The sequence below is a fragment of the Amphiura filiformis genome, chromosome 11, assembly GCF_039555335.1.
Source record: "Amphiura filiformis chromosome 11, Afil_fr2py, whole genome shotgun sequence".
Taxonomy (NCBI): domain Eukaryota; kingdom Metazoa; phylum Echinodermata; class Ophiuroidea; order Amphilepidida; family Amphiuridae; genus Amphiura; species Amphiura filiformis.
The window spans coordinates 45975950-46048038 of NC_092638.1; the positions used below are offsets into that span (position 1 = coordinate 45975950).

At 37.0% G+C, this 72089-nt stretch overlaps 3 protein-coding genes across 3 annotated transcripts in view; 2 read left to right on the forward strand and 1 right to left on the reverse strand.

The window, feature by feature from the left end:
• The first annotated feature begins 5271 nt into the window (after positions 1 to 5271).
• Positions 5272 to 9269, forward strand: LOC140164899 (echinoidin-like). Its single transcript, XM_072188279.1, has 3 exons — positions 5272 to 5396; positions 6032 to 6157; positions 8224 to 9269. Exons 2-3 carry the CDS (start codon positions 6055 to 6057, stop codon positions 8715 to 8717), a joined length of 597 nt encoding a protein of 198 aa, XP_072044380.1. The 5' UTR covers positions 5272 to 5396; positions 6032 to 6054; the 3' UTR covers positions 8718 to 9269.
• An 8065-nt stretch (positions 9270 to 17334) lies between these two features.
• Positions 17335 to 41254, reverse strand: LOC140163720 (steroid 17-alpha-hydroxylase/17,20 lyase-like). The gene is made up of 10 exons (XM_072187035.1): positions 41137 to 41254; positions 40202 to 40408; positions 35918 to 36091; positions 34853 to 34946; positions 34298 to 34456; positions 31515 to 31723; positions 23163 to 23288; positions 22204 to 22440; positions 17903 to 18001; positions 17335 to 17552 (listed from the first exon to the last, which is right to left on the reverse strand). The coding sequence occupies exons 1-10, from the start codon at positions 41252 to 41254 to the stop codon at positions 17335 to 17337; spliced, it is 1641 nt and encodes a 546-aa protein (XP_072043136.1).
• A 15759-nt stretch (positions 41255 to 57013) lies between these two features.
• Positions 57014 to 72089, forward strand: part of LOC140164024 (sodium-coupled monocarboxylate transporter 1-like) — a 27649-nt gene continuing 12573 nt past the window's right edge. Inside the window, exons 1-12 of the mRNA XM_072187300.1 lie at positions 57014 to 57164; positions 57620 to 57839; positions 58381 to 58498; positions 59844 to 59911; positions 63137 to 63291; positions 64335 to 64475; positions 65258 to 65343; positions 66782 to 66829; positions 67566 to 67639; positions 68188 to 68276; positions 70707 to 70882; positions 71797 to 71950. Of these exons, the coding sequence (XP_072043401.1) occupies positions 57034 to 57164; positions 57620 to 57839; positions 58381 to 58498; positions 59844 to 59911; positions 63137 to 63291; positions 64335 to 64475; positions 65258 to 65343; positions 66782 to 66829; positions 67566 to 67639; positions 68188 to 68276; positions 70707 to 70882; positions 71797 to 71950 (1460 nt within the window). The 5' untranslated portion in view covers positions 57014 to 57033. The remainder of the gene's footprint in view (positions 57165 to 57619; positions 57840 to 58380; positions 58499 to 59843; positions 59912 to 63136; positions 63292 to 64334; positions 64476 to 65257; positions 65344 to 66781; positions 66830 to 67565; positions 67640 to 68187; positions 68277 to 70706; positions 70883 to 71796; positions 71951 to 72089) is intronic.

The following is a 72089-nucleotide window of genomic DNA, read 5'->3' on the forward strand; positions in this document are numbered from 1 at the left end:
CTGTTGTTACGAAAATCAAAACGACTGGTAAACATGTCTACTAATTAATGACCTCAAAAGGTCAAATCTTCTCATTTCGTCTGTGAAAAATAAAATGACGAAATTGCAACAGTGACTGTTACCCTTACGAGTGAAAATACAGCTTATTTAGCCAGTGTCAACATGGGGTCATCGGTTTGAATATTTTCCTGACATATTGGACTAACTCCACAGCTATATGGTTTTTCACAATATAACAGTAATGGAAAGAAAACTGAAATTATTCGTCATTTTTCGGCACAAAATTTTTGGCAAAAATGACGTCACGGACATAAACAACAATCTCCTAATTAGCATAATGGTCGCCATTCCGCCGGGCATTCCGCCAGCTAGCTCGTCCTGTGATTGGTCCCTTAGTTATCTAGTTTTTATTCTATATCGCTGCAAAGTCTCCCAGAAAGTCTCACGCGATCACGCCCCGAGGAACTCTTTCTCACGCTCTCATGCCAAAGTAGTCAAATATCACATATCGATGTAAATCTAACTGTATAGCCTATTAAAAATAAAATAAACGCATATCATCATTGTGTCAGGTTTATTATAGCTCATGCTTTATATCGTGTGGTTATACTGAAATAAATTATGAAAAGTGGATGACTTTGTTTTCCTGTGTCCTTGATAATAGACCATATAACCTAATAACCCACATTGCAATCATACTTCCGGAGATCACATTATAGGATAAATAGTGCCGACCCAGGATTGTTCTGCATGCACGTTTTTGAATGGCTTCTATTTCATTGTAGTCTCGGGCCAGACTGTATATGTGGCTATCGACGAGAGTGTCAGACCGACGCAAACTGGCTGTGTAGGAGACTAATTTCATGCCACACCACATCAGCGTACTCAAGAATAGGCCTGACATATCCACTATATACGACTATATTCGTAGCATGAACAACCAGAAATTAGCTTTGTCACCCAAAGATCCATTTGATCTGTCACCCAAAGACCCTTGCAAGTTCAATTTGAACACCAACTTCCATTTATCCCTGATTTTGATACTTATTTTGAAAATACAAAGAAATTTGAAGCATGATGCAGTCATGTCTACAGTAGAATTCATCTCGACCTTTGCAGGACTTAAACCCCATTAAAAGCTATTAGATAACACTCATTGAAACAGCTCAACTGATTAAATCGGATCTTCTCTGGTTGTGCACATGTGTCTGTTTTATATGTGCGATATCGCTATGAGGTGCTATAATACAGCTTCAGTTGGGTAACTGATTATAAAGGAAACGCAAGGAAACAATGGTATGTGGACCTTTGTTCACGAAATGAGACAATGGCCTGCTTTTTTTTTAACCAGCATTCTTGAAAATGAGCAATATAATGATTGTTGACTTAACACGGTTTGGAAATCATTTCTTCATATTTTTGGTGTTATCTGTCGTTTACATATCCTTCCTAAAACACAAAAGTGCGACTATTTCCAAACACCTAAATTAGCTAAAATTTAGGACATGTTACAAAACTATATTTTCTAGAATTTCATAGAGTAGTTTAAATGTAGCTTGTACCGTTTTTTTTTTGTGGCATCCTTCAGAACGGAGCGGTCCGTTACCAATATAGCTCAATATTTTCGGTCAAATCTCCATTCAATTAACACGGGGAGTTGGCTAGCTATGAGCTAGCTATGCTTTGCCCTCACTCATATTCTACGAAAGTGCGACTATTTCTGAACATCTAACCTAGCTGTAATTTTAGGTCATGTTAGAGAAATATATTTGCTAGAAGTTTGGAGAATAGTTTAAATATTGGCCGGTTATTTTTCACACAGTGATAATAACTAGGCAAATGCAATATACTTCTAACATACACTATTTGTAAAGGTCGCGCGTCAATGGTGAGAGCACTGTGTTTTGTGTATAGGAAAACGGACAGTAACTGCAGTATGTTCTTCATATTTTTGGTGTTATCTGTCGTTTACATATCCTTCCTAAAACACAAAAGTGCGACTATTTCCAAACACCTAAATTAGCTAAAAATTTAGGACATGTTACAAAACATGATATTTTCTAAAATTTCATAGAATAGTTTAAATGTAGCTTGTACCGTTTTTTTGTGGCATCCTTCAGAACGGAGCGGTCCGTTACCAATATAGCTCAATATTTTCGGTCAAATCTCCATTCAATTAACACGGGGAGTTGGCTAGCTATGAGCTAGCTATGCTTTGCCCTCACTCATATTCTACGAAAGTGCGACTATTTCTGAACTTCTAACCTAGCTGTAATTTTAGGTCATGTTAGAGAAATATATTTGCTAGGAGTTTGGAGAATAGTTTAAATATTGGCCGGTTATTTTTCACGCAGTGATGTTAACTAGGCAAACGCAATATACTTCTAACATTCACTATATGTAAAGGTCGCGCGTCAATGGTGAGAGCACTGTGTATTGTGTATAGGAAAACGGACAGTAACTGCAGTATTGCCATTTAAATCTAAAAATTCGATTTGTGGCTTTCTGAGGCGCTGTTTCGGCTCTCACCCAAAGATTCCATTTAAAAAAGGTCATGTTCTCACCCAATGTCCCCATATTTTTTACATTTTGCTCTCACCGAATGCCCCTTAGTGCGAAAGTGCCAGCCCTTACACCTATATCCATTTCATATTGAAGTGCCCCCCCGGTGGTTAGGAGAGTGCGCCTATATTGAGCTGCGTCCCTGGACGCAACGTTTCCGGAACCACCGCTAGGTGGCAGCACACGACGAAAGCTTTGATGGAACACCTTAGTACTTTCATATGGAAAAACCAGGTAATGCTCTGAGATGCCCGAGATAGTAGCCACAATATTGACATTGTAGCGCATGGAATGCCTTAGAATGGTTTCAAAAGGGTTGGAAACGCTGATAAATATACGAAACAGCATAGATCTGGGCAAAAAAGTGCAGAAGTAGTTTAATCGACAGATCTGATAGACCCGTGATGTCTGCGTGACGTCACGGGTCTATACAAGTCATGTACAGGTAGCCGGGTATAGCCCCTTCATCTGGCCAGACGCCACCAACGACATCTATCTCTAGTTCCGAAAAATCTGGATTTTGTTTAACTAGCGGTCACCCGTCTTTCGCGGTCAGAGTCTTCCGCGGTTGGTAAATTTTGTATATTTTGTGTACATGTAAATGTTTTATTTAATGTGATTAAAGGTATGAGAGGAGATTATCATTTAGAACTTAGAAGTATAATATTTAGTATCTTTTCCATATAAATCAATGGCTTGAAATTGCAATTAGATCATGATCGAAGCAAGTCTTCTTGCCACCATATCATATCCACTGTGAGAAGTCTTGCCCTGTGGGATGCTGGCGGCTCTGATATTTAAGATTTTTATGCATTTGTTTCTACAGTACTTTTGAGCCCATTTTGGACAAATTTGTTGTACCTTTTAGCTCATTTTTATAATTTTCATCCAAGTTTGTCCCCCACCTTGAAATGTACCTTGCTGCCCCTGCCTCCTGCAAAAGTCCTGGCTACATCACTGAGCAGATGAACACAATTTTATTCACATCCCTCTTGGCCCCTGTGGCCTGCTGGGTGATCTGATATTTTAGATTTCTATGCATTTGTTGTACTTTTTATTTGTTAGCCCATTTTGGATAAATTTGTCGTACTCTTACCACTGTGCAGCTGTGTTTTTCTTAACCATGATCTGTTCATATGGGAAGTCTCAGTGAAATTGTTCAAAAGTCACCCATTTGGGTTACCAACAGGTTTGGCAACCCTGATTAATTTGTCCTTTAAAAGTTTCACTTACAAACTAATTCAATAAACAAACACTCTACTGTTGACTATAGGTTCTCCATAAAAACACAGAATACATGCTAATGTTGATAAATTAGTTGAATAAACAATAGATGTTAATTGAGTTTCTACTGTGTCATGTAATAGTTGAGACTACAGGCATACTTCTGTGTCATGTATAGTTGAGACTACAGGCATAATATCCTCACACCGCAGGCTATGTCACCATTAGTGTATTGTGTTGGCGTTAAAAGTTTTAGGATGCAGGTGCTCTGGTAGTGGCTTTGAAACTAATTAACATAATTTGACACCCTTAACGTAAACAAAAACAAAATTGGACGTTTTATTGGGGTGCGGACAACTTTACTCTACTCAACGCAAAAATCCGTTTTCCGAAATAATGTAAAACGTAGAAGTTTTTAGCCTTACCAAGTCGCCAAACTCAGTAATTTATTATAGATGGTTTATAAGGTGTGACCATAGTAGTCAGCGAAAATCTGTAAAGTGTACAGAGGCGCGTTTGTTGGCTTTGTGCACTATTTATAATTGTAAAATGCTCGTTATTTTTCGTCAGTTAGATTTGTTTCAAATAATGACAAAATATGCCTCGTCTACATATCAATCGCTTACACAAGGCATATCACATCACGCTTGATTGCGCATTGAGTACGTGTGACTAACCTCACATGCGCAAACGAGTGGCAGCTTATCCTATACAGGGTGTATCAAAATAAAGTGTACAGTGTTGGAAATATGCCAATAGATTAAAAGTACGAGGCATTTGGTCAAAATAATTTAGTTGATAGCTGAATCAACATCTTGTCATCCCACAACTGTAAAATCACTGGCGTGTGACCATTAATAAGGACTCAGTGGCTATATATTTTGTGAGCTGTTTAAAAATGCAGTTGCGCGAAGTCAATTAAAATAACATGAAAATCAGTTTCACCACTTTCTTTACAGTAAATTGACAGTACACCTGGAAAGATTGTTTGGTAATCGTGAAATAGCCCCTAGGATAGCCTGATTTTACACCTCGGGATTTCTTCTTGTGGAGCTATCTGCAATCAAAGGTTTTCACAAGTCCTCCTGCAGACCTTGATGAACTCCAGAGAAACATAATTGCACAAGTTGACATCCCCAGGTAGTTCGTCTTCCTCAATGGTATGAATGCCATCATGTTGAGAAGATCTGATATACCGTAGCATTTTTACCAAATGCTTCATACTTTTTAATCTAGTGGCATTTTTTTTTTCAAACTGTATACTTTATTTTGATACAGTCTGTTTAGTAAATTAGGCCTATTACGCCCGAATCATTGATATGGGTATACCAGGCAGGTTGACGTACACCACTCCCAGTTAAAGATGAGACCTGCCCAATGTGGTGATCCGTTTCTTGTAGACTGTTTGCTATTGGTCAAAAATTAAGTGTTGTCGGAAATCCGTTTATTGAATGTCGGTTTCATCTCTGCATAAATAGCACTGACTGTCAGTAATATTAGTCACTGCAAACTACCGACACAATCAGTACAAGTTCAACCCCGGAGTTCAACTAGATTATCTTGTTTTGGACGAAGCAAGCATCTGAATCGATCAAGTCAACTTTTTAAGGGTGAGTACATATTGCATAAAGTAATATTAAAAGAGGGGATCGTCAGATTTATTCTCCGGATTTAGTCCATCGAATGTTTTATTAACATTATACTGTCACTACTGTGTTATGTGCCTTAAGTTAGCTTTGTACGTATCAATTAATCCGAGGTTCTTTATTGGAATCAAATATTTCTTTTCAAAGAAAATCAATTTCTGATAGATTTAGGCTATATAGTAGTGTTCAACTTGTAGAACGTGACATGCAAAATACTGCCAAATACAACTCTGCATGCCAAATGAAACTATTACAAGTTTTCACGAAAATTAGATTGATTTTCATAGAATTTATTGATTTTATATTTTTTGCTTGAAATGTGTTTTTTTTCTGAGTTTCTCAAATAAAAAACGATATCCGGTAAAATTGTCCAAAACGAAATGCGCATACGGCCAGTAGGATTTTTTAACAATAGCACTACAGGGAAATTGAGTTGAGCCACTTTTGAACTTTGACTGATATTTTGACTGGTGTTTGCAGATTTATTTACCATTTACCTTGTATATACCTTTGCGTGAAACACCGTGTAGTGAAATGTTATAAAATTTGTGTTTATAGTTTACATTATTTTCACCTAAATGGTTATTTTCTATATCCAGGTTCTGCAATCTTCAAACCAACAATGTTCCTAAAATTTCTAGCTGCACTACTTGTGAACATCTTGTTCCTCAGAGATACCTTCGCTGATGATCATCATGATCATGGCATGCATCACGGGGGCACCGGTAAGTTACTAGTACCTTCGAGTTAAGACGCGACGCCGGCCGAACAGGGCATGGAATTCCACCCACCCCCTACTCTTGGGGAAATGTCCCGTCACCGGGTCTGTCGCGCTCCTCCGGATTTCATCGATCGAGATTTATTTATTCATAACACAAAAAGAAAGTTCTCACTTATGTAACCCGTCATAAATATAAACCTACTTATGTTGTGACAATTTAATTGACACAATCGTGTAGAGTATTTTTGTAGCTCTAATGTGGTACCACATTTGCTACCAAAAACTCTAAATTGACAAAGATTAATACCAGTATATGAAATTTGGTTAATATCGGTTATTTGATGTGATCATTATTTTATTAATGTTTCTAACAAAACATTACATAATTTTCAATTCTAGACCTTTACAATGCCAACAGCTATCACACTAATTCACACTAATATACACATAATACTTTTTAACTGTTTTAAACTTAAACTTTCTTTTCTTTATAAAATTTTTCATCTTTTGTCGCCTTTTTCCGGTAATTTTGATTCTATAAACTGTATATTTCAGTGCTAATTGAGGGCGCTATTTACCTATATTTTAGATTTAATTTAGCCCAATAATATGAGTTATCTCTTTCATTTGATGATAAAAAGTAGTTTGAAAATGTCATTGCTATGTGTTACTTATTTTTATGATGTTTTGAAGCCATGCATTATAGAAGTATCTACCCCTTGTAAAGATGCAAACAAGATTTACCATAAATAGCGCCATCAGTGTTCAACTTTTCTTTAAAATGAATACAGTTCTGCATGCTATAAAACAACCATGGGTTCGTTTGTAAAAGTTGTAAATTAATAAAGGAGCACGCAGAGACCGGTAGAGACTTAACACGGTTTGGAAATAATTTCTTCATATTTTTGGTGTTATCTGTCATTTACATATCCTTCCTAAAACACCAAAGTGCGAATATTTCCAAACACCTAAATTAGCTAAAAATTTCGGACATGTTACAAAACTATATTACAAGAATTTCAGAGAGAACTTTAAATATTGGCCGGTTATCATTACACAGTGACGTTAACTAAGCAATGCCCTATTACGTATAACATACACTAAAACACCAAAGTGCGAATATTTCCAAACATCTAAATTAGCTTGAAAAAATTAGGACATGTTACAAAACTATATTTTCTAGAATTTCAGAGAGTACTTTAAATATTGGCCGGTTATTTTTCACACAATGACGTTAACTAGGCAATGCCCATATACCTATAACATGCACTGTTTGTAGAGGTCACGCGTCAATGGTGAGAGTACTGTGTATTATGTATAGGAAAATGGACAGTAACTGCAGTATGAATCTTTTTCAATTTAGAGCATTTGGTAGCAAATGCGGTATTAAATAGAAGCTAACAAGATGCTTTATACAACCGTGCCAATCAAATTGTCATAACATGAGCAGGATAGCCTGAAATATTTTAAATATGAGAACCATTAGGCCTACCGTATAAAGCCCCATAAAATACTGGATGAATAATAAACGAATTAAATGTGTGGCAGGGTTAATCCAATTTTGACACACTTTTAAGCTTACAAAAATCAAGTTTATCTGACGTGATGGAGCAATATGCATTACGTTTAAAAATATTTCGTGATGGATAAATTAATGCATCTTGTTAGAGAGATTATATCAATTGTATAAATTAATTCAGCGCGCCAAAAATATTTTATATTTAACCTGCTAAGCCAGAACTGGCGATGTCCCTTGTGTAGGGCAGACTACTAGGGCTCACAGGTCCTCGTATAGTGGGCCTACGTAGTCAGGCTGCCTATATGCATATTTTGATTATTTTCCCGGAACAATTTCCCGAAAATTAAATCCAAGGTTAGCTCCGTTAGCCCCACTGGCGGGTGATCAGATCCCGGGGCTCAGACTGTGCCGTAAGAAACATAACTTTATTTATGGTCACTTAATTAGTTTGAAATCTAAACTTTTTTCTCGCTTTCCTTTAAGCTCTTTTAGTTTGATCCTAACATATTCATAACTTATGTCGAACTCTTTTACCATATTCTTCCATGCAGTTCAATCATGCCCGCCACTTTGGACCCGTTTCAACGACAACTGCTATCAATTCTTCGGCGCTGCTACGACTTGGGCAGATGCTGAAGCACACTGCAATGGTTTCTTCACCCAGAAGACTCAAGCACACTTGATATCCATTCATAGTAAAGCAGAGTCTGATTTTGTATACAAACTCTGGCACGACTCCCTGATTGAGTCTTCCCAATACGTCTGTACCATCAGCCCAAATAATTATGGCCTCACTCCAGCGAATAGCATCTATCTTGGATTGAACGACATGGCTGTAGAAGGTGATTATGTCTGGACTGATGGAAGTACCTTTGACTACAGCGAGTGGGGCCCAGGTGAACCTTCCAATGGCGGCAGCAGCCCCGGCGAAGATTGTACCCACTGGATGGACAAAACGATAGGGCACAATTCCAAGCCGTGGAATGATTTGCGCTGTGACTATACAACTCTTTTCTCTTACGTTTGCAAGCTTGAGGTCGAGTAGAAAAGCAAACTCAAAATCGATGTAAAGAAACCGTATATTATATCTAATGATATATTCTTAAAGTGTATGTAGCTGGGAGGAAAAGCCGACGATCAATTGAAAATTTTGACCTTTCTTATTAAAGATATGGATTTTTTCCCAAAAGACCTAATTTTTTTTTGTATTTTGGGGACAAAATTCCATATCTTCAATACGAAGATCTCTCAATTGATCGTCGGCTTTTCATCCCACCTACATACACTTTAGGCTAAGTATAAATCATCAGATTTATAAAGTTTACTTCGAGTACTGTTAAATATCAAAATATCAATTTTTAATCATTTGCTATACATATGTGTATTACATTGCAAATTTCAAAAAATCAAAATTATTTGATATCAGAAGGACATTCTTCGTAGTCAGAATGCAATTCGATGTGTCTGATGTGCTCTAATGTCCCACAATAAATACTGTTCAAACGTTCATACCCCATCCCTTAATTATAACAAAATAAAAAACAAACATAAATGTAGTTTGTGGTATATGAAGTTTAATAAAACTTATAGAATCATGCATTATTTTATCGTTTTTTTATCTATATATTAGCCTACGATACGTAATTTGATCCAATCAGACCAAACGCGGCAATTGTGGAATCAAGATACAGGAGCAAAAACAATAAACTATTTCTGATCGGCATTATAAAAGATAACGTTGAAACGAAGTCTGGGTAATGAAGTTAAAATCTAATATGTTATCCGGATGTAAGGATCTCAATTATATAATAAGGGTCTAAGCCAGATTACCAAATCGTCGACAAAAATTAATAATAAACTCAACTTTCAACTTATAAACTGCCTCCTTTTGGTCTGATCGGATCAGCGGGGTCAGTTGTATAGTACTTAGTATAGTAAATCTGGAACCCGGGATCTGGAATTTGTCCGTTTGCAGGCGGCATAGGACACGCAACACGGACGTACGAGGCTGGCGAAGATACAGGGCTGACAGCCCCATTCACAATACACGGTTAGCGATTATAAATGGACAATTAACATACTTGCAGTGGGGTACTTTGCAGAACCCCAACGGTTTTAGAGTAAGATAATTTTGCTTTGACACCACATAACAAATTTAGAATTGTTTGTGAAGATTTCATGATTATGTGTAAATCCAATGGCGACGTCAAAAATAGCGATATCGCATCCACCATCATCTGTCCGTTTGTTAAAAGTATATCGGCCAATGCACCCCACGTCTAGTGTTTGGATGCCCAGTGGTAGAGTCCCCCCTCCTCCCATATTATTTTATCCACGTACATGACGTACCGCCACCAAAGTTCCCACATCTTTCCTGTTTGCCCCTCACAAACTCCCTTTAGACACAACCTTTGAAGGACCCCCCCCCCAATTTTGGTCATTTGCCCCTGAAATACCCATATTTGTGGCACAATTTCGCCCCCAAACATGCCAAAAGACCCCTTCTTGTTAGTTGCAGCCATATCACTTTAATATACCAGTGCCTCGAGGGTTAGGGTGCAAGGGTGTGTTGTTGGGGTTGGGTGTGGGCGGTTTCAGTGTGCATTATGTGGCCCATCAAATTTCCTTGACCAGATTCACCTTACACATGGACACCCTAGGGTTTAACTTGGAGCTGTTGCCTGTGTGTGTATGGGGGAGTGGGTGTGTGATAAGAAGCTGGTTGAATAAATGGGCCATCCTTTCAGGCAAAAGGGCAGTTCTCGAACCACTTTCGCGATCAATACCCATACCTTCACTATAATATCTCAGCGTTGTGTTACCGTGCACCCCTACTCACTACACCTTACACCAAACCTAACCTTCTCTACCCTTACCCACCTCATTCCTTACCCTGCCCAACACCACCATTACCCTATACCCCACCCCTCCTCCAAAACATACCTCCTAACACTCTTCTCTTACCCCACCCAGCCCTAAGCCTCACCTGTTCCCGACCCTTACCCCACCCTATCCTATGGTCTACCTCTACCCACACCATACCCCACATAACATCCCTCCACCGCTTACCTCTTAACATATTCCACCTACCCACCCATACCTGTACCTAGACTATGCCATAGTCGATTTTTGATAAATAAAAATGTTATTAATCATGATGAACGCATTCAGTTGAACTCGAAATTATACTGATATTTATTACATCAAAATACTAGTATAAAATGGTTATGAAAAAGTTTATATAATTATATTTGTGACAGTAAAAGTAAAGTATAGGCCCTACGTAGGCTTATATTATTGAATGCAACATATCATAATGGCATAATTATAATGACACTTCAATACTGAACAATTCTAATTTTAGAATCTGCGAGTTTATTATCCGAAAAACCGACTATGGACTTTCACTTTTAAGCAGAACTTTACCCCAGGACTCACACACTGTCAATCATACTTGTTTATCAATAAAATCTAACCACAAGACTAAGCATGGTGGTACAATACGCGCTAGATGCATACGTTCATCCACCAGCATAAAAGCGCCGCATTCCCTAGATAGTTGTGTACCATGTATAGTTATAATGGTACCAGTACGCGTCGGGAGGATTTAAACAATAACGAGATCTGGGCGACCAATCACAAGCCAGATTCATTTTAAAGATGCATTACATCATAACCAATTTTAGTTAGGCCAGAAATTGGCCTAACTCTCAAGGCAAAGTCAGTAGTCCACTTGGGAAGCTAACAAACAGATAGACTACCCCGTAGTCCACTTGCCCATTGTGCATACTCTGGATATTGTATTTAAGCTTAACAACTCACACACTGTCAATCATACTTGTTTATCAATAAAATCTAACCACAAGACTAAGCATGGTGGTACAATACGCGCTAGATGCATACGTTCACCCACCAGCACAAAAGCGCCGCATTCCCTAGATAGTTGTGTACCATGTATAGTTATAATGGTACCAGTACGCGTCGGGAGGATTTAAACAATAACGAGATCTGGGCGACCAATCACAAGCCAGATTCATTTTTAAAGATGCATTACATCATAACCAATTTTAGTTAGGCCAGAAATTGGCCTAACTCTCAAGGCAAAGTCAGTAGTCCACTTGGGAAGCTAACAAACAGATAGACTACCCCGTAGTCCACTTGCCCATTGTGCATACTCTGGATATTGTATTTAAGCTTAACACTCTGATTTAATTAATGTGTGCACAATTGATAGATTTTCACATCTGATCAGTCACCCTACTCCCTCTGTTTGTTAGCTTCCCAAGTGGACTACTGACATTGCCTTGCCGTTAAGATTTTTAACACGGGACTCTATGGAGAGTTAGGCCAATTTCTGGCCTAACTAAAATTGGCGATGATGTAATGCATCTTTAAATGGATCTGCCTTGTGATTGGTCGCCCATACCTCGCTATGGTTTAAATCGTCTGGGCCCGCGCCAATACCATTAACTACACCGTAAACAACTGTCTGTGGTATTAGCGGCGCTTTTGTGTTGACGCGAAAGTTAATCTCTCATCAAACTTCTAGCGCGTACTTGTGGTTAATGGACTGATAAACAAGTATGCTTGACAGTGTGTTTTAGAGAGCAAAGTCCAGGGGTAAAGTTCTGCTTACAATTCAAAGTTCATAGTCGAAATTTCGGGGTTCGCTATCAATAAACTGGTAGATTCCAAGATCAGAATTGTTCAGTATTAAAGCATGGAAGAAAGAGATGATTAAAGTGAGCCGTTATAATTATGCAAGATAATGTTGCATTCAATTACTTTTATTGTCACTAATCATCTGATATTTTTAACTCTTTATGACCATTTTACTATTGAATACTTTAATTTTAATAAACATCAGTATAATTTTGAGTTCAACGAAATGGGTTCATCATGACTAATAATAACATATTTTTAATAAAATTCGACTATGGCATAGTCTAACAAACAGAGAGTGTACGGTGACTGAAAAGATCAGTTGTGAAAATCTATCAATTGTGCACACATTAATTAAATCAGAGTTTTAAGCTTAAATGTAATAGCCAGATTATGCACAATTGGCAAGTGGACTACGGAGAAGTCTAACCTGTACCCCATCCCAACCCCTTACACTACCCCTGCCACAACACACTCCTACTTCCTTACCCAAATCTCAACCCTACCCTTAGCCTCTCACCACACCCATACCCTATCACACAATAGCCCACCATAACCTTGCTCAGCCCAACCCATCCACTACACATACCCTTACCACAGCCCTCCACTGCTTACTTCCTTACCCTTTTAACCTACCCCAATGTTACCCTACCCACCGCTATCCTACTCCTACCCCAACATGTCACTTTACCCCACCCATCCCCAATCTCACCAACTCCTACCTCCCAACACACTTCTACTCCCATAGCCAACCTCAACTCTTACCCCACTCTACCCTCTCACCACACCTCTACCCCACCCCTACATACTACCCCATCAGACCATACCCTGCCTCTACTACATAAAACCCATTCCTAATCTCGCCCTACCCCTATCCCATCCATATCCCTCCCACAATAACTCCTACCCCTTACCGCAACATCACCCCCACATCTACCCCATCCCTACTCAGCCCCTACCCACATCACACCCTACCCTACAGTACCATATCTGTCCAATGCTTACCCCCAACTCAACCCATTACCCTACCCCTACCCGCAACACACTCCTACCTCCTTATCTCATCTATTTCCAACCTCACCCCTACCCTTACCCACCCGTACCCAAACACTACCTGCACAGTACTCCACAACCTCATCCCTTGCCCACCCTACCCTACCCAGGTTGAGAACCTCTAGCCTCCTACCCCCTACAAAGTTACGTCACTAAACCCCATAAGATTATTTGGCTTAATACACATAAATAATAATGCATATTAGCTACTCCCGAGAAAAATCATTCATATGGGGCAGAAATGACCCCACTTATATCAAACCTTGGGATCTCCTTCATAGAATCCATACCATTCCTCTTGCTTGTCAGCTTTATTTGTATCAATATTTGAGTGCAAACACCGCTAGGTTATGTTCCCTCCATCCCCTTTAGGAAATCAAAAATATCAAGCATGTAAAACCAAGTTCACTTGAGATAATTTTCTGCAATATCGGTCTTGTTTCGCAAGAGTTAACACTAACCGAACCAAAGATAATTTCACAAGCACCTGCAAGCGCAGGTGTCCCATGTGATGCGATTGCATCATCATGCAAAGAAACATATGGGCAAGGAAAGCTTTGGCCCGTCAAGGTAGACCCATGTGACAAGCGATCCCTGTGCACATGTCTGGCACCAGAGAGGGTCATGGTTCAAAACCCCACCCGTGAAAAAGTTTTGTTTTCTTCTTTCATTCCTCCTTCTTTCTTTTCTTCCCCCTTGCCAAAAATCCCCCGGTTCGATTAGGGTTAATTAATATGGAGTAAATTATGTCCTCTTGATCAGCTCAGTGTAGTAAAGTGAAGATTTTTTGGGTTAAAAAAAGGTCAACATTTTGGGAAGAAAGTCCACTTTTACAAAATTTCCCCACCCTTGGAAAAAATCCACTTTTTTCAAACCTGCCCCCCCAAAAAAAAAAAAAATCCTGGGTTCAAGTACTTTCAGCATCCTTTTTAGGTGGATACCCAGCAAACACAAAAAACATGTAAATGTTTGGTTACATAAAGGTCATGAAAACATTTTTAAAATGTTTTATATGAAATAAAAACACTACAACTTTTGGCAAAATATTTTGTCAACACTTAATAACATTATGTTATATTGCTTTGCATCCAGTTTTCTGCATGCTATTACATGTAAAATGTTTTACATCCTGGCATTTAAACGTTTTCTGTATTATAACTGTTTGTGTTTGCTGGGTATGCACACTTCACAAGTTAACTTAACTTTCCAACAATGACTTCATACCAAATGGGCTATTCCAGTTGAAATCCATACATCCCCTATGGAAGGCTCAGAAAGAGGCACTCTGAGCACTATACTGTGATTTCGACCAGAATTGATTCATACAGGCATAGTTTTTATCCCAGCACCATACCAATATGGAACCAGTTACCAGCATCTGTAGTCATGTCACATTCAACACAGACCTTCAGTAAGAAGATCCAGGAGACAATCTACAGTGGACAACCTGAGCTGTACACAGGCTCAGTAGTGTCAGCAGCTGTTTCCACCAACTAGTCCAGCACCAAGTCTTCAATGTTATGCACCCTCAGTTATTTGTTCTTCGTTCTTCAACCATCGTCTTCCGAGTATTCTTTTTAGTTGGTCACCATGTCAGTACTTGATAGGAGTGACCGGAGTGATTGTGTTTGTCCTGCACCAGATGTGATGTTTTGCACTGCTGGGCGCGATACCTGAAATGGTCTGCCCAGAAATCCAGTAGAAGTAGAAGACCTTAAAGCCATTATTGTAACATTTCCATTAAAAATAGATTAGTATTTCCTCTCCATAAAATGTTAGCTTTTACTGTCAGATATGTCCCATTTTAATTTTGAGCCAAACAACTGAGGTAAAGCCAAGAAAATTAGAATTTACTACCAGTGCCGATATTACCAATGCATGTCACTACGTCGGTTGTGCTACGGCGCGATCCTTTGATGTGTGTATAGTCCCCCACAATGTACTGTGACTCTGTGTACACATTTGACTACTGTTTCCATCGTAATAATTAAACGACGGTTCCTACGTTTTATTCAAAATATCAGATTTTGACAAAATTACAGCACCTAAAGTCTTTTTGGAGGGTATGTTATAGTCCGTATACCTTCCTCAAGTCAGTAAAGTAAAATCAAATTTTGAGATTATCTCAAAAACTGATCATTTTTGCATGAATCTGTTATGCTAGTTGGATTCCTTGCATCATTTCCTTCCTGAAAATGTATACTTTTATATACTACTCATCATTACAATACATTTAGAGATACAATAAACACCAATACCTAAATTACTGACTCGAGGAAGGTATACAGATTATACATGTTATAGCCTAAGCTTAGTTAAGTACCGTTACAAACGTGTAAAAAAAACAATTTTGAAAACTATTAAGGGCGTCCTCCTCAGGAAATGTTACAATATGGCTTTAATCTTCCACACAGGGAATGTGAATTTCAAATGGGGTTACCTGAGTGGGTGACTCCATTTGAAATCTACACCCCCTGTGTGAGAGATTAAGGTAGAGTCGAAGTTTTCCGTTTACGGAAAGCGGAAAAAAAAAATCACGGAATCGGAGGTACAACACAAAAAAAAACGACATTTTTGTATGACGTGACAAAAATTGTTAAAAGATAAGAGAAATAAATGTTAAAACAATCTTCAGATGTGTGTGTCAATTTTTATGATAATACCAAAATAAAGGTATATTACCAATTAAAGGCATGAACCCCCTAAAAAAAAAAAAAAAACGTAACAGTCGACCTATTATCGTGAGAATATTCCAATTAAAGCATATTGATCGCGATATTGAACACTTTATAGTGACATTATTATGATTCATAATCATTGTTTATATATTTTAAGCTTTATTCATAAAACATGGATTTACCAATTTTACAACACGGATTACAACACGGAAAATGGATTTTAGAAAACGGTAAACTTCGGACTCTAGATTAAGGTCATGTCTTGTGTATGGGGATGTCAAATGAAATAGCCCATATTCACGTTTAGGAAATCAAAATTAAGTCTTGTAAATCTGTATTGCTTGAATTGTTTCGAATCGTGCAGACTTTTAACCACTAAACTCCAACAAATATGGCCACAGGGCCAGTTTCTAAAAACTAGTTAAAGGAGTATTTTGTGATCCTAGCACCCACTTTTTATGACATTTTTCAGTATAGATATTCACGAAAAAAGCTTATTCCCAAAATTTCAGTTGATTTTGATTTTGCGTTTGCGAGTTATGCATGATTATGTGTATTACACTGCTCCATAGACAATGTGTTGTAATTTCGCTCTGGTATACCTGAACAAATTCAAATTTCATGATATCTTTGCCAAACGAAATAATCTGCAAGAAATTTTTTGTATATAAACATTTTGTAGCCATAGCTTTCCAATGATATAAAAATCTCAACTTTTTTTTTGAGGAAAGTGGGGGGATGATCACGAAATGCCCTTTTAAATGAACCATTGAATTCCAACAAATGTGGCCATGTTGGGCCAGTTTCTCAAAGCTAGGCCAGAGGCAAGCCCACTCAAAGTAGGCCATTGGGCTTAAGACCAAATTGTATATAAGTTAATCCGTCTAAATAATCAAACATGTTAATTTATCAAAATGAAAATTCCCCCCCCAAAAAATCAACCTCATTACATTGTGTATTGATATAGAATTGGGTGCACAGGTAAACGCAACACCTACGCTAGCTGCGTGTTTCAAAATACATGACTGGTTCGGTGTTTGAGTGAATTTACATTTACGTGAGCATACTGACTTTATTGATGCGTGCAGTAACAAAATCCAAATAATTTTCGCAGCTTATAAGCTGAATGTATAGGGCTAGCCAAGAGGCTTATGCAGCCTTGCCTATAGCCTAGCTTTCAGAAACAGGCCCTATGTCTCCATATCCTAGCTTTGAGAAACTGGCCCTATGTCTCCATGCCACTACCATACCATTTGGCTCCTCATACATTCAACATTTTTTAACTGCAATAATTTGGAAAGCTTTTGGTCGACGAAAAGCGAAGTCTGTCAAGTCTGCTTGAATAACAGTATCTTCCTCCAGTCCCGGTGCTTTTGATAGTGTGTAGTGTTGTATAAGCCAACTAAAAAGCAGGAAGATTTCAGCTGAGAATGGAAGAAAACTGTTTGGATGTTGTACAATCCTCCCTGCATCATCTAAAAAATGCTCTGCAAAATAGACAATTAAAATAAAGGTATTATGAATTACATAATAAATAAATAATTTGTAATGAAAATCGTCAAATCCAAAAGTATTTCGGTATAAAGATGTTAAACATACCTCAAAGACGTTTTGTACTGCAACGAATAGTCAGAAACATTTCATAGCAGTGTTGAACACTGGTAATAGTTCCCACATTGAAAGATATAATCAGCCTGTCACGTGATCAGGGGCATAATTACTAAGGTTAGGGAGGGTTCAGAAATATTTCTGGGGGGGCAAGAGTTCTGACTGGGGGCATTTTCCCCCATGCCCCCCAGGTGGCGCCGCCACTGTAAGTTATCTTGTAGATACATACCAGGTTTAAATTGAAATGCGTCCTGCCACTCGTTTTCATCATGATGTAGTCCCCAGTGGTTCACAAAAACCCATGTGCCATGTGGGATGGAGTATCCACCTAAAAGAATACAAGTGATTGATCTAATTAAAACTGGATTTGATATTGAACATAAATATTTACAAGCCCGGCGTCAAACGTCGGCGTTTGTGCTGTCTCTTCTCAATTCTTACAAGCCGACGACGAACGTCGGCTTGTTCTGTCTCTTCCCAATTCTTCTTTCTTCTGGCAACCTCGTGACATTTTGCGTGACTTGCCACGTTTCGCCCTAGCTCTCTTATGCTTCGACAGATTTCAACCATACTTGAGCCAAATGACCACTGGACTAGGCCAAACCTTCCATTTGACTTTGACCTTGCTGTGACCTTTGACCTAGCTATAATGGTCAAAAATGTGATTTCACAAAAAATGCTACTCCTTCCACAAATTTCATGCGATGAGAACATGGTTATATCATGTGACTTGAATTTAGTAGGTGTCTATAGGGTGTGCTCAGATAAGGGGTCAAAGGTTATTAAGGAGTTATTTCCGGTCAAAGTCTAAAAAATATTCAAAAAATCACTGTCTTTACAAATTACATAGCAGAGAGTCGCCATTAGCACACATGCATCGCTACTAGCCAGGGTCTTTAGGATACCTACAGTTTTGGGGTCAAAGGTCATTAAGGGGTTACTTCCGGTCAAAAACCAAAATTATCAAAAATGTTCAAAAAAAATTTGTCTCAAAATGTAGACAGACCAGAGTAATATAACCATCATACATGAATCAGTGTTACCTGATGTATGCATGGTATTTTTATTTTGGGGGTCAAAGGTCATTAAGGGGTCACTTCCTGTTTTTAGCTAAATAACTTTAAGAATTTTTATCTCAACAACTAAACATAGTAGAATTTTTTAATTAAAATTGGAACAATGCATTTTGTCGGTGTACATAAGGTTTTTTTTTCATTGAGGTCAAAGGTCATTAAGGGGGTCAAAAGGTCAATCAAAAATTTAAAAAAATCAAAATCCATGTTTAAGTTCCGATTAAGCTGAAATTCACCAGGAATATTTCTTATGACATCCTAAGCACAATGCAAGAGCAGTTGACCCCATCCGTAACCCAGGGGTCAAGTTATAGGGTCAAATTGCGGCTTGTATTCAGCGCCTGTTGACTCTAGTTTCTTCTTTCTTTCTTCTTTCTTTCTTCTGGCAACCGCAATCAACTGCATGTAGCTCCAAGAGATTGACAGATTTCAACCAAAGTTGACCCAAATGACCATTGGGCTAGGCCAAACCTTCCATTTGACTTTGACCTCGCTGTGACCTTTGACCTAGCTATACTGGTCAAAAATGTGATTTCACAAAAAAATGCTACTCCTTCCACAAATTTCATGCGATGGGGACATGGTTATATCATGTGACTCGACTTTAGTCGGTGTCTATAGGGTGTGCTCAGATAAGAGGTCAAAGGTCATTAAGGGGTCATTTCGGTCAAAGTCTAAAAATATTCAAAAAATCACTGTCTTTACAAATTACATAGCAGAGAGTCGCGATTAGCACACATGCATCGCTACTAGCCAGGGTCTTTAGGATGCCTACAGTTTTGGGGTCAAAGGTCATTAAGGGGTTACTTCCGGTCAAAAACCAAAATTATCAAAAATGTTCAAAAAAATTGTATCTCAAAATGTAAACAGACCAGAGTAATATAACCATCATACATGTCTTTTCTTTCTTTTGGCAAAACAAAGCACATTTATTTGCTCAGAGGCAAAGCTAGTATGTATTAGATGTATTAATCAGATACAACTTTACGTTACATGTTGTTGATTTTTGAGTGTCACAAAAGTGTCACAAAAAGTGGACCAGAGTAACACTTCCAGTTTGAGTCCATAGTAAAAATGGCAAATTTTTGCTTACTTCTAACTCTGTGACAGGCAGTGTTTTCTCATCCTAACTCAAGTTAAACATGAGTTTTTGTCAAATCCTAACTCAAACATGAGTTTTTGTCAAATCCTAACTCAAACATGAGTTTTTGTCAAATCCTAATTCAAACATGAGTTTTTGTCAAATCCTAACTCAAACATGAGTTTTTTCAAACTATACTTTTTCTGAATCCTTATGGCCTGGGGATCACAATGGTGTAAGTTTAAAACAAATTTGAGTACTGTATTTGACCTAATTAGCTAGTATGTATTAAATGTATTAATCAGATACAACTTTACGTAACATGTTGTTGATTTGTGAGTGTCACAAAATGTGGACCAGTGTAACAATTTCAGTTTGAGTCCATAGTAAAAATGGCAAATTTTTGCTTACTTCTAACTCTGTAAGTAACCCATCATAAGGTGACAGGTAGTTTTTTCTCATCCGAACTCGAACATGAGTTTTTGTCAAATCCTAACTCAAACATGAGTTTTTGTCAAATCCTAACTGAAACATGAGTTTTTGTCAAATTCTAACTCAAACATGAGTTTTTGTCAAATCCTAACTCCAACATGAGTTTTTGTCAAATCCTAACTCAAACATGAGTTTTTGTCAAATCCTAACTGAAACATGAGTTTTTGTCAAATTCTAACTCAAATATGAGTTTTTGTCAAATCCTAATTCAAACATGAGTTTTTGTCAAATCCTAACTCACTAAACTTGAGTTTTTGTCAAATCCTAACTCAAACATGAGTTTTTGTCAAATCCTAACTCAAACATGAGTTTTTGTCAAATCCTAACTCAAACATGAGTTTTTGTCAAATCCTAACTCAAACATGAGTTTTTGTCAAATCTAACTAACATGAGTTTTTGTCAAATCCTAACTCAAACATGAGTTTTTGTCAAATCCTAACTCAAACATGAGTTTTTGTCAAATCCTAACTCAAACATGAGTTTTTGTCAAATCTGAACTCAAACATATAAGTTTTTGTCAAACTTTACTTTTTCTGAATCCTTATGGCCTGGGAATCACAATGGTGTGAGTTTAAAACACATTTGAGTACTGTAATTGCCCTAATTAGCTAGTATGTATTAAATGTATTAATCAGATACAACTTTACATAACATGTTATTGATTTGCAGCGAGTGTCATAAAAGTGTCACAGAGTGTGGACCAGTGTAACATTAATTTCAGTTTGTGTACTTAGTAAAAATCGCAAATATTTGCTTAACTCTGTAAGTAACCCATCATAAAGTGACAGGTAGTTTTTTCAAACTATACTTTTTCTGAATCCTTATGGCCTGGGGATCACAATGGTGCGAGTTTAAAACAAATTTGAATACTGTATGTATTAAATGTATTAATCAGATACAACTTTACGTCACATGTTGTTGATTTGCTGCGAGTGTCACAAAAGTGTCACATCCTAACTCAAACATGAGTTTTTGTCAAATCCTAACTCAAACGTGAGTTTTTGTCATATCCTAACTCAAACATGAGTTTTTTCAAACTATACTTTTTCTGAATCCTTATGGCCTGGTGATCACAATGGTGCGAGTTTAAAACAAATTTGAATACTGTAATTGACCTAATAGTATGTATTAAATGTATTAATCAGATATTCAACTTGACGTTACATGTTGTTGATTTGCTGCGAGTGTCACAAAAGTGTCACAAAATGTGGACCAGTGTAACATTAATTTCAGTTTGTGTACTTAGTAAAAATCGAAAATATTTGCTTAACTCTGTAAGTAACCCATCATAAAGTGACAGGTAGTTTTTTCTCATCCTAACTCAAACATGAGTTCTTGTTAAATCCTAACTCAAACATGAGTTTTTGTCAAATCCTAACTCAAACATGTTTTGTCAAATCCTAACTCAAACATGCATTTTTGTCAAATCCTAACTCAAACAAGAGTTTTTGTCAAACTATACTTTTTCTGAATCCATATGGCCTGGGGATCACAATGGTGCGAGTTTTAAACACATTTGGGCACTGTAATAGAGGTAGTCATTGTGATGTCAATGCTGCCATCTTGTGAGTACGCCGGCGTGCCTTGTTGCCAAGATCACCACATTGACGCTTGACTGAAGAGGTGCGTCACATGCTGCGACTTCTGCGTAATGTCTAATGCATGACATGCAGAACGGCATCGCAGTACCCACAAGATGGCTGGAAAAGGCTGACAGCCTAGCACCAGGGGCACTTATTAAAATGAAGAAAAGCCAAAAAACTACTTGGTCAAATATGGCAACTTCAAAATGATTTGCACATAGTACATGTGAACTTGAATCTTCTAACTATGGAATCTCAAAATTTACCCCCTAGATGTCATCTTGCCCCTACATACACTTACTCACTAATGTGTCTCTGGTTGTAGCATGTATCACTCCCAGAGGCACAAGTGATCCACAGCGAAATATTTCCATGATTGTGGCTTCTGTGTAGGGCATCATGTCACGATCATTCAGTGATGGGTGGCGATTGCCGATCACTTGCTGGATCTCTTGGGAAACTCTGGTTTGTACCTCTGGATACTCCGCCATATATGCAATGGCCCAGCGTAAAGTGGTGACTGTTGTGTCTGAACCAGCTACAGGGATGAAACAAAGATTGATCAATTCAATCAATCAAATAATAATAATTCAATAGATCCACAAGTCAACATCTTAAAGTGTCGATTTTGGCAAATGGTAATGAAACTTTTCTCAACCAAACTTAATTAACTCTCTTCACGCGGGTGTCGACTGCAGACGACATGTTTCAAAAAATTTTTTAAATTCAAAAATTTCAGAAATGTACATTTTCATGACCATATTTGGAATCAGCATGACAAATGCATTAAAATGAGTACAAACAAGCCTAGTATTGGTTCAGTAGTTCTTAAGATAGCTCTTGATATTTTGAGAAAAATTGCAAAACTTCAACTTTTTCCGTTGAAGCGCATGGCTAGCACGCAGAGCATTAATCAAACCTTCTCCATGTGTCACAATCAACCAGTCCACAACCACAATTACTTTGATTTCCCTCATTTTTCTTTTAAGGTAAGCATAGAAATTACACCTGTTTCACAAGACCTAGAGTAAAATTGCAAATCTTCATTTTTGTGTTATGTCCATTGTCCAGGTTCACAATCTCTTTCGAATTTATGATATATAACTTGCCAGGGTCGCTCCATTACTTAAATGTTCAAAAGTAAGTATGTCAAAGAAAAATTCTAATGTTTTCTATTATATTCGATGAACCATATCTCATTTTCTTCCCTAGTGACTTTCCGCTCTTTTTGTGGAAGCAGTCTCATATGGGGCAACTTACCGCTGAATACATCAGACAAAGTTTGCACTATATGAGTGTCAGTCAATACATGTGCTCTCTCTGTTTCTTCCGAGGCAGTTTGGTGTTGTTCCTTCAGTAAGCAATCAATTAGATCCTTGACATTATCTGTTTTAAAATGAAACAGTATAATTATGAATATTAACTATCTAAGGTTGAAATATAATCACAAGGTGAGAGAGGAATTTTTCTATAGTGTATCTCATCTCAAGTTGAGAGTAACGCCATGTTGGATTTCGCATTGGCAGCTTCGAATCAGCACGTTTACGCGGTTGTGTCACCACGATACGAACAAAATGCCCTTCTATGCATGTGTATACGCACTGCGGGATTAACCTAGTGTGCACAAGTTGAATCTGCCACTGTGAAATCCAAGAGAGCATTACTCCCAACTTGAGATGAGATACATTATATGGCCAAACCATCTTCTTTGTCAATGCATGAATCATGATAACTGATTATAGTCGCAACTACTTACAAGAAAAATACAGCACTAATTTTGGGGGATTTAAAAAATATTATCAAGTTATGCCAAATAAAACATAGTGTAAATTCTAGTACAATGGCCCCGAAAAACAAGCAGCGAGGTCAATCAACTCGTAGTGCGCGGAATGACCGCGGGCAAAACTGTGAATATGTACCATCGGATTCTGCGTCGGGATCTGATGAAGATGGAGATGGCGGTTTTGAACAATTTGTTAGAAAGAAACTAATGGAAATATGTGTTGGCCAGAAGAAGCTGGAAGCAGACCTTGAAAGATCTATTGAGTTTAATAGCTCAAGAATTTTGGAGTTGGAAACTTTCAAAAAATCGCAAACAGACACCGTTAACAAGCTACAACAAGAAGTTGACTCCTTGAAAGAGAAAGTCAACAAACAAGAAAGATTCTCACGGAGGAACAATTTTAGGATTGTAGCAGTTGACAGCCGTGAAGGTGAGAACTGTGTTAGAATTGTTAAAGGTATGCTGACAAATAAGGTCGGATGGAAGAGTACTCCGAATGTTGAGAGAGCACACAGAGATGGACGAGAACAAGATGGCCGACCACCTCATATCTTGGTCAAAATGCTCTCTTACCAGGACAAACTACTCATAATGAAGAAGTCCAGAGAATGTCTGAAAGATTCAGCGTGGTTTATTGTTGATGATCTAACTCTGGATGATCTGCAGGAAAAACGCAAGTGGAAAGACGAGGTGAAACAGCTGTATGATAGCGGTACAAAACTGAGATTTATCGCCGGAAAATGGCGGAGGAGTGACGGCCAGATTTACAACTTTGATGCAGAACAAACCCGGGAATGAATTTTCCTAGGAACTTTTCTCACGGAATATCATTGGCTTCAATGTGTTTTTGTTTCTGTGACTTTTGCCGCTTTTCGGAGACTGAATGAAGACAGTACCGGTACTATGGAACATAAATATGGAATAATTATAACTTTTCGCGATGTGACTGTAAATTATCCACGTTCGCTATCTGTACAGCGCGCGGACTGTACTTCGATTTGACGAGAACTTTTCCTGTAAAAGAAGACCTTTTAAAATGGATTCTTAAACGGATTTATACTACTTTCTTCGTTAACAAGTCGCGGTAAGACTATATTGTTGTGTTCCAGTTTAAATTCATATTTATGTTGTCAATGATGCGAGTAAATCTTCGGACTTTTATACCAAGAGACAGTGTTAGAAATTTTTTCTAACCTTTGCTACACTGATAAATTGACTTTTGATATATCATGTATTGAGAGAAATACTTTTCTAATTATAATATGTAATGTCTTGAACATATTTCTTTTGCCATTAAAATATTGGGTTGCTTGGTTTTACCATATAATGCACTGGGTGAGAATTTTTAATATGGCTGTGGTTTGCCACGGTTTTTTTTCCCCGGTTGTCGCCAGTGCAGCGTGTTTTAGCTACACCTGCACGCACGGTCGGTATACAGTCAAGGGTGCGGGCTGGGCCCTTGGCTTGGCCATGCCCATGAGCTCCCATGTTGTTGCCATCTCACCGAGTGCAATACTTTATGGAATTTCCATACTTTATTTGATGCTTTATATTTATGCTGTTGTTTTTTATTTTTTGATATGATTTGAGCGGGTTTTGTTTGTTTTTCCCTTCCTCAAGTTTCAGATACGGCAAGTTCGTGCGCGCACGTATCTGGTTTTTCTAAAATACCTTTTTTTATTATTATTATTTTTTGGTCTGCTTATTTTTGTCAATCAGGTCTATACATTTTTTAGCTAATCTTTTTTACTGCTTTCGTTCTCGTAATACCATGAATCATGTATTCGCAATTTTTCACCTGTGCATGTACATTGTGCACAACTGTGATCCCTGTGTGCCCTTTCGGTATGCTTCTTCCCATGTTCAGTCTCTTTTGTTTAGAAGTGATGATCAACGTCCCTGGGGCTGCGTGAGGGATTCACAGTTGTGGTTTTTTTTGTGTGATGAGTATCATAGCCACGATAACAGGTGCGTTGTCTTCTGCATAAATTACATGAATAACAGGTGGGAGGTTGTTGATCTGGGCCGTGGTTGCGAGACTCAGTGCTTTAGTCAGATTTACATAAACGATTTTAGCAATTATCCTTCAATATTTTTTTTAGACCCGATTGGCAAGTGTAGTGATCGATCGCATGAAATTACCCGCTTTTTCGGGTATAACCAGTCTGTTCCATCATATCTGGTTTATAGGCCAAGGCCTATTTTGAGTAACTTTGGCATATTTGCCTTTCAGAAGTATTATGGTTGCATAAATGTGTGTATAAACAATATGAATTCTTTAAATGATATCTATAAACATGGTAACACTTATAAACATGATAATGTTTCAATATTATATCAACAATATTATAATTATGTCAAATACGTGTATGTTATGCTGTACAATAGAGTTCCCTTTCATGAACCAATTATATATGTATTGGTGTGGTATTCACAAGTTTTGACTCTTTTGCCGGTCTGGTGAAATACAATCTTTTCCCCTTTAATGTGCACTATTCCTTCAAACGTACTTTGTGTTTTGATGTTTGCAAACTATTTTTTTTTAAATGAGTAATCCACGTGGGGTTAGTTTTTATTCAATGAATGTTAGAGGTTTGGGGATCGTGTCAAACGTGTTCAAGTTTTTCTTGGCTTAAAAATAGACCTGCTGAAATATTTTTGCTTCAGGAAACTCACTCTAGTTTTAATTTTGAGCAGGAATGGAAAGATGATTGGGGTAATGCAAATGTTTTATTCTCTCATGGCACCTCCAATAGTAGAGGAGTTTGTATTCTTTTTAAAAACTCTTGCAATTTTGATTTGGTTAAAACTTACCATGATGAGGATGGTAGATTTATTATTTTGGACATTACTTTAAATAACCAAAAGATTACTGTTATTAATGTTTATGGTCCAAACAAAGATGATCCTCTTTTCTTTGAAAGTATCCATAGAAAGATGAATGACTTTGATTGTGAGTCAATTGTTTGGGGTGGGGATTTCAACTGTGTTCTTGATGTTATGATGGATAAAAAAGGGGGAAGGGCGCAAACACATTGTAATTCACGTAAATATATTAATGATATTATTACTGCATATGATTTAGTTGATATTTGGAGAAGGAAAAATCCTAATGTGTATAAGTATACTTGGCACTCTAATAGTAATCCTCCTGTATATTGTCGTCTAGACTTTTTCCTTGTATCGTTTAATTTATTGTCTCAGATTGATAACTGTAGTATTTCTACTGGTTTTAAAAATGACCACTCATCAGTTGATATTAACATTGTAACATCTAATGCAGCTCGTGGACGTGGGTTCTGGAAGTTTAATACTTCACTTTTGCATGACATAAATTATGTCAATTCTGTGAAACGCTGGATTGATGACATTGTCAAAAATGATGATAATAAAGATCTGAATCGAATTTGCTTTGGGATTATTTAAAATGTCATATTAGATCAATGACAATGAAATATTCTGCAAAACTTTCCAGGGAGCGCATAAAACTCTTGAAGCTAGATTGGTCAATAAGATCAATAATCTTGAAGAAAAATATAGTTCTGACCCATGTGATAATCTTTTAAATACTATTAATGAGTGTAAATCTGAGCTTGAAGACATGTATAAGATTAAAGCTGAGGGTTCAATTATTAGATCAAGAGCAAACTGGATTGAGCATGGCGAGAGAAATTCAAAATATTTCATTAATTTAGAAAGGAGGAATCAAAGACAGAAAACAATCTCTAAATTGTATAGCAGTGACTCCAATCAATCAATTACAGATCCCAAGGGAATTTTAGATGAAGAAAAGAAATATTATCAGAATCTCTATAGTTCATGTAACCCTCCTGATTTTAATTATGATGATCTTTTTGATAATAATGATAATATTCCCAAGTTGAATGATGACATGCAAAAACAATGTGAGGGTCAGGTGACCAGAAAGGAATGTCTTGATGCTTTAAAAACAATGCCTAATAACAAAACACCAGGTACAGATGGTTTTCCCCCTGAGTTTTATAAATTGTTTTTTAATGATCTAGGTGACATTTTAATTAAAAGTTATAATTATTCTTTTCAGAATGGAAACCTTTCTGTTGATCAGTGCAGAGGCATTATTAATTTAATACCTAAGAAAGACAAAGACCCATCTTTTTTAAAAAATTGTCGCCCAATTTCTCTTTTAAACACAGACTACAAAATCATCACAAAAATTATTGCTCTTCGTTTGAAACAGGTTCTTCCCAATATCATTCATAATGATCAAACAGGTTTTCTAAAAGGACGCTATATTGGTGAAAATATTAGGCTTGCTCTTGATACAATTGAGTATCTGAATGATAATAACTTGTCAGGGCTAATGTTTTTAATTGATTTCGAAAAAGCGTTCGATAAATTAGAATGGTCTTTCCTGTTTAAAACTCTTAAATTTTTTAATTTCGGTCAAGATCTTATAAGATGGGTCCAAGTTTTCTATTCAAATATTTCGCGTCTTGTGTAACAAATAATGGTCATGGATCCACCTTTTTTCCATTATTATGCGGTCTTCGTCAGGGATGCCCGCTTAGCCCTCTCTTATATATTATTTGTAGTGAAATCCTGAACTGTATGATCAGGAATGATAATATTGTGAAAGGTATTAAAATTGTTGATAAGGATATTCTTGTAAGTGCATATGCTGATGACACTACGATTTTTATTAGGGATGTTGATTCATTAAAACAGATTATTTGTATCCTCAAGAAATTTCAATCATTTTCAGGTCTTAAAATTAATTTTGATAAATCTGAGCTTTTGGCTCTTGGCTCTTTTAAGTAGAAACCCTCCCAATGTTAGTGATATTGATCTGTCATACACCATTCAGCCTGTTAGACTTTTAGGAGTACTTTTTGATTCTAATCTAAATAATACTTTTGAGTTAAACTTTAGCCCAAATTAAAAAAAAAAAAAACTCAAAGAGATTCTTAGAATTTGGTCTATGAGAGATCTCACTCCAATTGGCAAAATTACCATTCTTAAATCTCTTGCTCTCTCACAGCTTATTTTCCTTTTTTGGTTCTCCCAAATCCGCCTGATGCATTTGTTAAGGAATTGAATTCTATTATTTTCAAATTTGTTTGGTCAAACAAACCTGATAAAATTAGAAGAAGTACTATTATTGGGAACTACGAGCAAGGCGGTCTTAAGATGATTCATGTTCCATCCATTATTAACGGTCTCAAAATTGCTTGGGTGAAACGTCTTCTGGATACGAATGATAGTAGTTGGAAGTATTTTTATAGACACCATTTACAGAATTTAGGTGGTAATCTCATTTGGGAGTGTAATGTAAAACCTTCTGCTAGATGTATTAATCGTATTAAAAGTAATTTTATTAAAGATGTTGTAAATGCATGGTGTTTTACGACTTATGATCCTCCTGCATATAATTTTAGACATCAAATTCTCTGGAATAATTCTTCTATTATTATCAATGGTAGCACTATTTATAGGCATGTATGGTGCAGTAAAGGGATTAAATTTTTGGAAGATATTTTAGATGATGATGGGGAATTTTTAGCCTTGTCACGCTTAAAAGATAAGTTTAATTTGAAGTGTAACTTTTGGACTACTATTCACTTATTTATGCCATTCCAAATAAATGGAAAAGAAGTGTCAAGAGGGGGGAGGACAATGATAATATTAATTCATCTCAGGAGGAGATGCTAGCCAGAATTACGAAGACTGTTAAAGTGTGTAAAACCATTAGTGATATCTGTATTAGTAAGCTCTTCAAACCACCAATCGCTGAGGAGAAATGGTCGTATATCTTTGATAATATTGATTTGAATTGGTGTGATATTTATCAAATTCCATTGTCCTCCTCCCGATCGACCCAACTTAGATATTTCCAATTTAAAATTCTTCATAGGTACCTTGGTACCAATAATAATATGTTTAAATTTGGTTATGTTGATTCCAATTTGTGTTATTTTTGTAAACATGAAGTTGAGACTATACAGCATCTCTTTTGGGAATGTAATGTTGTAAGAAATTTCTGGAATGATGTTCAAAATCAAATCATAAAAAAACAGGTTTACCTGGACATGAAGAGTGTTTTGTTAGGTATTCTTGACCCAGATGTGTCCAAATTCAACTTCCTTGTTCTTCATGGGAAAAAATTCATTTATGATGTGAAATATAAACAAGGTTCTCTAAATATTTCTTATTTTATTAGGAGGCTTAAGAAGACAGCAAAGGTAGAAAAAAGCATGTCATGTGCTGCAAAAAGGTTAAATGAATGGCATAAGCGTTGGAAGTCCATTTTGTAAAATAATTATAATTGTATACCGTATCATGTTTATTGAGTACAAATGCATTGTTGTTTATACATATCACATATCATAATGTTTTCTATGATTATATTATTCATGCTACGTTGTATGTAACCTGCTGATAAAATAAAAGCACGGTGTACCTGGTGTATACTGTGGAAAGATAAAAAAAAACATAGCTCAACCCTAATCATTCATTTAGTACTAACTGGAGATAAAAGAAAAAGTTCACTGTTTAACTAATTTCTTCCAAAAGAGCCAAAATCATGCATTTTCAGCATGTTTTCTGACAATCAAGTTAATTAAAGACTTGGAACAAGTCTAACCATTCAAAGTATATGCTGAAATTTTGCTCTAATTTTCACCTTTTTGTGTTACTTTAATTAAATGATTGGTTATAAAAATGAAACATGTCTTTTCCAAAAATTAAAATGCATAAACCGAAATTAGTCTTAGTACAAGTCTTTAGGCTTGATTGTCACACAATACGAAAAACCCTAAAAATGCATGTTTTTGGCCCCGGTTATTTCCAAAAATTGGCCAAATATTAAAATTTGACTTTTATTGCCAGTTAGGACTAACTACAGGATTTATCTATGTTTCATTTGACAAAACAGGATAATATTTTTTAATCCCCCAAAATAAGTGTTTTATTTTTTGGGAATGAGGGGTAGTCATGGCGCCCTAGATTTTTCCATGTCATGAGCCTATAGGCTAGCAAAATGGTATAATTAAATGCACTTTTCAACAAGTTCATTTCAGCAAAAAAATTAAACAAGACAACAAAAAGAAAATTGAGTTTCTTGCTTGATCACCATCATCATCATTCGATCTTTCTATGTACTTTGATTTACGGCCAAGGAAGCTATATAAACTACCTCATTGAAACATGATATCTATGACCCCCTTGTCGCAAAATGAATTCATCAATTTGGCATGCATAAAAATGTTTGTTTGTCATAAATAAAGAAAATTATGAGGCCCAATTAGTTAGCTTTTTCTTTTCATTGTCTTTCTTCAGAAATAAAAAGTCATTGTGCTACTGGGCATTTCTATGAAGAAAATTACCAAAATAACACAGAATCAAAACCCGGAACAAGTCGCCAGGCATGTTTTTGAGTTATAGGCCTTTGAAGATGACATTTCCATATAAAATAACAAATTTTGGAATTCTTAGTTTCATGGTATATTGGTATTTGACTGTGGGACTAAGTGGACTTCCAAATCCTTGAAAGTACTTATTAGAAGAGATTTATTTCAAATAACAGTTGGAACTATGATAATCCCCATCCAATCCTAAGTAAGGCAGGAAACTAATTAGCCCATTACTCAGAATAGCAATTTGAAAAAAATATCAAGGTATCATTTCCAACATTCACATTTTGTATTCAAGTATTTATGCTATTTAATATAATTTTGGTACCATTTTAAAGCTTATTATCAAATGCTTACATTTATATTCAAATCATGAAATGTCAAAAATATCAAGCAAACATATTTGTATGCCTAAACAAGTATCCTACCTAGAAATACCTGTGTCAAAGTTCACTTTATGTTCACCCAGCTCTTCTTGAAATGGACGAAAGAATTTCTCCATAAATTTGATAACCTTTTTATACCCCGGCGTTTTGACACCTTGCAATACAGGTATGACATCTGCTGCGATCCCCTTGCTGAATTCCTTCGCCTGTTCATCGTATAAATCCATCCATAGCTGCAACTTTGGGTCATCAAATCCATAGCTGTTATAATCAGAAATGAAAAGGAGATGCAATAGGCTATTCCAGTTGAAATCCATACACCCCCTATGGAAGTCATGATTTTAATTTCCCACACAGGGGGTGTAGATTTCAAATGGAATGGTCACCCATTCAGGTAACCCCATTTGAAATTCACTCCTTATGTGGAAGATTACGGTCATGTGTTCCACAGGGTGTATGGATTTTAATTGGAATAGCCCAATTTTCAGAATATTAAAGGTGGGTGACCTGATTGACAGCCATGTTCCCCATTCTTTGCCCCATCAAAATAATGAGATAATATCGCTCATTCTACAAAATCCGGTGCCAATCCACTAAAAAAATTGAAAAAATAAAAGTTGTTCAAAAAGACCTGCTTTTTGTGTTTTTTAAGAGTAAATGTATCACTACTTTCAGATGTAAAAAATTGCCAACACCACTTGCGTATTTTTCTTTCAGGAAGTCATGATGTTTTTTAACACTAAAACTCAATGTAATGTGAGCTACGTTACCGACTACAAAATGGGCTGGTTTTACTCAATCCAAGGTCATAAAAAGCAAACTAATGATCACTTGAGTGAAATGTAAAACAGATTTCACCATCATAGAAGTTTTGAAGATGCGTAAATGAGTGTGTAACGTAGCTCACAGTAACATAGTTCACTGGTTTTTAATGTTTTTAATGTGATTTGCGAACGTTAGAACATTATGTCGGTTAATTCTAATATAAATGGGATTCGACCACTGGTAGCTTTCACATATTATTAGGAAGTACATGTAATACAAGTGCATACTATAGAATCCTGGTAACGTAGCTCACCAATCTTAACATGGTCGGTCGAAATTTCAATGTTTACAACACTTCTATGCCAAAAAGTGCTACAGCATCACGATTTTTATTGTGATTTTTAAAAACCTATGAGTGTTTCCTTTCAAAAACCGCAAATTACATTGATACCTCTGTTTTACTTCTTTCCAATAACGTGTGTTAAATAGGGGTAACGTAGCTCACAGCGTTTTGGTGGAAAGTGCAATTTATTTTAGAATTACACAAAGACGTTTTAATCACTAAAAAATAATGTTGATATAAACAATATGATGGTGCGTTATCTAATTTAAAAAAAACTAATATGTAAAGAAATCGCATTTATTCAAAGAAAATATTCAGGGTTAGATGTGACACTTGAGCAGTGGAAACGCATTTTTAGCGATTTTTGAGCCTTTGCAAGGGTTAATCGGGCTGAAGAAAGCATTTAAAGTATGGAAAACTATATATGTCCGTGTAGATCTCGTTGAGTTCTACCAGAAAAACAACATATTTGATGCCCTAAATGCTTGACAAAGTGTTTGTGGACCAAAGAATGGAAAAAAGGCTATTGGCACCGAATTTTGTAGAATGAGCGATATGGCTTCTGAAGAAAGCTTCAAATAAACTCAAAATAAGTTTGGACATTTTTTTCAAGCATCTATATCTGAGCAGTGGTGTAGCCAAGGGGGGAGGGGCAGCTGTGAGAAAGCTTGTCCCCCTCTTGCCCCCCCCCACCCTTCGGAGGCCTTTTTGTAATTTTAAGCCCATTTTTTACCATTTTTGTTAAAGTTCTTCCCTGGAAAATTTGCCTTGTCCCCCCACTGAAAAAGTCCTGACTACGCCACTGTATCTGACATTATTTGTGACATGTTCATATCGTGTTGCATATCAATGGACAGCTATGTGATTTCCCTTTACAATTACACCGCATTTGTAACAATCGCCTTTTTCATGGCTGAGTACATGTTTTCTGAATGTAGTGGGTCTCAAACAGAATGTTTTTATCCCCCCCCCCCCCATTATTTCTCAATTACAAGAGAAGAGTCTGGTTAGTCAGTGGACAACTCCCCAACTGTCTCTGTGTGACACATATAAAATGAAAGCATCGACTACCCATGCTGACATTTCACTTTCCCGATGTCCAATCTTAAAGGGGGAGCGAGTTGGCGCAGCGGTAGTTCCCTCGCCTTGCACCACTGAGGTCCCGGGTTCAAGCCCCAGCACGGCCCAAGGACTCATGTGCACTTGGTTTATCCCGATTCCATGCTCGCTCTCGCAGGTTTTCTTCCTCCTGTATCGCAAAAATCGGTGATTAGTTGTTTGGTTAATAAAAAACTTCCTTCACCCAATGGAATTTGGGGAGCTGCACAGATAATGGGTGGATGTTACAATCTAAATGCGGATAGGTATGCGCCGTTTGGCAGCAACTGGCCTAGTTAATGCGATCTGATTGTGATGATTCACCATTACAGCGAAATTTGGGGAGCTGCACAGATAATGGGTGGATGTTACAATCTAAATGCGGATAGGTATGCGCCGTTTGGCAGCAACTGGCCTAGTTGATGCGATCTGATTGTGATGATTCACCATTACAGCGAAATTACAGCGCTTTGAGTCCTCAAAGATCTGGAGAAAGGCGCTTTATAAATCCAAGATTTATTTATTATTTATTTTATCTTATCTGTCCCCATTTTAATTCTGAAAAAAGAATGTTATATTTTTCATAGATCATGCAAATGCACTACATTAATCATTATCACTCAACTTACTCATGCCCAAAACACATGGTGGCCAGTATATTATAGATGGCAATTCTAACAGTGAGTTTGGGATCAAATGGTGAACCATCATGACTATCGATGACTTGAGCCATTTTGGGAACCATCGTGAATATCATGTCTTCCAACGCCTTCCCTGATGCAAAGTGTCTGTGCATACAAAAAAGATTGAATTTTGATTATTAGAGAATCATAATGGTTCTATCATGTTGTAATTTACCTCAAATTACTCCTAGCGATGAGAGTAACAATTTGGGATACATTACAACATTTATGATCTTCTATCGCTCATGGGAAGCTAAAAGGGAACATAATGGAGCCAATTCTAATTTAATAATTTGAGGTGTAACTGTAAGGATGCCTAAAAACCTTGGTTCCACATGTAGCAAAAGTTTGCAGTGCAGGACGATATATTAAAAAAACTGTATTCATCTTGCTATGGTGGTTAATCCTGTTACATCATCACTTCTTTTCACTATAGCTGTCATGCCTCACTGTATGGACTAAACACCATTTCATCTGAAAGTAGCATAAAATGTTACATACCGTATCGCCGAATGAGCCAACTTGCGATGTAGCTTCCATGCCTCACTGTATGGACTAAACACTATGTTTTTGTAGCCTTGAGTGAACAGTTTAACTAAAAAGACAATACAAAGATTATTGATGAGATACAAAGATATTTTCAGTCAGCAAGATTATTGTAACTTCATTGAGGTGTTCCAGTTGAAATCCTTACACCCCCTATGGAAAACATGACCTTAATCTCCCACACAGGGAGTGTGAATTTCAAATGGGGTTACCTGAATGGGTGATTCCATTTGAAATCTACACCCCCTACAAGATCAATATGTTTCCATAGGTGGTGTATGGATGTCAACTGGAATAGCCCAATGTGAGTGTACATGTGGGTTTGTGGTGGGGTGCATTATGTAATCACCTCCAAAAAGTGTGATACCCTGGACCTATATTCTAACCGGATAACAGGCGAAAGTCAGGAAAACACTCCCCTTTGCATTGTCTCAAACAGCTTCCCTATTGGGGTTTCACTTAGGAGAGCTTATGAGGGGAGGGGGGGTGTACATGTGCGCATGATGGTATGCAAATCTTTAATCTTGTCATCAAATTATGATCACAATTAAGGAGAGTACTAATATGTAGAAACACAATACCAACATTAATTTTCAGGAGCAGGGGGGCAGCCTGACAAAAAATTAAGGAGAAAAGTGCCCCTCTTGACAAAAAATTACAGAGAAAAATACCAGCGTTTACAAAAAATGAAAGAGAAAAGTTACCCTCTTGACAAAAAATAAAATAAAATCAGGAAGGCAAGATCCCACCAAAATTCACCCGACCATGGGACCAAAATAGTGTAAAATACCAAATATTTGCATGCTACGCGCACACATTGTCCCAATAAAGTCCTTTTTTGGAAGCTCAAAGACTTATCGGGGTCAAAATGATGCAACTGGGACATTTTTTTTCATCTTTGCTTTCGAAATTTATATTTTTCCCCCTCACCCCTGACCAAGAAATCTGGCTACGGCCCTGGTCTACCAGCAAAGTCTACAGGTCTTGATCTTCAACAGTGCTTCCATTATCACTTCTTACCTGAATAAATATCTGGTCTACCAGCAAAGTCTACAGATCTCTTCAACAGTGCTTCCTTTGTCATTTCTATGTTGCAGAGAACCACTTTCCATATCGGGCCAATTTTGACGGAGACAACCCCGCCGTATCGCTTCGCCAACTGGCTTAGGGTGACATGTGCCCCATGCTTGTTCACTAAACAAACAAACAAACAAACAAAATGATAATTTATTATTGGTGTGTGAAGCACAAGTAAGGAGTTAATTTTCACAATTTTTGGCACACCATTTTGAATTTTCGCCTCAGATCAAATATACAAAAAATATACAAAACCAACCCCCCCCCCCGGGTTTTTCAAACATTGTTGTGCATGTAACCCTCCTTGAAGCCTATTCCCACCCATGCACCAACCAATGTTGACAGGCCAGTATCACAGCATGATAGCCAGAATCAAATCAAATCAAATCAAATCAAATTCATTTATTTCCATATATAAAAATTGTACATCAAAACAAACAGCAAACAAAAAAGACAATATGGAGGAGTTGACCGGAAGGCCTGAATAAACCAACCCCCAAACAAAATTTGTTGCAAAAATAACAAGAACACAATCACATGAGACCTAACATGCAAGGCCAATAAGACAAGAGGACTGTGCCCCCAAAACAAATAAAAGAAAAAAAAGTTATTCATAAACTGAAATCATATTTCGTTTACGAAAATGTTTAAAGGATTTGCAAGTCTTTGTTTTTTTAGTTATACTATTCCAAAAAGTGGGTCCAGTAGCTCAGATAGAATGATCAGAGAATGTTTTTTTATTATTTGTCAAGTTGAGATCATTTACATGTCTTTATAGCCTTGTATGTCAGAGCGCTTTATAAAATAACCATTTTTTAATCAAGAAGGGGCAAGGGGGCGGTTGTCTCACTCGGTTCAGACTGGTAACGTAAACGTTCAGTTTGCTCAACCAACTGGTAACTTCATTTTGCCAGTTCACTACAATTACTTGCCCCACCAATACCAAATTCCTGGCTACGCCACTGTGACAGGCTCAACAATTAACGCAGTTGAAGATATGCGACTTCAAGCAACCCCAGGGGGATCACTCACATAAATGGTCTGTACGCATGCGTGACCAAAAAAACAAGTAAAAGGGGGTGTTTTTTTAGGCAAGGCAAGTTATATGCGCGTGACGCGTTTAGGGTCTAAAAAACAGTGATTTTCTGAAACTGGACAACTTGTTTAGGGTACCTTTTCAAATTTTTGGTAAATTATGAGTCCAAAAAGGGTACATTTGTTGCATTTTCACCAGCCAAAAACTCATTAGGGGTTAAATTTTACACTAAATTACCTTATTAAGGGGCTAAATTTGCTGGTAGGGTAAAACTCGTTTAGGGGGTGTTTGAAAATAATTTGGTCACGCATGTGTACACTGTCATATTTGAGTGGCCCCCCTGGGCAAGCAACATTGCACAAGGAGGCAGGGGTTGATTTTAATGCATGGTAGTAAAGTGTTTCCAGAGCTCCATGTAGCTCCATGTACTCTGCTTCAACTACTGACACAGAGTATACACAGCCAAGAAATTGACTGTCACAAGCATCCAAGGTTTGTCCAAACACACCAAAGTTTGTCACCTTGAAAGTTGTGCATTCCTTGCACATGATAAAAGTAGCCATTGCATAACAAAGGTTTCTGCTTAAGGTAGGAGCATCGGATAATAGGCCCATGCAGGAAAATAGCCACTATATCAAATCAGAATTATGTATCCATATCAAATATATAACCAATTTAAGAAAAGTCTTTACTCCACTTATTTTAATGTTTCATGAAAATTTAAACATTTCTTATGTTTTTTTTTTTTTTTTTAAAATTCCCTAATTTTTTCTACAAATAATTATTGCTAGCCTAGAGGGAATGTGATATGGGTTCCATAGTTTGTGGGGTGGTTAATAAGCCTAATATCTAAATTCTCTCGCCAGATTTTTTTAATAAAGTGTTTATTTTTTGAGAAAAATCATTTTTACTATTTTTAAATTAGGGAAATCTAGAAACACCCATAACTTAAAATAGAAACACTTTATTAAAAAAGCTGGCAGAAAAGTTTCTAAATTTAATAACCTTTCATATGACACCTTGTTTGTTAAAATTGGCCCTATGGTTAGCTCAGACAATAATTATGAAATTGGGTCATTCAGTGTTTCTAGATCAAATCAAGAAAATTTGAGCAAGTACTAACATTACCTTCAAATATCCCTTTATTACTGGCCAATATATAGGAAAAAAGTCACTAATACTATTTGGTAACATTTTTGTAATAAAAAGATCCAAAAAGCAGTTCTATAAAGGGGATAGAAAGGAGATAAAATAATATTTAAACATAGTATCCATTTTCAAACTTTTATCAATTTTAGTGAACGAGGCTTAGTGTCAAAACCACTTTATGTACAAAGTCAATGGGGTTTCCTAATGACAAAAAATGGCATAACTCAAAAACCCTTTGTTGGCAAAAATTCAAATTTGGCAGGCAAGTTTTGTTCACCCAACTACACATCCTGTATCATTTTAAACCAAATCTGTGCATGACACCGTAGCCGATGTTTCTACCTTAAAGGTTGGTCTTAAGGGCTGGGGTAATAATATTTGGACAGTATTTATTGTGGGACATGAGAGCACATCGGACATATCCAATTGCATTCTGAATACGAAGAATGTCCTGATGATATAAAATAATTTTGATTTTTGAAATTTGTGATATACACATTTTATGGCAAATGATTAAAAATTTATATTTTTGATATTTAACAGTCCTCTAAGTAAACTTTTTAAATCTAATGATATGTACTTAAACTGTATGTAGCTGGGATGAAAAGCCGACAATTTTGACCTTTCGTATTGAATTTGAAGATGTGGATTATTTTCCCCAAAAGACCTATTTTTTTGGTGTTTTGGGGAAAAAATCCATATCTTCAATACGAAAGGTCAAAATTTTCAATTGATCATCAGCTTTTAATCCCAACTACACACACTTTAACTTACATTAGATTTAGAAAGTTAACTTCGAGGACTGTTAAATATCAACAATTTTAAAAATATCAAATTTTAATAATCTGTCATAACATTTGTAATATCGCGAATTTCAAAAAATTTAAATTATTTGATATCAGAAGGACATTCCTCATATTCAGAATTCAATTCGACTGACTGACAAAAATGTGGAGCAAGTGCCCCCCTCCTCTCCTTTGTGCACACCACTGCTGTAACTGCCAAAGATTCTTTTAATCTTTTGTTATAGGTCCAGGACGTATGGGTAGATCATGGACTAGACTATAGTATTACACTCCCTGTAAACACTTACCATCTTAGAAGCTCTCAGAAAAGATTAGAAATTTGGGGTTTGCTCCTTGTACATTAAAGCCATAATGTGTGATTTGCTTCACAGCGACACCCTCAATTTTACTTGGATTTCTACTTTTTGCATATAATTATAATGCCCAGTGGTATACTAAAATACAACGTAAAAGACTAAGCCTGAAGTGCTTTAATAACAGTAAAATTTAACTTTTTGTATTAAAACCGGGTCGACCCGGTTATATTAAGAGTTCAGCGATCGAGTACTTGCTAATTAACATGTACCGTGGATGTCAGCTTGTATGTACACATGTTGAGCGCGATGCTCCATGCAGTTATGTACATGTAATACGATCGGCGAGCGTAGTACACGCATTGTAGGCATTGGAATGAATCGCAATTTTCTTCGTTATACCTCATTGTTTGGCTCAAAATTAAAAGGGGATAGTTAATGTGATCAGTGAAAACATAAATAGAGGATACTAGGATCACGAAATACTCCTTTAATATGTCATCTCAAAGTTGTTTATCATTGCTTTTATGCTTTATATCAGTGTTTGTAATTTACTATATGTTAAATACTCATGATTATAGTACAATATTATATTTAAATTGATTGATTCATTATATTTGTGTTTAAAAATTTTTGGCTACAGATCCTCGTTTTGTTTTTGTTCTGTTTTAATTTGTGTAATTTAATTATACAGGGGTGCAGCATTTACAGGCTTCGCTTATCGTTGTACCTCCTCCATCGTGTTGTACTTTTCATAATTATAGTATTTTGTTGTAATTTTTGATGGAAATAAAAATAAATCTGATTGATTTGATAAAAAAAAAAACATTTAAAAAAGAATCTATTCTATATGCAAATCACACGTTGCTTTAAACCCCCAAATAAGACAAATTAGACAATCACAGATCTTTACATTTTTATCTCTATATATACACATACTTACTGAATAAATTAATGTTGCCCAGGAATGGTAAAGGAATTGGTCCTGGTGGGAACCCTGGGGGTCGCTGAGTACTTATACATAAGCCAACCAACACACCAGTATGGCAATAATGGCACAGAGTATAGCCGAGGTACTGGTGTCTACCAAAATGAAGCTGTGATCCATTCTTGGTGTAAATATCACATGCTCCACACCAGCATTGAAAATCTGTAAATGGGTAAAATTATAATTTTTAAATTAAACAGAATGTGACATGATCTGAGACTGACCCACTCATCAGGACCAATGAATGACACAGTGGTTTTGCTCCCGGGGGCCACTTGTATTTGCTGTCGAAGATACGTAATTATCAGATTAACTACAGCAATAGATGAATACTATTTTTGAATAGATCGCCCTGCACTACAAGCAGGATGCACTCATCACCTGTGTATGTCTGCAATGATATCTTGAATACAATACTGCTCTTTTCAAAGATACTAATTCTTACAGGTGCGAGTGATCTTTGACATCTGGTTCAATGCATATAGGTACCGCATGAATGTTAGTAGGCAATCTATTCAAAACTACCCCATGACTATAATCCCAAACACTGTTTGTCAAACGGTGTGTCAAACAGTCAAAGTCTTAGCATCACCGAATAAAAGAGGGCTTAATTGCCTTAGGTGAAAATTCTCCTTCCTCCCAAAAAGTTCCTATATGGTCGGGAATCCTTCAATTAAGTTCAGTTTCATCACAGAATTTAATTGTAGAATTTCTTCTCGCCCCCATACACTGCTTAGCACATGCAGATATAAGTGGTAGTGTGTGTGCGATGTCCGTGGTTCGGAAGTCACGTAAAGCCGTTGGTCCCGTGTTCAGGAGGATTCATCCCTGTGCACGTTAAAGTGTCAGAGCTATTCGAAAAGAGAAGGGGGATCATCCCCGGTTCTGACATCTGCACTCAGTCCTAGGTTCCTGGACAAAGTTGGCGTTTAATACAGCTAAGTCTGGATATGCCGACTCAACGAAGAAGAAGAAGAAGAAGAGGAAGAAGAATGACAGACAAAACATGTATGCATTTTTACGATCTTAATTCACGTAAACACAAAGACAGTCACGTGCACTCTATGGACTATGGCGTGATTGTTAGGCATGCTTGATCAAATTCACAGCATACAAAGCACCTTAATTGTACTTGTAGGCGTTGACTGTTTGTGGTTATAGTCTGGACTCTGGACTCGGTGATTGTGATTTTCCTATCATATACCTCCATGGTTATGGTAAAAGTACCGTAACTAGCTAGCAAAACATAAATCAAAACTGATTTTCTAGACTCAATTGAGGAATTTTGAGAGACACTCCATTTAGACAAGGATGCCCAACTCCTGCAGGCAGATCTTGATAAGTTAACGGTTTGGGAAGACAAGTGGAAAATGCAGTTCCATCCAGACAAGTGTCAAGTTATCACCATCTCGCGTAAGAAGAATCTTATTACGAACAACTTCACCATGCATGGTCATCAATTAGAACATGTCAACTACATCAAATACCTCGGTCTTACTGTATCTCATGATCTTCGCTGGGATAAGCATGTTGATCGTGTTGTGGCTAAGGCAAATAACACCCTGAATTTCCTTCGTCGCAATTTGAATGTCAATAACCCCAAAGTCAAAGCCCAAGCCTTCAAGTCGCTAGTCCGTCCGCTGCTAGAGTATAGTTGCTCTGTCTGGGACCCTCATACTGCATGATCATCTCACCAAAAAACTTGAGATGGTCCAGCGACGTGCAGCAAGATTTACTTTAAACAAATATCGTCGCACCGACAGCGTAACTGCAATGCTCAAAACTCTATCATGGCCTACTCTGGCAGAAAGAAGACGGAATGCAAGACTCTCAATGTTCTACAAAATTCATCACAACCATGTTGCTGTTGATCCCAGTCAGTTTGTCACATTCAAAAACCTCACCACACCAACGGCGCGCTCTGAAAACACACTCGCTTACCACATACCACACTCCCGTACTGATTATCACCGAACCAGTTTCTTTCCTCGCACTATCCGGGAGTGGAATCTTCTACCAGAAACAGTCATCAAAGCACCTTCACCAGCAGCATTTAAAGAAGCCTAGTTAGACTAGTTAGCCCGCCGCACACACTCCGTGTCTGAGCCTTCATCAATGAAGTTGACACTATTTCGGAAGAAGAAGAAGAAGAAGAAGAAGAGACTGAGTTACAACTGAGCAAGCTGAACGCTTCAAATGTCCTACCTAGACTGAGAATTCACTGAATTTGACCCCTACTTTATCACACTTGTGTTTAATATAATAAACGTTTGTTCAATAAATTATTGTCTCAAGCATGTCAAGCTTTCATTTCCTATCTGGTTTTCTTTCACCTACCAAAATTTATTAATTTTTCTTCTGTATGAAAAAAGTAACGCATAGATGATGTAGTCTTTATAATTTTAAGCAGTGTGAAAATATATACAAAATCAAATGATAATGATAACTGAAATCTTATGAGGTAGGTAATAAAATAAAAAACAATTTTTAAATTTTTTAAACAATATTAAAGGCGAAATACTTATTTAATATGTTTTTTAATGTATAATGTTTAGTTTCTGTTAATAAAATATTACGCACAAACTACACGGTATATGATGTAAACACGATCGCAGGAGTAAAGAAGCGTAAACGTATTTTTGTAAAGCTCAAATTATTTTGGTAAATATCTTTCAAATTGACGTTCTTTTTTAAACTGTAGATTTCGCTTTTATCGAACAAATTTCATGGAATATAATGCTTGTAGTGTCATTCCGTAAAATATCGTATTAGTGTAATAGTAGGTCTATTTGTTCAACGTCATGATGTTGCGCGAGCAAGAATGACAAGACTGCTGAATTCGGAAGACTATTACAGCTGGGAAAAAAGTCCTCGGGATTTTCAGCCTTTGTTCGTTGCACTTTTTTGCAGCGGTTCTTGTTCTTGAGGTGCACATCACACCAACTGAAACCGATAAAAACGCTTGTTAAATTCTGTTTAAAATAATTTTGATGATATATCATGTATATGGCCAGCTACGCATAGCCAAAATAACAAATTCTCGATCATGACTCTCGGATGTATCTATCTACTATCCTAACCTAGGCACCGGAGTTTCGCGCGATTTAAAATGGCAAAATGCGCGACCGGTTTTTTATAAAGCACGAAATTGCGCGAAAATTCAAGTCAAAAAGCGCGAAAATGCGTTTTCCAGTATTTACCCTGCTGCTAGTCAAAAACTTGCGTCCAGACAGATTTTTGTGCGTCCATCTGAAATTCACGATTATGACGATACACACGTACCCCGGGTCTACACCTCATCAAATGTTGATTGTTAAAAAAAAATAAAAGTGCATTTTCGCCGTGATATTCCATCTCCGTTCGATATGATAATTTTTCTCATTTCTGTGTCAGTTTTGGTCCGAAACGTGGTCAAAAACAGGTGCAAAAACATGAGCAAAGTCTGTCAATCTTGAGCAATTTTCGTTCGTACTTTCACTTCCGCATTTCTTTTTTTAAATTAACGCATTGTTGATGCTACAAAAACTAAAACACGCGCTACCACAAAAAAAAAAAAAAAGGGGTTATCATTTGGATTTTGTCTTTAAAATTGCTTTTATTCATCGTAACAATAATACTAATAAAGGAAACCTAGATTATTTATGAGAAAATAAACTTAAAATATTAAAAATTGAATATTGTCAGGTTGTGATAAACATTAAATAAACATTAACCGCACGTTAGCGGCACGCCTGGTGGTAATTTCTTGTAAACAAATCAATCGGGACTTCTCCAGGCCAGCGATCGTTCGGAAAGCATGCAAAAAGTGCACGATTTCCTGACATTGCATTTACAAATATTGCAGAATTTACTTCAATTCTCAGCAGGTGGGTCGTAATGACGCACACTAACGGGAAGCCTGTTATGTTGTAAAAAGGTTATTTACGTTATTATTGGTGAATTTAAATTGAAAAGTAGTGTGTTTGGCAAAATTCTCAAAATTCACGATGGACCACCAAAATCGCGATGGACCCCCAAAATCGTGATTTTTGGCGCTTTTTCGCGCGAAACTCCGATGCCTATACTATCCACGACGACACGATAGTTAACTGTGTGAATAGCAGATAGAGATTGCTAGTATAACATGGTCAGTCATCGTAGCGTCTTCAGTTTTAAAACGCATCAAAACAATTTTTTACATTGTCCCATTTGGCTTCAGTTGAGCTTGGCTAACATTTATGTATCTTAGCTGAAGTGTATACTTACTTTTAACCGGAAACACAGGCGCTGAAGTACAAATTCCGACCATAATTATTCTGCAACCTTGCTTGATCATAGTTATTTTGACAACTGCGTCGGTGATTAAAGATTTGAGAAAATCCAGTGCTGGGAAAATCAATCCATCTCCCGATTTGCAAAGGTTGACTTGTCATTGCAAACTGATGGTGATACCCTTCCGGTTCTTGCCCAGCACTACATGTGTTGATCACCTATTTACAATGGGGACTGTGTGATGTCTGGCGATCACTCGAGAAAAATTGACACAAAATGATGTTTTTCGTGAGTAACGTCATGGTGAATTGATGAAGGAATATATAACTATACCTGGTCTCATGTACCCATACCTAGTGTATGGGTACATGGTATAACCATGCATTCAAATGTAGCCACGGATAGAGCTGTCAAAGAGTGTATATTTCAAAACATGATAACTGCACCAGTTATAAAAATTCCCACACACATACCACTTTTAATTTTATTCCATATCTGAAAAATATGATCCCCAATTTGTACTTACTTTATTGATAAAAGTCTAAATATCCACATGACAAATTCAGCTGTACATGTCCATTGTATATGTTCACAAAGTTAGAAATTTTCGAACAAGGATGTACTTCTGCGTCAGCGTACTTTTCATAGAATAACACGATCGCGCGACCTGCATGACCGAACCTTAAGGCAGCTGTGTACTCTCAGACATGCATGTAGTAAAAGTTCCATAACTTTTTAATTATTAACGCAAGACATATAAAAGTATACATTTTTATAAAGGCAAGACATCAATGAATCTTAATATAAATACAGATTTGGTGTAAAAACAACAATTATGAAAAAACACACAAATAAGTGAGTTTTTGGCAATTTTTGTTCGGTACATCATAACAAAAACACACTCTTTCCAAAAAGTTTTGTTTTGTTTTTTTCTTAATCTTGAGACACCATTCCAAAAATGTTTTTTTTAGTTTTTTGATATTGGCCTTATTTTTTGAGATATTGACCATATAAGGCATCAAAATGAACTTTTAAAATTCACAAAGCGCCTATTTGCACAAAATGATGCCTAAAATCGGAAATAGACCAAAATATAAAAAAATGAGAAAACCGTTTCTTAAGTCGATCATGCTTTTTATGATGAGCATAATTGCTTACCTATAGATGCTGTATTTATTGAGTTATCGTGTACCTAAATCGTCATTTAACCGAGAAAATGAACATTGAAATAAAGGCCGTTGAAGTTTAAAGTGGTCATATTTTGCACTTTGATCGAAGCTCACAGGAGAATGCGGCAGTTCTCGTTTTCTACCTTACATTACGTGAACATCGGGTAAATCCACAGCCCTTTGAGAAGTTTGGGCGAAATCTATTCATATCTTGATGTTTAAATCGGGGGAAAGAACTTGAAAAAAATTCACATTTTATCAGCTAAAACGGAGCCATTTGTTAACCTTGCCTAGCAATGCAATGACCGTGTGATTGGTCAATTTTCAAAAGCTGTGTTTGCACCGTAAGCGCCGGTATTTGCGTAATACGCTCGACGCAAATAACTGTGCGTACCTAAGTTGGCTCTCATGATCGAGAATTAATTATTTTGGCTAGCTAGACTCGCTTGCCAGTCTCGTGTACGCCGTTTGTACACAGAGACTGGTTTATGCCATTTTGTGTGCCAATGGAATTTACACACTTAATGTTTTGCGCAGCTCAAACATTTCAACAATTTTTTTTGCAATTCAGTCAATTTATATGAAATTTGTACTCACAGCTCACATATCATGCATATCTGATCTCCAAATCATAGTTATCTTATGTCAATGTATCCAAGTAAATTAAACTTGGAATTTCTGATACTTAAAAGATAATTTCCAAGCCATCAACCGCTAAGTCCGACGAGTGTGTTCGGTGATGAAACAATGCCAGTCACGAGATGACCCACGTCATTTGCAGCCGGTTTCTGTCGCGTGTCGTCAAGTCATGTTCGCGATACAGCCATGGGGTCGAAACTAATCAGTTACTTCCAGATCACGTCGATAAGTAGAGTAAACAAAAGTCAAAATGGCTGGGAAAACTGAGAAAATTGTGTCCTTAAAAAGTGTTTCATCGTGACGATCAGAAACCTCAAAAAAAAATTTTTGACCGTGCTGGATATGCAAAAGATATAAGATATAAATTGGATGGTAAAATTTATTAGCCAAATATTGCAAGAAATCTACTCGTGCGAAACTGCGAATGTAATATTGAAAACGTATATTCCCTACTAACATGTACGAGCGCAATCATCTCGATCTCAGTACTACAGTAGTAAAAATAAAAGTGGGTCAGTCTTATTTTAAAGTTTGCACTTGCTTATTGTATTGTATTGCACTGTAATTTCATTTGTTTCCATGCTAATTATGTTTACACAACATTTACTATATATTGTAACGTGTTTTGAACTAAATTTGCCGATAATCAATAGCCTAAAATAGGTGATCAAAACGGTAATTCATCAAAACAAAACCGATCGGAATCGCATTGAGCTTACTTCATTATTCATTAGATAGGTATGTGGCAATTCCGAGCATGCGTAATCGTCAGCAACATTCAGCATACACTTTTGGCGCACTGGTCGCTATTTTAGAAATTCATTACGGTAGTAAATTTTACGGCAATGTTTTGATAATTTTTTATTAGGAATTAGAAAAGATTAGAATCACTTCTGAAGTTCATAGTTCAAAGGTTAATTAATAGAATAAAACCAGAAGTTGCATTATGAATCATGTGCATTCCTGGTAAATTTTGACTGCTTTGTACTGGGTTTTAACATGCAAATTTTGAACTTATTTTGCTGCAATTATTCTTCAAATATATATCTAAATAAACGTGGTTTAGCGGTGAGCTGAAGTGACTAAATGTAGTTTTTTTGTACATGAAAATATTTACTTTGTTGAGATTGTGTGGATGCCTTGTGCAAAAAGTGAGTGAACTGGGCATTTGAATTTGATGTAGTTGCAAAATTGGCAGCTTTGACGACTTGCTGATCAAGCAAAAAATGGGCTCACGCTGTGGAAGCTGGGATAGATTCTCATTCTGCGCTGACTATGAGTTGGTCGCAGAATACAAATTTGGCCCTTTCCTATTCCTATCCCAACATGCATGTAGTGCTAGCAGAGTTTTGATATACGTTTATATGTACATAAAAATTTTACTGGATAAACTTTGGTGCTACCACTAGTACAGCCAATATCCTGAAAATACCATTTTAATTCCTGGATCTACATGGATCTACCTGAAAGGACATGAAAGATCCCTAAACTGGATTACCGCTGACTGCTTAATATTCCATCAGGAAAAAACATGACAAAATTAAGGAAAAACCATGATAATATACTTCAGAACCTTTGTGACTGTCACAATGTTTTCCTGGAATGTCCTGACAGAGGATTTGTGGATAGCAATTATTTCACTGTTGTACAGAACTATCTCATTTTGGAAAATGGATCTCAATTTGAAAATCATCTCAAATTGGATAGAATTGAGATGCAATTTGAGAATGAATTTGAGTACCAATATGAGATCCATAATCACCCAATTGGTGCTTAGTACAAAATGTTTGTCATCTCATGGTCAAAGAAGGTGGATGGGGATCACCAAAATGCAAGGCCTTAATGCTCCAATTTAAGGGCTGTGCAATAATTATCAACCCCGGGGTAAAATTTCGAGCGGCTCGCCAAAAATCGCTTGCCCCCCCCCTCTCGGCCCGCCAAAAATTCTTTGCCTCCCCCCCTTGAACATGCCAAATTTTTGGGATCCCAAATTCCAAACTTTAAATGGTCTAGATGTATGTTTGTGAGCAGGAAAATTTGCATATTTAAGCGTTTCCGTACCGTTTTCCTAAGCCATATTTAGCGTGTTTTATTTAAAAGGCGCCCAAAGAAAAAGAAAAAAAAATCAATTGCCCCCCCCCCTCTCGGCTTGCCAAAAATTTCTTGCCCCCCCTTACGGCTCGCCAAAAATTTCTTGCCCCCCCAATTTTACCCTCCCCAGGGCTCATAATTATTGCACAGCCCCTAAGTAGCATTGGGAATTTAGTGCTTATATTACAAGTTACAGATCATATTTCTCTGCCAAGAAGTTACTATTTATAGTTTATTTCCTAATTCGCAAGCTCAATCGGAAATAAATCATTTCCAATTGCGCCTACTTCTCTAGGATCTATCAACCTGCAAAACAAACACACAATGATACAGTTTATCTTACCAGGGGAATATTGTTAGTCAGCCGCGAGTTACGGACGGACATAGAGACGGGCAGCCCCGCATTTCACGCGGGTGTACCTCAGTAAGAAGCTAGAAGACCTACTGATAGGTCTGCGATTCATAAAGAATAGTATAACAAGACCTATATGCTAGGTCCAATTATCCTTCACTATGCTCTGCTCAAGAAATCTTCATTATATATAGGCATAGCCTTAAACCATATAACGCCTGTCAACATAGATAATATTTCTATGCAAAAAGCAGAAAACATTTACGTCACATGTGTTTATTATAACATAAACTTAAACATTGTTAAACAAATCAATCTATGCCATGCGAATAAGAATAACAATTCTTTAGCCCTAAGGAACCGAAGTCCTAACAATCTAGAGGATTGAATTATCTGAATTCTGAGCATCAAACATCTCCCATCTACCCAAATTACTGGACGGACTGTGACACGGATCAGACACAACCCAAGCTATCACAATTATCATCAAGCATGTCCCATAGGGCCTAGGCCATACGCCATTGGACACCGGATTGGACATGTTGCACACAATCCAAAAAGAGATAACTGAACACAAGTTTTAATAAGCCTACGGAAACTTAGACGTCCGTAGTCCTCGGTGCTGGCAACAATCAATGCCTTGATCACACCACGCTGTACACAATTCATGCGTGCCGCTGAATTGACCATTACGTAATCCTCGATCCGCAGGCCTCCAAAGGAAATGTATATTATTTCCTAATTCGCAAGCTCAATCGGAAATAAATCATTTCCAATTGCGCCTACTTCTCTAGGATCTATCAACCTGCAAAACAAACACACAATGATACAGTTTATCTTACCAGGGAATATTGTTCGTCAGCGCGAACTACCCCTTATCAAGATATAAAGAACGGGCGGGCAAACGGTCCACACTGAATAATAGCTATGCTGAGCTCAAACTAATCTGGAATCATTTATTCCGAGCTACAAAGCCCCTCGATGAATGTGATACTCCTATATAGGCCTATATATAGACATTATGCTACTAGTTCTTATTTCCCCCGCACCAGCCCTCAAACATTGTCAAAACAAAAACAAATCACATTTCCCCTAGTCCTGATCCCAGGACCTCGGGCCCCCTCGGCCCTGAATCGCCAAATAAATTGCCACCTCAGTACTGAGACTGTAAAAACCAATACTCTTTTGGCTAAATAAAAGATGCCTATATATATATTAACTATATACATGAAAATCACCAGCGTTTAGCATGTTTAGTGTAAGCACAGATCTGTGGTGTAAGCATCCAACATATTTATAACATACAACATTGCACTAATGTACAGAGCTTGGACCAATAAAGTCACTTTGACTCTCTGTAAAAATATGTAAATATCTCGTCTAATCAAAGACCCTATGGTCTCATTTAATAAGAACCACTAACACGAAGAAACTCAAACGCTTCTGCCAAACTGACAATTTCAACAGGTTCATGAACTCCGAATACTTGTGTAACAGCAGAAGGTCTATAACTCAGTACAGGAAGCTATTGCAGCTTTATTACTGCCTTGAGTGTAGTCACAAAGGCAGATGCAGCGTCTGATGAATTTTAAGCGCATCTCACAAATTTACTTACTGAAATACTAGTTACTGGTGAAACATGAACACATATATGCCTAATATGAAGAGCAGAACCGCAACTAAATATGTGGATATTCAGATCCAAGTGCTTCTATGAATAAAATAAATTCTTCTGACATTTTACTTTCACAAAACACTGCCCTTGTCACATACGATATCCTTAAGATATATATAGAAAAATACCTGTAGACCTATGTAGTAAACGTAAATCGAGCTCAGTCGTGCATACTACATGTACTATAACTATGCATAAGCAAACAAAAATGGACATCCATGAATAATATAATGAGAATACTCTCCGAAATGCTCACATCTGTCTTCAGGAATAATCCAATTACTGAACTTTGAAAAACAAACCAAAACACCGTACCTATAATGTATTCTTTAAGGAATACGTTAACATCTACTCAGCTAGGAATACCTCGTGAACATGGAGAAGCGCCTATATAGAAATCTCAAAAACTTGGTGAAGATGTACATATCATAAGCGTCAAAAACATGAACAGACTCGAATATCCATCTCCAATACCTCTCTTAACCCATGCACGAAACTTACAATTTCTACCTTCCATGATCTTCATGATCTTTGATAATAATAAGCAGAAACCCAGCATATCTTCGAAGACACACATATTCACTGCTAACAATACAACATGCATGTATATATCCTAATCATGAAGGTAATGCTGTTGAAATGCGTATCCATATCCCAAATCCATGCAGCTGGTAATACAGTATAATCCATTTCATCCGTTTACCCCTACAAGTGATGCACTTCCAAAATCTTTCATGACTGACACAATTATGGTATAGAACACATTGCTATAAATGCTTAGCTTGCTCATCTCTATTATGATCATGATGAGGTGTACCCAAGACTACCCGCTACGGAGTAAAGTTCATTAACAGTCATCCAAATATCGAGATATTAGCCCTAGTTTAACCGGCTGAGGGACAAATCAATTGATTTAGTCTATGGTCTATTAGAACCTACATTTACTATTGTCACATTCTTCTAAGTCCACGATCCATGTCATGTAAATACTCTTGCATTGCCACGTCCATGGAAAAGCTCCAACAGAGATCTTTCATATCCATGAGACTGTCCTTTATCAATGGAAAGCTCCCGTATAAATCTGAAGGAATGCTTCCTTCTATTATACTCTATCATCCATTCTGTTCATTTCGAATGGCCTCATCCATTATGCAAAGAAAAAACTAAACCAACCGGAACTTTAATGGGAATGATCAAATTCCATTAAACACATCCTCTGTGTGTATGAACCCAGATATGCCTATACATCCTCCTTTGCTCCATACACCTCAATAGGAAATTCCATACACTTCGATGATACTGCTCCTAAATAGGCCTAGACACATCCATATGGGAATGCTCATATAAAATAATGTTATGTTATACGCAACCTTTGGGACCTTGCTCCCATACACATCTACAGCCAGGATCCATGAGAATACTCCCATCCACGTCCGTGGGAAAAACTCCCATACAAACCCATGTGATAAACCCATGTGATGCTCCCATATATGCACCCATGGGATGCTCCCATCCACGAGATACTCGATCCCATACACATTCATCCCAATGCTCCAATACACATTCATGGAAAAACTCCCGTGCGCATTATGTAAATGCTCCCATGCACGTTCATGGGAATGCTCCCATACAATGCACTCGTTCATTGGAATGCTCTCCCATAGACTCTCCCATGAGAATGCTCCTATGTATACCAAATTCATGGAATGTTCCCAGACACATTCATGTGAATTCTCCCATACACTTAATATTCAAAAGCTCCCATATACATTTTATAGAAATGCTCACATACACTCTGCGTGATGTTCTAGATAGAGCTTATCAGATGCCAAACCGAGACACCGCACATTCATGATAAACATAAATTGCTCCCAAACTCATTCAAGAGAATGCTCCCATACACAATCATGTGAATGCTCTCATACACGTCCATGATATGCTCCCATACACCTTCATGGGAATGCTCCCATATACACTCATGTACGTTCATGGGAAATCTCCCATATATAATCATCGTCTGCTACCAAGCATGCACATCCTCACATACATTCCGTGAGAAATCTCCAATACGTCCCTGGGAAGCTGCCTTTACCCACAGTAAGTACTTTACTCATCCACGGGAATGCTCCCAAGATCAGAAAGCTCCAGCCTCTGCAAACCTCAGAAATTATGCGAATCTACATTTTCCTGTAGGAATACTCCCATGGTAATACAAATCCATATATTCATATTGCCCACATAACAAACATATTCATGCCAAGCTCATTGATTTCTTATTTACTCGAAATTTTTAAGACCACGTTCGTGGTAAGGCGACAATGCTCACGCCCATGGAAAAGCTCCTATATGTCTCAATGAATCCACGTGAGAGGAATGATCTCATAAAGGCCAATATGGAATTCCTCCTAAATAGCCTAACAACACTGGTAATCGTCTATCCTAAGCAAAAACCGAAAATGGCGAAAATGTTGAAAAACATCCTGAAGCATATAGGCTTAATAAGTACCTACATTCTTATGCGACATTACCATAAGCATAATCAGAATGAATTTGCATTCTACTTCTACACAAATGCTTCAAATTAACGTTCTTATATTAAAGTGCCGCTTTGAGGCCCAAGGCCAACGAAAGGCCAAACTGAACACAGCCATGCAAGCTGACATGATAAAGCAGCGTTCCCTGACATGTGCAGCGTTCTGAATAACGGCCCTTCTTGATCTCAATCTACGCAATCCATCGAGCTTCAAACTGGTATGAAACTAATCAATCGTAAGCCAGGTGTTATTCTGGATCAAATTTAATTTAGAAATTTTTGAATAAATTAATACATGCGAAAATCAATACTTGCGCGAGAAAAAAAACGGCAAAATTAATCATGTAACGTATTAAAAGTATGACAAAAGCTTGCAAGAAATCGAGATGTCAATACCATTAAACCAATCTTATGACTACTACTCTATCGCAGTCGAGATTGAAACCTATGTATGATCATGATAAAAGGTAACGTGAACAACCTCTCTGCCTGACAGCACAACCGCATTTATGTCATAATATGATATAACAATTATTAGAAGATACCGTATAACAAGAATTTATTAAAAACGTACACAGGTATTATCTATGGTTTTATACTCTATCCATATTGATTTGGAGACCTCGTCAAGCGAGTCGGCGTACAATTAGAACCGGGTTAGAACCCCAAAAATCAAATGAAAGCAAAACCATATTAAGTACCGCGATCGATCACACGATATGATAATGATGCCTATTTATTTATCTGATCAATCAATATACAATCACAATGCGTTCACTAAGCAGTCTTGTACCCAGACTAAATGTAGCCCATCGTAAAGATAACGACAGAAATTCCGGCTGTGACGGAGACCACATAAAACCGTTCATGCCAGAAATTGGCGACCCAGGGATGGCGACAATTACTATACTGATAATAGACATGGTGTATAACCACCATTTATGTTTGATACCATCCTTAATGTTGATACCAACTCCTATGCAATTCACATCCAATGTACTGGCCATGAGTCATTTCAGTAAGGCCTATCCATAGCCCCATAGGCCTCCAAGGCCTATGTATTTTGAGGAATAAATCACCTACCTCCTTACATCTGTTACTTCTTGTCAATCAAAAACATCTTACCAGGTCTCACAAGCAACCGCCATACATACCATATATACTTTTCAAACCCGATTCCAACTTGGCCTACAACAAGCTTGATAGTAATATTTTACTAGGCTCATATCTGTTTTATCTGAACTAAATCGCCATCCTTATACAATTTGACCAAAAGGTGTACACAAAGTACAGCGCTGGAAATTAGACGTCCGTAGTCCTCGGTGCCCCCCCCAATTTTACCCTCCCCCCAGGGCTCATAATTATTGCACAGCCCCTAAGTAGCATTGGGAATTTAGTGCTTATATTACAAGTTACAGATCATATTTCTCTGCCAAGAAGTTACTATTTATAGTTTACTACAAATGCATTCAACATCAGAGGGTTGACCTTGTTTGAGGACACAGAACAAGAGGCATGAATTGGTTGTTTACAAAAGACCATGAACAACATTAAACCTAATATACTTGACCATGAGAAGTCCAGACACTGGGTACATCTGGTTCCATGTACCAATACAGTACTTCACCAATAGCACCCAATAAAAACTAATTGGGTGGATTATATCTCAATTTGACACTCAAATTGGATCTCATATTGGATCTCAAATTGCTTCTCAATTCTATTCAATTTGAGATGATTCCAAAATGAGATCCATTTTCCAAAATGAGATACTTTTGAATAGCAGTGTTTGTGGTTAACTGAAATGCAAATATCATTTACTTGATGAAAAGGAGAAAAAGTTGATCCTATTAAGCCATTATAAAAGAGACATATTTGGTAACCATTCATGCTTAAGATAGAATTCACTTGATTGAAGCTTGTCCTTGGAGTAAAGTAAACTCAATTACCACTAATACCATGTGACAATATAACTTTTCACAACTCTGTGTAATCCTCTTTAATAACTACCCATCTTGTAAACAGTCAGTTTCAGGATATTCCAGGAATGGTTTCTAAATGTTTGGCATTGCATATCTGTAAAGTCAAACTTATAATCCTGTTACAGGAATTTTCATGATATTCCATGACTATTAATGATAATCGATGATCATTCAGATAATAAAAATTCCTTTAAAAGGAATAGGGTGGGCAAATGAAAAATTGTCAAGAGAAATGAGAGAATGAGTAAGTCAAGTTCACAATTAACAAGAATTTGTCTTTAAAACACAATTAAAAACAGGGAAAATATGACACAACATCGATTCCCAATAGGGGAACAACACAAAACGTATAAACAAAGTTAAAAGAGTTTTTAACATTATACGTTTATACGTTTGTTATTCCCCCATTGGAGGTTGTGTCATATCTTCCCTGATTTTAATCTGATCTATTGCTTATCCTTTGTTCTCTGCTGGTCAGTTGGAACAGATTTTCCCTGTTTTTATATTAACCCTTCACATCATATTAAAAAACACAAGACGTTTTATGTTAACATTTTATATAAACATGGTTATAAAACTTTTGTAGATAATAGTTATTTAAAACATTTTCGTAATCATACCTAGAGTTTTTTTTTATCATCAGATAGAACGACTTCTGCTCATCTTCTCTGGTGAGACAACAGGGCTGGGGTATCTTTCCATATCAAAGTTTAAAAATCTGTCATATCAATTTCCTCAATATGTTGTATTGCAATGAGGGGAAATGTTTGATTTTACAATATTTCGATATTATTTTTATTATGATTAACATAACTGTATTTCAAAGCGTCAAACTATATCATTATTTTGTCCCAACAAAAATAATCCAGGGAATAAAATATTCATTCATATGTTTATTTATTTTATTCAACCTGGGCCATTTCTACTGGTGCACATGCATTCTAATAATTTGTCTATAATACCTTATACAAGCATCAGCTAGCACTATTTGTCACAAGATTTGAAAAGTAAATAGCCTATGTACACACTGAACACAATGCACATACAAGCTGTATTTAAGTACTACATGCTGAAGCTGTCAGTATAAAATGATTATATGACCTTCATGATGCTATTAATTTAGCCCAAAGATTAGGAAAACTAGCAAAACTGGTGAACTGGTACTGTTCAAATAAAAACATCTTCAAATCTTGCTGCAATTTCCAAATAATATTTCTATTACTTAAATAAATATTTTTGTTATTTCTTTTAATACAAACACATTACTGCCTATGACGACTTTATCGTATTACTTACATATCAAAATCAAGTAATAATTACAAAACTCGGCCGTAAACTATCACCTCTGTGGGTGTTTGGGATATAACCGCACGAATATTTTCTCAACACTGCAGCATGTGAAAAAGTAGGTCAATAGTCAGAGAATACAGGGTGGGTGCGGCACGCCGCACCCACCCAAAAACATGAATAATAACGGTATTTTCAGGATACTGGCTGTACTAGTGTACATAATTGCAATGATTAAATTATTATAAACCCATAGATTTTTTAAAAGAATTTTTTGTTAATTTTGTATTTGGTGGTGGGAGGGGTAGTGTCAGCGTGAGTCATCCTATTGGGGGCAACTTATCAACCATGATTGGGGGTGCCCCGGGTATGATGGGGGGCACAGGCCATTTTTCGGAGAGCAACAAATGAAAAACCTGAGGGTTGAACTAATAGCAGATGGTTAATCAATAATCATGTATGGATGAATGTAAAATTTGGAAGAAAATTGATTTATTGATTTTGAAATCTTGACATGGATGATGGATGGTCTTGGTACCTGACCAGTGCTCGGACAAAGTTGTGATAGTTGTCTTGGATGTGGCAGGCTGTTCTGCATATTTACATGTTTATAAAAAAGTAGAAAACGCCACAGATTTATTATTTATTGCAGTAACATAAAATTGCGGCACTTTACAAAATGGTAATTAATACAGTAATTGAAATTTGATTGTATTTTTTTTTCTATAGGAACGAAGAGGGTGAGAATCTTAATTGATTGTAGATGCAAATCCACATACATTCCTTATAGTCAGTCACTCCGGTAGCCATGGCGGATCCAACTGACGTTCCTGGTTTCATGTGGCTTGACTATGTGTTGTTCTCGGCTATGCTGGCTGTGTCTGCTGCTACAGGACTGTACCATGCATTGGCTGGTGGTGGACAAAAATCAACTGCAAAGTAAGGATTTATGTAAACATGATCTGACCAAAATCGGGAATGTTGAGATAAAGGCAATAATAAGGACAAGTATACAATAAAAATATAAGAAAATGAACATATTAAAATGCTGATCATAACTTTGTAACACGCCCATTATTCCAAAGGGGCGTTATACCGAAGTGCATTATTCCAAATTGAGAAAAATGTGTATTATTCTGTAAAGGCATTATTTTGAAGGTTACAGTACAGGTTGGAATATGGGTTAACGCCTGTTTTGCTCAATTCGGAATAAAGCCCCTTATCTATACCAGATTCAGACCATATTCACTGCTCTTGTGGCTCCAGAGTCTGTATCTTCAGCTAATTAAACAAGTTGGTCATCATGTATAAAATAAGTGTATGTATATGTAAGCGTAAGTTCTGAAGATGTAAAATTTAAAGCTTTTGTGGTTTCCTTGTAATTCAAATTTCAGATTTTTAATGGCTGAGCGATCTATGATGAGCATCCCAATCGCCATCTCGGTGTTGGCTTCCTACCTGTCAGCAATCACCATACTAGGGGTACCCAGTGAGGTGTTCATATACGGCATACAATACTGGATGGTCATATGGTGTTATTTCATTACGATACCACTCACAGCTCTCATCTACCTACCAGTGTTTCATGGCTTGGGAGTCATTAGTGCTTACGAGGTAAATATTTCACACATTTTGCATCATTTATATGTTTCACCTCAAGTTTGGTAAAAAGTTGAATATTGCAGATTGCGCAAGCTAGCGTAATCCTGTAAAGTGTATAGGCCTACAATTGCGTACAAGGGGGATTTTGTTGGCTTGCTAATTGTATAGCGGGATATTTTTGTGGTATTGAATTAATTTTAAACTGTTCTAAGCAGTTGCGATTTCCTACTTTCCTTTATTTGTGGTCAAATAGTTACGTGAAATTAAAGCATGCGAGTCGAACTGAAATTAATTAAAAACTGCGAAAAATGTGAGAAAATATATTACACCATGCAGTTTGTGACTTCTACATGTACTCTGAAAGCAATTTCCATCGGCAAGGACGGAAGAATTATACTGGGAACTTCAGACCTGAAACTTGGCAGGCTTTTAGCAAATTTCAGCTTTTTTTGTTTTCAAATTTACGTGTTTTCTTTTATTTCAGCCCAATTTGAGCTATTTTATCCCAATTTCGTATTGAAAATATGGATTTTTTTTAAACATTATTTTGCAGTATCTTCACAAGCGCTTCAGCATGGTTGTGCGGATATGTGGTGCAGTCCTATTCATCCTTCAGACGTGTCTGTATTTGGGAGTGGTGTCTTATGCACCAGCCTTAGCATTAGAAGCAGGTATGTATCTTTGTATACCTCATTTTACCTTGAGTGTGGTAGTGACATTCATGCTTTTATGCAGTTGTGCCGCCAGCGTGCCTACAAATCGCCCTTGTACCTGTGCGTACATGCTGTCAGCCAGCAAAATGCACACCTGCGTCACAACCAATTTCGGAGTTGAACAAATGTAGTGTTCATGGGGACACAAAAATTATGTATTAAATCTGGTAAACACATAGATGTACATTGTACACAGGCCTACCCTATTGAGTCTGTTTTTATTTTTGTACTTGTTAACTGCAGAGACACACATTTGAGGGGGGTTTGCATTACTATCGAAGTGTCAATTGACCTTACACTGGCAACTGCGGTCAATGACCATAATGCATTCATGATGATACTGTTATGGGTCTCTTTAAACACAGTCTAGGAACTGCTGAGACTTGCAAAATAGTAAGAAACCTATGCTATAATGTCCCATGACTAAATCTTTGGAACAAAGGTTTAATAGTGTTTTGGCATGCTTGAAGGGCACTGGACAAATTTGGCTTGGGATGCCCTTCTCAAAGTGTCAGGCATTTTTGTAGGGGTAGGGGTCAATTAAGGTGAAACAGATGTCAAAATTATAAAATATCCTAATTCCTTTAAAAAAAACATAACAAACTACTTGTCTGGTCACAACTTTTCTTGTAAATTTATGTCAATAATTCCTTGTGGAATTACTGACATTTATACAGCGTGATACTGATAGTCTACAGTGTTTTTATTAATGATAATCATCTTGGCCATGTAATATATTGATATCAAATGAAAGACCCTATTTATCTCATTAACTTTAACATATCATCAAAAAACTCAAATTAAGGGAGGGATCACTATTTACGCCAGGGGGAACGGAGGATTTTAGGGGGGACACAAGATTTTGTGATTGACTTGAGGGGGGATATGAAATTTTGACCTTGCTATTGGAGGGGGGGACATGCAAACTGAATGGAGGATTCAAGGGGGACGTGAAATTTTTCCTTCGATATGAGGAGGGGATACAAAATTTTTGTGTGAAAATATATGAAAATCCTCCATTCCCCTCCCGCAGCGTAAAGATCCCTCGTTAAGTCTCAAAACTAATTAGTTTTTGGATGATTTCATCAGAAATATATCAATGTTAATGAGACAAATATGAGCTTTCATTTTATATACCAAAATCTGCATTTATTTGGGGTAAAGTAGGGGCTGTCAGTCAGGTCCACCTTTTAAGATGAAAACATTCTTAAAGTCAATTTCATTTAATAGCTTAAACATGTCCATCATAATTTGTCTTTTTCTTTCATTTATTGTTTGTTTATTTATTTGTTTGTATCCATAGTGACCAATTTCCCAGTGTGGGCAACCGTTTTAATTACAGGAATTGTATGCACAATATACACAGCACTGGTAGGTCTCTTGATGATATAATTATTGTTTATGTTTCCTATTCTTTTATTCATAACCTCATGAATATGCATGATGCGTGTGATCCAATCATATTTTATTATTTGCGAAAACGCGAACGCAATTCGAGGTCATTAATATCTCACAATTGACTCCTGACTCGCAACAATGACTTCCGCGTCTGACGTAGTAATCAAAACATGGGGTGATCGGGGCCCGAACATGGATAAAGAATTGGCATCATTGCGAATTGCAGCGTCCAATTCAAATGGCGACTACCTTCAAAAAATAAATAAAAGCAGCCCGATCACAGCAGGTAAGCCAATAAATATGCACACACATTCTAAACAAAACAGGGTCCTGTTTTGAATGAATATTGAATAAATATAAACAAATTTTCCTAATATGTTTGTCCCTGTGTTACGTTGATCGAGTGAGCTCCCAGAGTGAGCTTTACGACCTGCGTCTAGGTCTCAGCTGCTCCCGATCCTGGCATCTATTGCTGTCAATAATTATGATTGCATCGTATGACGTGACTCAAAACAAATACAATTGGGGAATCCCAAACAGGAAAAAAACAATAGAATAGACGAGTCACAACAACAAGAAATAGCAACAACAACAGGAACCAAACGATATTACAAGTGACATCCCAGTGAAGGTGTAAAAATACCGTGGCAAATTTGTTATTGTGTACTTGAAGGATATTTAGTCATTAAAATTGCCAATTAGATATTTTTGAAATGAAACATTTCTTCTACCGGTGAGTACATTCCTCTCTTCGAGAGTATCGTCGTACTGTGTGCAGTGCAAATGTGGACGAGCGGGAACACGGCTTGCCCCCCCCCCCAAAAAAAAACAACAACAGGAAAACAGCAGTATGGTGCATGGTGGACTATTGACTTATATTTTGTTTGTAAAATAAATTACACGTCCGGCTTTCGGCTTTAAAACCACTAACAAAATCTGAATCTTGATTTGTATTAATATCATCCACATGAGAAAATAGGCCTATTTATTATTTTGTATGGTAATTTGAAGCTCAAAAAAACCTTCATTCATGGCCCTTTTAGTTATGAAGCTCAAAATATCATGGCCCTATAAATAGTTATGCTGGCCGGGCATACTGGTTGTTCTTTCCCATGTTCCTGACAATATAAACAATTAATTTCTTCAGGTATTTATTCACAATCATTTTGTAAATGGTAGGTATAACAAATATCATGTAGCCGAAACATCATGGCACAGGGGGCCTAGCATGCTAGCTAGGCCTAGCATTTGTTGTTCCTCACCATAGAAAGTCAGTCATCGTAGTGACGGAGGTGTGACGGTATAGTGACGGTATTTTCCTCGGGCGCTGACGCGCCCTCGGAAAATACCTCGGCCCAAAACAAAACCCTCCAATTTCACACAATGACCTCAAAATAGATGGTGCGCAGTTATTATTGTCTAATTAAAAGAAATATTTACATGTTTAAGTTCTTTCATGTAGATTATACATATGTGTACATCCATATCAAAAGGATGCACTTGTCGGCTGCTACATGCGTCTCATTTCACATAATGACTGGGAATAAATACCAGCTCATTTCAAGTGGGGGTCACTTTATATCATCCCCAAGTCACATGGCTTATTAATACAGAGAACATTCCATAACCATGTCACTTGGGGATGATTTGAAGTGACCTCCACTTGAGATGAGTCTGGTAATTATTCCTAGCTATTATGTGAAATGAGGCACATGTAGCAGCTGACAAGTGCATTGTTTTGATATGGATGTACACATATTTCAAAGACAATTGACCTCATAGTCAGGAAGAAGTCTATATGTGACCGTCCACCACAAACCAGCCGTAAAGTCGGCCCCGGTCAATTTTGTTTTATTTCGTGTTAGAAAATATATATCATATAAAGCTTTAAAATGGTATATCATTTGACGTCAAACGATATCCAGAAGCGGGGTTATGGTTTGTTGAACTTTGCACCTTCAACAAAATGGTACCTTATTTCGGTTCTACATGTGTCTCTTTTTCCACATTGCTGGTAATAAATATCAAACAGTCATAATTGGCGGACATTTCAAATCATCCCCAAGTCAACACGATTCAGGAATGTCCTCGCATTGTTAATTATTGGTTTGATGCATACCTAGACAAAATATAATGCTTTGTAACCCACCACTTGAACAGGATTTAGCCAAAGCAAACAAAGACTAGAGCTATTTAAGAATTCTATAGACATACGTAGAAGCTTATTATCCTCTTCAACAATAGGATTATTGATTGGTTTAAAAACTGTTTAACTGGCCAGCAAAATGAGATACATGTAGCACCAACTTGAGGTACCTATGGATACGACCTTAATGCACATTTTACACTAACTCAGAATACAATTTGCCGACTTTACGGCTGGTTTGTCGTGGACGGTCACATATAGTACTAACAGTGTGCATACTGACCTTATTAAACACACAGTAAAATGTTTAAAATGATGCATCCAATTGAGCAATTGCTATGGAACTAACATGCGTACTTAATGAAATAAAATTGTATAATTATTATCACATTTTAAAATAATTGCCTAAGTCATATTTTGCACCAGAGCTGACCAAAAAAAAGATGTAGGCGATATGATAAACACAGTGCAATGGATTGCTTCTAGAATGTCACATGTCTTTCTGTTGTCCAACCAAAGGCCTACTGAGTACTGATGTGTTATACAGGCTGTATCAAATTTTGATGTTTGTTGAAAAGCATGCTTCTCAATGCAACATTCGGTACTCTTGAAATGTCCAGAATGGAGCAGTTTCTAACTTGTTATGTACAATTAAATCTACAAATTATTTGGATCTTGTATTTAATGTACAAAAACATGGAAAGTAAACAGGAGTAAATACAAGAAGTGTGCCTCAGGTCATACCATGGTTTTGAGATCACTTTGGACCTATAATTTTAACCATGCCCCTCATAGCAGTCAATTATATTGTATTATGACCCAGTCCTGAAAAAAAGTGAAATCCATGGAGCCTCATTTCCCAATATATTATGCAGAAACCTTTCAATGTTACGCCTCAGTTTTGTCATACAGTAGCAGGATTAGTTTAACCAATTTAATTCCTGAACAGAAAAGAAGCAATGTTTTGTTTGTGTATCATGTTTTTGGTCCCTAACAATAGTTTCCTGTTCTTGTTTCCCATTGCTTTCAATCTTTCCTGTTGTTTTTTACAGGGTGGTATAAAAGCTGTGATTTGGACTGATGTGTTTCAATTCACAGTGTTATTTGGATCCCTTGTGACCATATTAGGCATGGGAGTGGTGCAAGCTGGTGGCTTCCCGTATGTGTGGCATTACAATGATGAACATGATAGGCTTAATTTCTTTGAGTAAGTGCTGAATTGGACAAGTCCATTTGAAATTCATACACCCCTATGGAAGACATGACCTTAATCTTCCACACAGGGAGTGTGAAATTCAAATGGGGTTACCTGAATGGGTGATTCCATTTAAAATCTACACCCCCTCTGTTTGAGATTAAGGTCATGTCTTCCATAGGGGTGAATGGATTTCAACTGGAATAGCCCAATTATATCAAACTTTAGTCTGTGCCACAGCCTGGGAACTAATTTTAAATGCGCAGGATGTGAAAAAATGCCTTCAGTACTGGGTCCTATTGGGTCATTCCATTATCGACCATGTGAGCAACTTGGTAAGCTTACTACACAGAAAGCATGAAAATATCTGCTTTTTTTAAACATCTTGGTTGAAAAAAGTGGTTGCGTTTATTTGAGGGGGGCAATTATTCGAGGAAATGCAGTAGATGGAGAATAAAATAGCTTAGGCTAAACAGAAATAATGCTGTCTCAAATCCCTTGACAGTTTCCAAAATGAATGCGGGTTTTTTTAAAGATTTTTTTAACTTATCAATTATTATTATTTATTATTATAAACATATAATCAAATCAAGTAAATATTCTTCAAAATATCTCCAAATTTCATGTATTTACGGCAAAAAACTTACAAAAGAGAAGGAAATAGACAATTTATTTGCCATTTCAGCTGAAATGGACACACTAATAAGAAAAACTAATGCACACAGGCCCTTTGAGACATGACTTTTTTAGTCATATGCAGTGGTAGATGAAAGAATGGATTTAAGAAATCAAGAGTATATTATTCAAATTGTCTTCTGTAGTTTACTTTATCATACATGCACTTTCAAAATGTAATACAAAATAATCTTGCAAAATGAAGAGCTAAACAACATCATTATCAAAACACTTTGATGTAAATAAATATGGCGCTGTGGTCTTTATGAAATGGCGCCCTATAAATGCCTTGTATGTATGTTTCACACCAAAAGAAATGGGGCATACATATTTTTGTTTTACAACTGTTGATCTATTTAACTATTTTTTTTCCATTGCAGTTTCAACCCCAATCCTACAGAGAGATTATCATTCTGGTCACTGATCATTGGCGGCGGTTTCAATGCCCTGCCCATATGGGCAATAAGCCAGATATCAGTGCAGAGGTTTCTTACTGCAAAGAATTTGAAAGAAGCTAAGAAGTAAGTCTACTATATAAAGTAATTTTAGCAAACCATAAAATGCATAAATATTCTTCACTGACATCTATTGATTAAATATGCAGATGTGGTATAAAAATGTTACTGAAATGCTTCAGAAAAAGAGCTTCCATACTTCCCATATAGGACTATAAAATTTGTTCGGCTTATTGGCGAAAAAAAATGAGACTCGTTACATCGTGCACGCCAGTTGGTCGCAACACTTACGCTAGTTGCTTGTCATGTAATGCGTGACTGACGCACAGCACGCTAATTATGTGAATTTACGCGAGTGTTTGTTGGAACTTTATTGATGTGCGAAGTAAAAAAAATCGAATAATTTTTGCCAATTATAAGCCGAATAAACTTCAGGAGAGACAAGCCTCAAATTTGGATAGTGTGGTGCAGTGGATACATTATTATTTTTAAAAAGTTTGAATCAAACTTCCTCTTTCACCACATTTAGAATTTAGTAAACAAACCACACCTGATAGAGGCAACAGTAAGTCAGTAGTCAGACAGCTATACATGTAAGTTTCAAAAAGAGCGGATGTTAACCCCTGGCTACCCTCTGCTAATAGGATATTTGGTATCCGAGTACAGACGTAACCTTCACCAAAGGTTGTGGTCATAGAGGAAGTAATCTGATTTTGATGTCTCTGGAAAAAAATGCAATAAACAGGACACATTTAAAATAAATGTGTACATTTTTTAGTTAGTCACAAATTTGTTGTACTCATCATTGTTTTATAAACATAACATAATTTCATAATTCTTCTTTTCAGATCAGTGTGGTATGGACTTCCAGGCAGTATGTTGATGCTGACTCTGGTATCGATTTTAGGTCTCATTTTGTTTGCTTTTTATAATAGTAAGTATTTGCTATTTAAGAGGGGGTCAACTTTTTCAGGAGTCGGGTGTAATTGTATGTGACAAGATCAAGGGGAATGAATCGGATGTTGCTAATATTGTTTTTGAGATATTGGCAAAAACACTGTTCAAATTCTTTTGTTTTATATTGTTTTCAGCCATTGATGAATTTCTCATAACTCGGTAACCAGATTGTCCGATTTTGATGGGGTTTGCATCAAAATGTAGCATTTGAAAACTGCCAGAAAAAGATGTAAAAAACTTCTAATTGAAAATTGCTGACACTTGACCCATTCACCTTGATCATGTCACATATGTGTAATATATAGGATTCAAATGTATTTTTTCTTGAGAGAGAAATGATGCATGCATGCTGTTAATGATATGTGATATGTGTGAGTCTCACAGATCCAAGTGTATTGGACAAGAATCCAGATTCAGTAATAAATGTTGGTATTTACACAGCACCTTTCACAATATATTAAAGCCTTTACATTTATTCTGCTGTCGTCAGCTGCCATACAAATGCCCAAGGCATGCTTATACCTTAGGGCAGCACTCAATGGACAATTTCCCATTTCAACCCTGGGTAGAGAGAGGCAATAAAGGTAAAGCACCTTGCCCAAGTGCACAACACAGTGGCACCACTGCAGCTCGAGCTTGCAATCCTCAGGTTGTGAGGCAGAGCCCGTACCGCTACGCCATACACCAACATAGACTGATCCAAAAGAGATCAGTTCATCAGAATATCAGACCCAAAGAGTACCAACTCTGTCATGTGTGTGGATTGTGCAACCACAACAAATAGTATATATTTGTATAACAAAAATTTAAACCAAAAATGTTGAAAATAAAACCCAACATTGTCAATGTGCGTAATTGCAAGGAATATGACATAGCGTCGGGAATACCTATGCAATGCTCATGTATTTGGACACAGAGAGGTCAGTACATGTACATGTAGGACAGTTGTGATTGCTTAGGAGTGTATAAATTACACCTGTTTTGCACAGTATATCTGTCTGTCTCTTTATTTTCTTATTTCTATTTAGAGAATAAACAATAGGAATATTTGTTTGAGTTGTGGATGCAGCTATAAGTGTCCACTACAATAAAATGTTGGACCTACGTACAGAGGATAGTAAATATAAAAATTCCTATCATTTATTCTCATTCTTTTTTTTTTTTTATGATGAAAATATAGATGTTATGGGAAGGGCGAGCATACACAATATTTTAGTATCGCCATTTGAAACTAACCCACTCCTATATAACTTAATTGGCATGTCCACAATGCTTGTGGTAAGGTAGTGTCATCTTCGGCCTGATAGCCGACACAGGACATCATGCTATTGTCCGATCAGATTTTTTGTTTACAAGCTAGACCACGCTCACTGAATAATAATGTACCTAATTGTTTCTGTATGTTTGTTTTACAGACAAATTAACCCCTCTCTTGCCGCCAATTAATAGTAATACAACACAAGGTAATTATAATGGATATGTACCTATAATATAAACTGTAATAATAGGTTGGTAGGCATCAATTAACTGCTCTCCACACTCCCTTTACAATGCAGATTACTTTTTCTCCTTTTTTTTTTAGTTATACATTTGTATGACGGTACCCTTTAATGAACTTTACATATCAGGGCCCTATTTCAGAGAGCATTCTACGGTCAATCTTACGATTAAATCTATTGTAAGTGCTGGGATACTATTTTTTAGTTTTATGTCATTCATTTAAAGAGAGCAAAATGCAGAAGTATAAAAATAGTTGGTGCTCTGTATAAAAAAAAGGAATAACCCATAACACTTTCAAATACCTGAGTATGTGATTCTATTTGTAATCTACACACCTTCTGTGGGAGATTAAGATTGTGTCTTTCTTTGGGGTGTATGAATTTCAACAGCCGGGAATAACCCAGTCTAATGACAGGGTTGCCAAACCCGCGATTTGGTAGCCCAATTGGGTGACTTTTGAAGATTTTTCCCGCGACTTTTGACAATTTTCTGTCCCATAGAAACCAATGGTTAAAAAAAAAAATTGGGCGACTTTTTCAACATTGGCTCTCATGACTTCGATAGTTTCATGTCCCATAGAAACCAATGGTAAAGAGAAAAATTGGGCGACTTTTCGATTATTTGACCCGCGATTCGGGCTGAAATCTTTTGGCAACCCTGTCTAATGATGGATCTTATGCTGTGTTTACCGATATACAGGGCCACAAACAGGACATTCAGGTTCCAAGACTCCTGAACCACACTATACACCAGATTATCAGAGCCCAGATCAGGTGAGGTGTTTGAACTGAAAAGTTCTGTACTCCATTTATTCAACCTAATCAGTCTGCCCTCAAAAGTCAGAATGTGTGAACATGCCACTGTTTTTCCATCTGTGCACATCGTACAGAACACATACTCCCTTTGGGACACAGATCTGTTTGTTCTAATGAGGCAGGATCAGAGATGAGTACCAACTCTGCCATGTTTGTGTGTCACCCATGGATGCCACTTATCACCCCTGCCAGGGTGAAGCATATATGTACTCCCACTTCTGTTAACTTTTTTTTAATTTAAAAACAATGTCATAATTCAGCTGAAGTTGACGGACTTCCCCACAGTGATGTGTGCAAAGGGTGGGGGGGACTGGGGGCATGTGTCAAAAAGTCAGGGGAAATGCACCCATTCGAGGCTAATTCTGGAATTGGCTATTACGGCGATCAAAGCGAGCCAAAAATTTTAGAACAGTCGGGGGAATTGAGACCCGCGCCCCACAGATACAATTGGATGAATTCAAAAGCCACTTTTGATAATTACTCTTAACTTTATTTTCCGATCACAGATCCTGATCTATTTTGTAAGTGAGGAATTTGGAAAGATCCCAGGTATTCAAGGGCTATTTGTATCCTGTTTATTTGCGGGCACATTAAGGTAAGTGATAGTATCAGGTCAAGGAAAGACTTGGGAAGGAAATTATCACTGCTGTGTGAAGCTGAATAGCAAACCCAGCTTTGATGCCGTGCCCAGAAATGGGCTGTTCCAGTTGAATTCCATACACCCTTAAGGTAGCTGTGTACTCTCTCTTCATATTTTTATGAAGGCAAGACATCAATGAATATCAATATAAGTACAGTTCTGGTGTAAAAACAACAATTATGAAGAAAATCACAAAAAAGTGAATTTTTGGCAATTTTTGTTCAGTACATCATCACAAAAAAACACTCTTTCCAAAAATGTTTGTTTTGCTTTTTTCTTAATCTTGAGGCACCATTCCAAAAACGGTTTTTTTAGTTTTTTGATATTGACCTTATTTTTTGAGATATTGACCATATGTGACACGATCTGGTCCATGGGGGCTAAAGGCGGCAAATTTGAAACTGAGATAGAGGTAAAAATAAGGAGTAAAAACAATAAAATACATAAGAAAATAGACATCAAAAAACTTCATAATTTCATAACCAAGTATGCTAGGCCTTTGGTGTTTTCAGTAAATGAAAGCCAATTGCAAGTATAATGTAATAATTATAGAAACTCAATTTTCAAAAATGCCTCCTTTGGCCCCCATGGACCAGATCGTGTCACATATAAGTCATCAAAATGAACTTTTTAAAATTCACAAACGCCTATTTGTACAAAATGATGCCTAAAATCGGAAATAGACCAAAATATAAAATATTAAGAAAACCGTTTCTTAAATCGATCATGCTTTTTATGATGAGCATAATTGCTTACCTATAGATGCTGTATTTATCGAGTTATCATGTACCTAAATCGACATTTTACCGAGAAAATGAACATTGAAATAAAGGCCGTTGAAGTTTAAAGTGGTCACATTTTGCACTTTGACCGAAGCTTACAGAAGAATGCGGCAGTTCTCGTTTTACTACCTTACATTACGTTAACATCGGGTAAATCCACAGCCCCTTGAGAAGTTTGGGCTAAATCTATTCATATCTTGATGTTTAAATCGGGGGCTGGCATAGTGCAATTCGCTGTCGTAGTGCACGTTAGTAACCATTGGTTACTGCTCCAAGCCTGGGCTCATACACCTGTTCAATTTTGATATGCCATAGGCTTTGTGTTGTGATCATTTCGATCAGTGGTTCGTAATAAAGAAAGCGTGATCCAGTTGGCCTAGCAACGGTCATATTGTAACGTGCACTACGACAGCGAATAATGCTTCCCCACCATTGAAAAAAGTAACATAGCGAATTTTACAAAGTAACGCTTTACCTTTCAAAAAAAGCCAATCATTCTATGAAGTGCATAAGACAAAATACTCTGTATTTTATCACTGTATTTTCAAAAGCGCCATTGTATTATGTTTGATGTAAATGTGGGACTCGTGGAGGTAAGTTTTCAGGCATTTCTTGATTTCAGGCACGTTGTTTCTCTAAATTTTGCACTTTTATTTATTTTCAACCTGTTTTTAGGTTTTATAGCCAAAATTCACACATTTTTTCATGCACTTTCCTGCAAAGTCACTTCAGGCCACTTACACATCTCTGTATAGGGGTATATGACATTATATTTATATTTGAGTTTTATAAATGAGTGAATGTTCTTAGTTATCCAGTAGTTTGTAAGAGAGTTTTGGAATTAAATCTAATACTGGAACTTACTTTTGCAAAGTTGCAAAAAGTAAGTTCCAGTATTACTAGTATTAGATTTAATTCCATAATTCTCATTTGAGTTTTATGTTTGGTTGGAGATCCAGGTATAATGCAGCACCATACAATTATGCTACATTTCAGTTTAACAAGCTTAATAGTCTCAAGTTATGACACACAGCATTGGCGATACTTGAGCCACGAAAGCTACCTACAGACTAAACATTGTACAGTATGATAGTAATCTTCAGGCCATGCTGTTTGAGGCGAGCGATCGCTCTTGCTCGCCACCGCTCACCCAAACTCAATTTCTAGCGAGGGATTTTAAACTCGCAAAAGACACTAAATATTGCTCGCTGCGAATCGCCCAAAATTGAATCCATATCAATTTACATGCAAGTTTCAGCACTTCAGTGTATCCTGTATCCGATCTACCTTAATAAGTTAGCCTTAAACCCTGGATACGAAAGAAAGGTTGTGAAGTTTTGTGAACAGTGTGTAATATTGTTTTATATTAGTATATGAATAATTTTTCAGACCTAGCGAGTGATTCGATTAAAATGTAGAGAGTGATTCGACCACTCGCCTAGCATCATGCTAGCGCAGTGATTGACCACTCGCCTTTAAAATCTAGATGGCAAGGCCTGAATCTTGATTTCACTTCATTAAGAACCTGCCAATTATTGATGACATTTAATTTGTCTCAACTTTGTATAATCTATATAAATTTGTATCTGTTGAATTAACACAGCACGGTGGCTTCAGGTCTCAACTCACTAGCAGCAGTAACATTAGTGGATATAATCAGACCGTGGCGGGATCATAGAAATGCTGTAAACGAGGTAGCCTACATCAATGGGATTGAAGGCGATGAGGGACTTAGTAATAAGCAAGATATGAGAGACACGGTATTATCAAAAATATTAAGTAAGTCAATCAATATTTTTTTATCTGTCACCCAAAGAAGATATATTACCCTTCCCACAATCCTCTGCAGCATGATGCAACACCGCCTTGCATCAGATGACACTCCTATTACTTTGCACAGGTTTCCTTTGTTTTCATGTCGGAATAGACTGGCTAAACATGAGTCGATAGTCAAGAAATAAGCACATTTTGTAAGATCTAAAGTTGTTTTCTTTAAACTTCCGTGGTCGTGCCTGTGCGTATCGCGTACACGAGCGTAAACACAAAAGCAATAAACAATCACGCTGATTGGCTGATCAATGCACTTGACAACAAGCCGGCTGACCAATTGGTCTACGGCGCGGCGCGTAGTAGGCGACCTTGTCACTTCTACGCGATCGCAATTCACCAGCGCGTACCCGGACCACGGAAGTTTAAAGAAAACAACTTTAGATGTGCTATGTTCATTGTGGTATTTTTTGTCACTATCCACCCATGTTGCATTAGCAAATCAGGACAGAAAATTGAAATGGTAGAAATGCATTATGGGAAGTGTAAGATATCTTCTCTGTCGTTACCATCATAAAGAGACATCAATATGTGAATTCACAACGATATATATTGCGCTATTCCAGTTGAAATCCATACACCCCTGAGGAAGACATGACCTTAGTCTTCTACATAGGGAGTATGAATTTCAAATGGGGTTACCTGAAATATGACTTTCTGACAATCTCAGGGATGTGAGAGTTCCTCTTTTCAGCTGATTTCCTCTTTTTTTGTTGCCAAAATTTATGTGTTATCTTTTATTTTCAGCCCATATTTGGCGTTTTTACCCTGATTTTACTCTGTTTTTCAGCGCTTTTTAGTAATTTTCCTCTTTTCTGTGACCTCTCACACCCCTGCAATCTGTTTTTGTACTCTCGACTCTACAGCTTCTGTGTATGGTGTTGTAAGTATGGCTCTAGCATTAGGGGCAACCAAACTAGGATCACTTGTCACCATGGTCAACTCTGTATTTGGAGCTGTAGGAGGACCTTTACTAGGCCTGTTTAGTTTAGGCATGCTATATAGGAGAGCTAACTCAGGGTGAGTAAAAAATGGGTTTTACCTTCATATAAGTATACTCGGAATTAACCCTAGTACCAAGCCCTTGATTATTAATACATACTACATACTTATCCTTGGGGGCTCAAGTCACAGAAAATCACACAATACAGGGCCTATA

Excerpts from the sequence above, each read along its gene's own strand:
- LOC140163720 (XM_072187035.1), bottom strand. The coding sequence starts at position 41,254 with ATGTTTTGTCTGTCATTCTTCTTCCTCTTCTTCTTCTTCTTCTTCGTT. Across the intron at positions 36,092-40,201 it reads GGGCAACATTAATTTATTCA|TGAACAAGCATGGGGCACAT; the intron begins GTAAGTATGTGT and ends TTGTTTGTTTAG. Across the intron at positions 23,289-31,514 it reads TAAAGTGAACTTTGACACAG|ATAATGTCAAGGATCTAATT; the intron begins GTATTTCTAGGT and ends ATTTTAAAACAG.
- LOC140164899 (XM_072188279.1), top strand. The coding sequence starts at position 6,055 with ATGTTCCTAAAATTTCTAGCTGCACTACTTGTGAACATCTTGTTCCTC. Across the intron at positions 6,158-8,223 it reads CATGCATCACGGGGGCACCG|TTCAATCATGCCCGCCACTT; the intron begins GTAAGTTACTAG and ends TCTTCCATGCAG.